This window comes from Brassica napus, chromosome C2 (genome assembly GCF_020379485.1).
Source record: "Brassica napus cultivar Da-Ae chromosome C2, Da-Ae, whole genome shotgun sequence".
Lineage (NCBI taxonomy): Eukaryota > Viridiplantae > Streptophyta > Magnoliopsida > Brassicales > Brassicaceae > Brassica > Brassica napus.
In genome coordinates, this window is record NC_063445.1 from 23,784,509 (window position 1) to 23,856,597 (window position 72,089).

Here is a 72,089-nt window from a genome sequence, read left to right on the forward strand (position 1 = left end):
AAATAATCTTATTTTTCCTATAATCAACTAACTTTATTTTTTAATAGTTTCCTGTTAAAAAATATAAACCAAAATTAAATTTAAATATTTCACCTGATATCATTATGACATGTCTCAATTAAAAAACTAGATTGTGAATGTGTCAATAAAACTGTCATTATGTGAAAATAACTTATTATTTTCCTAAAATCTTAAATAAAAGATATTTTTTATTAAAAAAAATTATTTTCTAATCTTAACAAATTAATATTTTTTTATTTAATAGTAATTTTTACTTAAAATAATTAATGATAAACATGATACTAACAATTATTTAATTAACAAGTAAAATTATAAAAATATTAGTGATATTGAAAAAAAACGAATTTTGAAAATGGCAACTTATAAAAATAGGTAATATAAACTGGAATTATTTATTTGATAGAAATTTTATTTTTCTAAATCCTAGACAAAATATAATTGTAAAAGATTATGTAATACGATTAGAACGAAATGGCATACCTGCGGTGATCGGAATACGAAATTTTACCATGCTCTTACTAAACAGAGAAGGATTCAGAATAGGATCATTGGCCTGTATAATGAAGAAGGAACTTGGGTTAATTCAGAGTCCAAGGTTGAAGAAGTTGCAGTAAAATATTTTATGGACTTGTTCCATACGTCATCCCCAGAGGTTTTTGATAGCTTTCTAGAGGAAGTCCCTACTTCGATAACGGACGGTCAAAATCGGAAACTTATTGCTGTGGCGACGGAAGAGGAGGTTAAAGCAGCACTATTCATGATGCATCCAGAAAAAGCCCCTGGACCAGACGGAATGACTGCACTTTTCTATCAACAATCCTGGTCAATCATCAAAGAGGACGTGGTGAATATGGTTAATAATTTCCTTACTTCAGGAGTGTTTGATGAAAAATTAAATATGACGAATATTTGTCTTATTCCCAAAACGGTGAGACCCAATAGGATGACTGAATTGCGACCAATTAGTTTATGTAACGTTGGGTATAAGATTATTTCAAAGGTATTATGTCAGCGGCTAAAAGGTCTGCTACCAAAGCTGATATCGGAAACTCAATCTGCGTTTGTATCTGGAAGATTAATTTCAGATAATATTCTCATTGCTCAGGAAATGTTTCATGGTCTTCGTACAAACAATGCATGCAAAGATAAATTCTTAGCAATCAAGACAGATATGAGTAAGGCTTATGATCGTGTCGAGTGGCCTTTTGTCAAGCGTTTGCTATTGAAGATGGGTTTCTCGAGTGATTGGGTGACCCTAATGATGCAATGCATCTCTTCAGTTAATTATCAGGTTCTATTAAATGGGCAGCCGAAAGGGCATATTGTCCCAGAGAGAGGGTTAAGGCAAGGAGATCCGTTGTCTTCATATTTATTTATCTTGTGTACTGAAGCCCTCATAGCAAATATTAAGAAGGAGGAGCGTGAGAAACGACTAACGGGACTGAAAATTGCACGTGGCAGTCCGAATATTTTTCATCTCTTATTTGCGGACGATAGTTTATTTTTCTGTAAGGCTACGAAGGTGGAATGTGGTATAATTTTAAAACTACTTAAAAACTATGAGGCAGCCTCTGGTCAACAAATTAACTTTCAGAAATCATCGGTTCAATTTGGGCATAAGGTCCCAGATAATATTAAAGCAGATATTCATAATATTTTGGGGATTACCAATGTAGGAGGGATGAGCAATTATTTAGGCATTCCGGAAAGTCTTGGGGGATCTAAAATACAAATTTTTGGTTACCTAAATTACCGAGTTAATAATAAAGTAAATGGCTGGACAGTTCGGTTTCTTACTAAAGGGGGAAAGGAAGTCCTAATCAAATCAGTGGCTTCACCGATGCCAATGCATGTAATGTCATGTTTCAGACTTCCTAAAGGAGTTACGAAGAAAATAACAAGTACTCTTTCTCATTTCTGGTGGGGAGGAAGTGGAAATAAAAAAGGAATACACTGGCTTTCTTGGGATAAAGTGTGTGCTCCTAAGGAGGAGGGAGGGCTGAACTTTAGAGATCTTCAAGACTTTAATACAGCTCTGTTGGCTAAACAATTCTGGCGGTTACTAGATAAACCAGAATGTTTGTTCTCAAAAGTCTTTAAAGGCCGTTATTTTCGGAATACGGATCCTTTGGACGATCATAGATCATATTCATCCTCTTATGGATGGAGAAGCATCTGCTCAGCTAGATCTCTGGTTAAAAAAGGGCTAATCAAAAGAGTGGGAACATGACAATCCATCTCCATATGGGCAGATCCGTGGATTCCCGCTCCTCGCCCGAGGTCAGCAATACCAAAATCAAATACTCAATTTTTACACCCTTCATTAAAGGTGGAACATTTCATTAACCCAACTGACTGCTCATGGAATGTAGACTTGCTGAATGCTCATATACATCCTGATGATGTGAAACTGATTCGGGGTTTAGCAATTAGTAGATGTCGAAATCCAGATACAGTGGGGTGGAACTTTACGGAATCTGGTAAATATTCGGTTAAATCAGGTTTTCGAACTGAATCTTTATACCCAGATAGAGTCCAGAGGAGTATTTTCTATGGACCTAATGTAAAACCGTTATTGGCCTTTTCTTGGAAACTGAAATGTCCACCAAAATTGAGACATTTTGTGTGGCAATTTCTTTCTGGTACACTACTAGTGTCCAAAAACCTTACAACTCGAGGGATTGTTTGTGATACACGATGTAGCATGTGTGGGGCAGATGATGAGACTACTAACCATGTTCTTTTCGAATGCCCACCCGCATTACAAACTTGGGCACTTTCTAGGATTCCTTCTTCTCCAGAGTTCTTTCCATCGTCGTCTGTTTTCACCAATATGGATTATTTATTTTTGAGATTACCAAAGGAGGAAGATTTACACTACTTTCCATGGTTACTGTGGTATATTTGGAAGGCTAGAAATGACAAGATCTATTCAAATAAGGATGCCAATCCACAGGAGATCTTAAGGATGGCAGAGGTGGAAAGTAGGATGTGGACGGAGGCACAACTAATCGTAAAGGACCCTAATTCCTATACTGGGAATGTACATCAATATGTGTCTCTAGCCCTGGAAGACTCTAGAGTTTGTTATATTGATGGCGCTTGGAAAGAAGATGATAAGTTCACATGACAAGGGTGGTTTTGTAGAAAGAGTGGATCAACAGAGGTCATGATGGGGGCGATGAATCTTCGTAGATGTTTGTCACCTCTCCACGCTGAATGTGAAGCACTAATTTGGGCAATGGAATGCATGAAGACCCTCCAATATTCTGACGTAGTTTTTGCGACGGATTTTTCTCAGCTGGTGAAGATGGTGTCGACACCTGAAGAATGGCCTGCCTTTTCTACACACATGGAAGAATTCAACCGAAGTAAGACGTTCTTCCCCCACTTCCGGATCAGACATATTCTTAGAGCACAAAATACCTTGGCGGACAAGCTTGCACGTGGTGCGAGGAGTTCTCCTTCAGCTTTGCTTTATGTTGATTCAACTCCACCGGTTTGGCTTGCTAGATCGGTTGGAGATTCTAGTTAGTACTTGAGTGATGTTGTTAAAAAAAAAAAAAATTCATTTTCTAAAATCCTAAAAAACTGTAAAAGAATATTTGATATATGTTTTCCTTTTTTATTAAAAAATTCTAAGTAAAAGAAATTTGTATCATATTTTAAGTCCTAAACAAAAGAGAATTGTAAAAATTTATTTGGTAATATTTTTAAGAGAGTATTTGATGATGAACATGATACTAAAAATTATTTAATTAACAAAAGAAGTGTAAAATTAGTATTGATACAAATCGTAAAAATTTTAATTTTAAAATTATTTATTAATAACTAAAACTAATTATTTGATAGCAATTTATTTTTTTCTGAAATTCTAAAGAGAAATTAATTGTAATAGGTTATACGACCATAATTTTCCTTTTCTAAAATCTTAAACATAATTGTAAAAGAGTATTTAATATTATTTTTTATTTTTTATTGTAAATAAAAAGAGATTTATAAAATATAATGTTTTCCTTTTAAAAAAAATCCTAACAAAATAACATTTTAAAGACTTATTTAATAAAACATTAAATTAGCATATAAGAATATGTATAATGTTTTTATTGACTCGATTGGTGTATTTGACTTTCATTTCTTTTTATTTTTCATTCAATTTCTTATTTCAGATTGAGTTTAGTTTAAATTTTTAGGTATAGTATTTTCTCTAATCCTAAGTACAAAGATTATAATAATTCATCTATGCACCATGATTATAAAAAACAAATATTAACTTGAACTCATGTGTGATAACGGGTTTTAATTATAAAATAAATCTCAAACAACATATGCAAAAAACAATCATAAAACTATAATAAAATAATTTATTATTTTATAGTTTTTATTAAATTAAAATATCAAAAAAAACCCGTTGCAACGCAACGGGCTTATATCTTGTAATATGTAAAGTTGAGTTTGGTTTAACATTCTTGTGCTTTTGATTTATTTTGAGATTTTATGGGTTATGCTAATTCTTAGAATTTGGTTTAATAACATCACTTTATATTAACTATTATATATTTGTTTATTTAATTATATCATTGTTTATAAATTAATATAATAAAATTTTGTTCAAGATAACAACATATTTACAAGATATTAGTGTTGTTATCCAAAATAATGTTTTTAAATCAATAAAAATTAAGAAATTGAAAGATTCATAAAATAGTATAAATTTAATGTTTTATTTAATTTTTTGATCTTTAAACTATTAATAAATATATTTATTAAATAACTATACCCGCATGTGCGGACAAAACTCATAGTAATTATTAAATACATAGTACTAATATTTAGTTAAATTTGTTGAATAATCAAGTAGTTAGGCCATATAGGTATTATGATGCATAGTTAAGAGCATCATTAATCCAAAAACCCACTTTGGGTATATTTTTAAGTATTAAATGTTACTTAAGAGATCTAGTTAAGAGACACCATCATTTTTATGCTCCAATGCTACTTTCTTAATCAAGGGTTCTTAAAAAAAAAAAAAATTATACACATGATGGAAAAAAAGATGAAGCATACACATGACACTGAAGCACAATACTACTTGGTCTTATACAATGGCTAGTTTTTGTTATTGATTCTTCATATAGTTACGCAAGTTGGAGAGTCCATGTACACGAACTGCTCTAGCACTAGCTTTATTCTTACAACCTCCTTGATGAAAGAAAAATTACAATGGGTTCCTTTGTTTTTTAACTTTTATTACAAACACAAAAGTAATGTACCTCTTCTGAAAGAGAGACCAATAGCAATAGTTCAATCCTCAAACCCACAAAAACACTAGAAAGAATCGAACGAACGAATCCACTCATAAATAACACTTGACACCATTTTGCAATCGATGGTTTGGTTGTGATATATCTCAGTTCTTCACAGTGGTGACATGTTTCAGAAGCATGTCCACAACATCTCTGGAAGTCCTGGAAGCTTCGTTCTTCAACTGCTCGATCTTGGCATCAGTCTCCTGCTCTAGTCTCTTCACGTTTGCACCTGAATCTCCACTGGTCTGTTTTTTTTCCCGCAGTAAAGTTTTCTCATCAATAACATGATGAATAAAAGAAACACATATAACGTAAGAACAAGTTTCTTTTTATAAATATGACCTCTTCGAGTTTCCTCTGGAAACCATGCTCAGTGCTGGTTTTGTGCTCAGCAACCTCTGTCTCAGCCTCTTCCTTGGCTTGCTTCAGCCTTGCCATTTTTGCTTTAAAAAAACCCAAAACATATATACAATTCTCAAATAGCAAGTTGCGTTCCCGTAAAACAGCATTGAGAATTTGAGATTGAAAACATATGTAAATCGAGATTTCAAATGCTTCTTAAACTTAGTTAGACTCAATGTGCTTCTTGACGATGTTGAGTGCAGTCGTGTCCTCACCGTAGTCCTGAAACAGCAAGCCACAAAACCCCACAAAATTAATTGTACGGATTAGAGATTTCTCACTGAGATGGATTGACAAGTAAAGACAGTATATATACCTTGACTACAAGACAGGAGCATCCAACAACCTTTCTAGCATTACCCTCGGAGTCAATCTTACAGAGCTGAAACAACATCAAAGGTTCAATTTTTCAACCAAACATTCATTCAAAAGAAAAAAAAGACGCTTTTAGTAAGCTACGTATATACGGAGAGTCACAGCAGAAGGGACTTACACCAGCCCATTCGCCGAGGGTCTTGGCACTTGGAACGGTAAGCAAGTTGATGCTGTGATCACCACATAGAGCCTTAACAAGCTTGACGTAATCAGGCTGGTTACACAGAGCTGAGCAACACGTTTCTCAATAAGCTTAGCGCTTTCGTGGAGACCACGAACAACACCACCATGAGCACGAGCTTTCCTAAGAGTCAACTCCAATGCTGTCAACAAATCCATGTCCTCTGGGATGATGGCCGCTGGCTCAGCAACGGGAGGGACAACAACTGGAGCAGCAGCCTCATCCCTGAATAAATAAAAGAATGGAAATATGCAAGATATCATTGACTTAATATATTAAAATGAAATAGATACCACATAAAAAGTTAAGTTATTGTATCTAATCTTAAGTAAACATAATGTCAATTATTTTATAAAGTCTGAAATATGAATGTGAAGACAGATGATTTTATTGGGTTGTAGCATTTGTTTGTAGTCCATATAAGTCATTATAGGATGCATTTAGATGTTTATAAAGTATATAATTGTTACTTTTCATATAATAGGGTTTGGAGTGCATAATTGAAAGTTTAGAGGCAAATTGAGGACTAATCTTCAAATGTTTAGACTTTCGGTCCAAAATAAAAAGAAACAAGAACTTTAGTGACTAAATTAAGAATGCATTTATGAGAATTTGGCCATTGTTGACCGAGTCTTCGATCCGGAGTTCGGATCAATAATGCACAGTGAGCGGAGGACGCAGCGGCGAGAGATGAGAACACGGCGAAGAAAGAGACGACTTGGGTAGTAGAGCCGCATGGGTGAATCGTGCTTCCGTGGAGTCGCGGTGACTTGACAACCCCCATGAGACAAGATCTTGATATACCATGGATTTTACCCACTTTTAGTCATGGTATATAGGTGTTTTAGGAACTATTTATTATATATTAGAGTTTCAGCACATTTACAGGTTCAAGAGTGTTTCGGAGAAAAATGATGATCTGAATGCATTTTAGAGATAAAATGAGAGAATCCCGTAGCTGACCATCGAACCAGTCCGAAGGTCGACATTCAGAGTCAAACATCGATCGATGCACATCCTGTGCCATCGATCGACAGCGAAACGGGCAAGACTCGGCTAGGTTTTCAGCCGACTTAAATCCCAAATCATTTCACAATTACAGAAATATCTCTGGCCGACTTTTAACCTAATATTTATGTGCTCTGCCATTGTTTTAGAAAACACACGCTTTCTTACTTTTTAGTTTTTCACAGCAAACTATTCTTAGGGTTTTCAGAGATTTGTATTGGAACTCCAGTATTTCTAACCTTAATCTATTTATTCATTCTTTTATGCTTATTGTTATGAATTGATTTGCTATGTCTGAGTAATTCACTTTGTTAGGTTTAGGGTTCATATAGGATTATGAAGGATTAGCCCCAAATATAGAATTGCTGAGTTGTTTGTGATATTTATCAATTGAATTGTTCTTATTGTTTGTGTTCTAGAGTAGCTAACTAGAACTCTGATATTAGGATAATTAGGCGCAAGCGGATGCCTGGTCTTTAACCGAAATAATTCATATTGTGCTAGGATTACTAGAAATAAACGGAAGTTGATCTAGGAAACCTAGTGAACATAATTCAAACCCGCTCGATAAAGCTTACTGAAAGGAACATCGATCGACAATCCTATTGGTGAATCAATCGACGTTCTGAAAGGTGTATCGATCGACTATATATAAATAGTATCGATCGACACTTTCTCAAGATCAACAAACGATAGTTGAGATCATTGATCTAGACAATAGATAGTTTAAACAAACGGAAGTTGATAGATTATTACTTAGTTTGAGTTATAGATATCCAATAAACTAGCTTAACTTCTATACTATTACAATCCTGATTAACTGAATAGAAACCCTAAGTCTAACGCTTTCTCATATTATTTTCAAAACCTCAAATCAATCAACTGAACAACTGTCTTGTTCACCTTGCAATTTACTATTTGCATTATTTACCTATCTTAATCATAAACTGCTTAGATCTATTGTGTGTCATAGTTCCTTGTGGATTCGATCCCTAAGTAATACAATTCGACCTCTTATTTGAGAGAGTAAATCACTCATTAGAGTAATTTGAATGATATCAAATTTGGCGCCGTTGCGGGGAGCTTTGATCGCCATTAAATCTTGTCTAGTCAGTTTTAGTCTAAGTTTTCCTGTTACTCAAAAAACTGATAAAAAATTTTTCTTAATTTCTTTTTGTAAATATATCCCAAAACACTTATATGTCATGGTTAAAAGTAAGCAAAATCCATGGTATATCACTTGGACGACACAAAAGGAAGACATGGTTAGTCTATCTCCACCGGGCAGAGCATAAAGCAGTGGCATTCCTCAACAAAGAACTTATGCGGTTGACAGTGGCGAACCTAGGAGTGAATTTGACTGGGGTCAAAAACAAATTATAGTGTCACTTCTGGTATTTAAACTCGGGTTACGTGCGGTCAGACACCACATGCAACCAACTCTTTAATGCTTTCCTATATAAAACAGATTTTTATCATGTTTTTCTTTTGGTGTTAGGTGATCCCACTATTCTTCAAATGGGTCCGCCGCTGGCGGTTGAAACATGTTTTCCGCGAACTAGGCATTTGTTGACATTTGAACAACACAGCTATGATACCATGTTGAACTTGTACTTGGCTTAGACCTCTCATTCATGGCCATCTCCCTCACTTCTCTTGTTCTCACTTGTACACTGTTTTTGTTCTTACTCACTCTATGTTTTATAGTCTCTTAACACTCTGTTTTGTACTTGTGCTTCGTCTTAATACAAGCTTGCTCTGAGTCTCTCATGTCTGTGTTCTTGTAGAGAGAAAAGAGAGACCACACTGGATGCTACTTTGTAACTCTTTTTTATTTTAATTGGATACATTCTTACAATACCACATACATATTTATTGTACTTTTTTCTAACTACTACATACACATATTTAGACCTTTAGCTGAACTATTCCCACTTGTCTATACCTAGACTAAGTTTACAAGAAAAGTCCAAACACTCCAACAACTTCTTTGACTTCTTCTTTGATTTTGTTGGCTCTTCTTTTCTTTTCACATTTTTCATGTTCTTCTTTTCTTTTTGTTTCTTTTCTTGTTTAATCAAAGGATACAATTTCAACAGCATTGAACACAATGAACCAATCTTCTCTACTGTGACAAAAAATCAGCAATCCACATCGCTACAAACCAGGTAATTCACAGACGCATGAAGCACATTGAAACTAATTGTCACTTCATACGACTACACGAACACGAGATGAGATTTTATCAGGTACAATTGCCATTTCTCATGTTCAAAGCTCTTCTTAGGTAGCTGCACCTTTACTAAGCTACTTGGTTCTCAAGCGTTTAATTAATGATTTCTAACCCAAATTGGCATTTTGAATCTCTATGCTCCAGTTCGAATGAGGGTATTGCAATATTGTGCAAATCAGATCACATAACTGTAGGTGCTCAGCATATTAGTATCCTTAAGTGGCTCTTGTCAATAACTAATTCAGTTTCCAGTATTTAAGCTGACAGATACGCTTTGTAATATAAGTATGTACTATGGGTTCTACTCTTTGACAGATACAGAAATCTTGGTTCATCTCTGTTCAAAGTAACTTAACCATAATAGCACATGCATGGAAGAAAATAAGCTCTTTATAAATCACGAAACATAACAACAAAACCTTGCTAAGTTAAAATTTCTGATACCATGGCAAACACTTCGACAAGGGTTTTGTCAGGGAAATTAAATCGGACGATGAAAACGTAGGTCAATATAAATATGGAGAACCAGCCAAAGAAGAAGAAAAGATATGGAACTAGACATATTAATCCCGTTATGGTCCCTATGCCAATGATTAACCACAAATGCTTCATGCCAAACGACGGAGATGCAAGTTGGGAAATTGCTACAAGGCCAGTAACGAACGACATGGTATATATGAATACTTCCACAGTCTTTCCCAGCCAGAGCGTTACAATGCAGATTAACACGACACCTGCCTGCTCCAACCCTGCTATCTCGGCCGGATCAATCTCTTGAAGTGAGAGTGCAGGAGGAGAAGGATCATACCCGCACCACATTTGCATGGCTCCGTTCAATACAAATTGTAGTATAATAAACATCCCAACGGATATTACTGTATTTGCAGTTGAGCCTTCCATATTGTTGGCTTTTCCAGTCAGGCAAAATATGAGCAGAGATACCGCCATAGCCGCAATGGAACAAAGCAATGTTATTCCCCAAAATCTTCTACTCCCATACTTGTTTGATATCACCACTCCTCCGGCCTCCATCTCTTCGAGTGCATTCTTTTTCATATTTACTTCTTATTTTCCTTAACCCTCTATCTCGCCACTTACGCTTAGCGCTCGAAGCATTATACAAAGAAGATTCCTTCGAGTGGAAATCTATAAATAAACAAACTTATTTTTAATTTTAAATATTATATGCATGGCTGGATATTCTTAAAAATAAAATCATGGACGAGAAAATAAAGTCATCCTGAACTAACATGATATTTTCAACGATAATATCTAACAAAACTAATCCAGCTTGTAAATATTTTAATTTGACATTATATTATATTATCTGCTAATTCAGCGTAACACCATAATAAATAAATACAAAGAAGAAGAAGAAAAACAACGGGCGACAATTAGGCTAAAAGTACGGGTCAAACAAGAATCTATACCAAGTGTAATTCAAAAAGCTCTCGAGTTCGCACTAGCCGTGGACAAACTTTTTTTCTTTCAGTTTTGCCTCTCCGGCGTCCGGCTCTTGCCGGCGCTGTGAGAGGTGTTTCTCCCTTGCCATTGTTAACAGTTCTTCAGCCGTGGAAGAGAAATCAGTTTGGTATGAGTTGAGGCGGTACTCTTCTCCAACGACGTTACTTCGTCAATGCATTAAAGTGAAGGTGGTAGTCGTAATAGCTCTTAGGACTCACACGGGTGTTCCTCTATTTCCTTTGTCCTTTGATCTGAGCCGTTGGTTGGCGATGGAGTTATTGTGCGCTGAAGTCGTGGGGGTGGGTCGGGTGGCAGAGTGGAGTGTGGGATCTAGGTTTGCTTGTTGACGGTTGTCTCTTTTGTGACCTGTTCTGCTAAGGAATGGTGTTTCTGTGAGTGGTGGTTTTTATCGGTGGTTTATCAATGATTACCAGCTGTATTGAAACTGATCGTGTTAGTGGTGCTTCGTTTGGCCTGTCCAGTGTGGAGTCGCATCGGAGCGCTTGGATAGCCCATTCACGTCGGAGGCAGTATGTTATCTGTTCAAATTTCAAAATATACGATATTAGGCTGTATTTAAAACATATCAATATAATAAAATATATCATGTTTTTAACAACTCGACACAACATTTAACATCTACTACATTTTGACCCGCTCGCCCGCACAAGTGTTTTTTTATTTTTATATTGTTCAGAATTTGTTTACACTTTTAATGTATATACTTTAAACTTGCAAATCAAAATATTTGTTTAATCTGTAATTTTTAAACAACACGGTTTTATACATAAATCTATTGTAATTTTATATATTGTTTTAAATGGTTTCTGGTTCTCCCCGTTTATGTAAGTATTTTTCTTGTTAGATATATAAATTATATAAAATACATCTTGATTAAAATGTTTAAAAAATCATAACAATGTTACTTATAGTGATAATGATTCATTATTTACATCATATGTATTGTAAATGTTTAGTTATTAGTAATAAATAATTAGGTATTAGCCAATTTGTAAAAATAAAATAAAACTGTAGTTATGAAAAAAAATGCTGGTTATTTTTTGTGCAATTATCTCAAATAACATTTTTAAAGTTTTTGTCACAAATATACCTCAAGAAAAAAATGACCAAAATAGCCCTTTTTATTTTAAAATTTTTATTTTTTATTTTTTTTTTATTTTTTTAAATTTGAAACCCTATCCCAAAACTCCACCCCTTAACTCTAAACCTTAAGTTTAGATTAGTTAACCCTAGGTTAAATTCTTAACTCTACATTTTTAACCTTTAATAGAACTTATTTTGGTCATTTTTTTCGTTGAGGACTATTGTTGTGATAAAAACTTAAAAATGGCTATCTAGAAAATTTCCATTATTTTTTTGGTGTGAAATTCTGTTAACAACATTACGAAGGTTTTTTTTTGTTTATAAGATTATCGTGTGTTTCCAAAAATTTGTATGTTTAAATAAAGAATTTTACTAGGAATTTTTAGTAATATACATTTTATTATTTTTAATTTAAAATGAGTGTTAATAACTGACACTGATATAAATATGATTTTATCTGTAATACATTTATATTGTTATATCTAATTTATTTTAAATTGAATAAATGTGGTAAATATTAATTGGTTTGGGAAGATACTGTTTTAGATAATCAAACAAAATGATAAACATTGTTTTAAAAACTGGACCAGTCGGTTGGACCGGTTCAACCGTAACTCCTTCATTAAAATTGTATTTGTGTGACCCAAAAAAAAAATGCTAAAAGCCGTTAGAACCGGTAACTTTAAAAACTCGGTTTACAAATTTAGGTATGTTTCAACGATTGTTTCTTTAGTGCTCTGCTCGTACATCAAAAATAGTTTCTTCTCTTTCAATGAGCCTTGATTTAGTTGGATTTTTTTTTTTTTTGAGAAACTCTAATTGGATTTGTTAATAGATTGGATTATAAAAGTCTTTTGTTATTTAGTAGAATTATTAAAGTAATATATTTTCTTGTGTATTTACTTATAAAGCATACTATTAAGATGATTGTAAAAGTTAATATATCTATTTTAAAAAGTACACATGTTTTGTAAAAAGATATGCTATGTTTTTTTTTCTTTATATGAAATTTGTTAATGTATAAAGTTTTTTAAATGGAATATATACATATTAAATTTGATTTTTATTAATTAATATAGTATTTATTATATTTTATTAAAGTAAAAATGAATATGTGTATAACATCTAGAGTTTGATTTTTTTAAAAAAAATTATATTAAACGTTATAGAAAAAGTTATTGTTGGAATATTCCTATAAAATTGATATTAATGAATAAATGTTTATTTAATTTAATATAAACTAACAAAATTATTTGACAGATAATTAAATTGAAATTAGCCAATAACGAACTACCAATTAATGCATATATAATCTTGCACCAAATTAAGATCTATGAGTATCTTACATAAACTAAACAGTTCTAAAATTGTTTAATACCATATCAAATAAACGTGGATCAAAATTGCATAAACACTAATGATTGATTAACTTAATATATAAGAAGTAAATTTGTTAGTAATTTATGTCACATCTAATCTAAATTTTTCGATGGTCACCTTACATTAATGCTTGATCAATTTATTGTCAAAGAAAAAAGAGTGAAAAAACAATCCAAGTACCTAAAATTTCCATTACGTGCAAATTTGGAGAGTTGAATTAATGTCACACGATTAGGTTTATATTTTAGATCGTAAAAGCACTCTTAATAAATATTAATTTCTGTTGAAGTATCAATGTAATAAATTGTAATTCTATTTTAATAAAATATGTAATGCTCAAAGGGAATATATATTGTATAACCAAATTATAAAGGATATTATATTTAAGAATTGAATAGGTCCAAACTTAACATTTTAAGTAGAAACAAAATAAGACTATGTTTTAATAGATTAGATATCGATATATAATAATTTTATCATACATTAAATTGTATTAAAGAATAAAAATATCTTTATGCGGACTCATGGCTTTAGAAATGTGGCTAATACAGTTGACAGTTCAAAAAAAAAATTATTCAATATAAAATATAAATATTATGTTTAAAATTGTTATATTGAAAATTATTTAATACAGATAAATTTTGAAAATATATAATACCATTTTCATAAGGAAATATTTATTTACAAAAATAAATAATCACCCGCACGAATATGCATATCAAGTTCTAATATAAATATATATATATATATATCTTCTAATATATATATATCTTATATCTTATTAAAAGAAAAGTACATATATAAATTTATCCTTTAAACTAACAATTATTTACACCTAGATGCCACTGAAATAATAAATACTCCTAATTTAATGTTTTTTTGTCTTTTCCAAAATTAATACTTAATTTTCAAAAATGTGGATGCCTAACTAATTCCGTTTAATTCTGTAATTAATATATAGTACTCATTAAATTTTCATAAGCTAGACGTGCATCATTAATATGATGTATCTTCACCATTACAACTTTATTCAAATTCACGTCCACTGATAAAACAAATTGATTTTAAATTTAAATTATTTATTTATTTGCTGACCTTCTCTAAACTATTCTTTCTAATACAACATTTGATTTATAAGTTTCATCCAATAACTCTTTTACTTCAGATATATATCCAACCTGTATTCACAAAACTCTTTATCAAATTTATTATTCTTTATATATGTTTTAATGCATTAAGTACTACATATACATACAAATATTTTTAGTCAAAAAAAACTATACAAAAAGTTGGTTATCCTAATCATAACTAATAAATTTATTTAGGAAACACATACCTCCACACATTCATTTAAATCATAACTAAAGATTCTTATTGTTACTAATATTTTTTTTATATTTATTTAAAATCATAAATAACAATAATCAAATTTTGATTACAAACAATACGTGGAGTATCCACTATTTATTAAAATTTTAAATAATCATTTGTTACGTAAATAGTAACCTTTCCATGTATTGGATACCAAACTATATAGGTTGCAATTTATTTGACATATTAAAAATCTAAAGATATATCTATCTTATTAAAACAAAAGTATATTTTATTTGACATAAAATTTTATTTTAGAAAGATAGATTTATTAATATACATAAATGATATCTCATGTTTTTATATGCTTTTACTATCTCATTTGAGTTCATACAAGTCATTTTAGGATGCATTTAGATGTATATATTGCACTTGTGTGTTCATTTGCATTTTACAGGGCTAAAGTGCTTTTTTGAGAAGTTTGGAACAAAATCGTGAGGTTATGGTTGCAATTTACAAAGTATGGGGTCAGAAACAGAGTTATCAAGAGTTCAGGGACCAATGCTGCAAATTCAGTATATTCGCTTGGGTTAAATTGTACAATCCAAACGTTCAGGGGTTAATTCGAGTGGACCTTTCTGCAAATTCAATTGATTGACATCCTTGATATTCATATATAACCGGAATAAAATATATATCTTCGAGCAGAAGTACCAGAGCGGGTTCATGGAGCGGCTGAGCTAACCCGCTCTCACACTTGATTGGTTAAATTTTATGGGCTTTTCCATATTTTTTAAATGGGCCCATTCGTTTTTAAAAGTAATATAAATATATTTTAGATCTAAAAATTAATGATATCTTGTTTTCTCTCAATATATTGATACTTTGGAGAAAGTTTGAATCTTTAGTAATATAATCTTTATTTCTTGAGTAATTCGAGTCTATCTTATCTTCTTAACATGATTTCTCTTAAATTTATTATGGGTTTAAGGTTAATCATGAAGATTAGTGAGTAGATTCTTTTTGGATTCATGGATTAAGATGATTAAGTGAAGATCTAGAGTGTTTAGAGTTAGATTAATCTATTTCCTTTCTTATTGAGTTTTCCTAATGCTAGTCTAGAGTTGACCTCTTTAGATTAGAACTCTACACATTTCATACCCGGAAGGTATTCGATGAAATGTCTGAGAGACTCAACTTTGCTCTTAGCTTGTCCTACCAAATACATTTGATGTTAGGGGAGTTTAGATAGTTAAATGACTTGTTCTTAATGATTGATTGAATGACACAAACCAAAGACATTTGATGTTTGATCAATGAGAGTAAATGAGTATTTGTCTTGACAAAGAACTTGCTTAGGATTGTTGTCTAGACTTAGGGAAATATGTTGATTGATACTTTGTCATTCTAGATTAGATCTTAGTCATTTGAAATCAAATTCCTAGACCAATGATTCCTCCTTTATCTTATTGCTTGAAAGTTTGCTAATTTATTGTCATAGAGTCTTGTTAGTTAAATCAAATCACTTCATTCACTGAATGCACTTAGATTAAGTATTAACCTATATTATCTTTGCATTAAACCACTTAGAATTGGATTGAATCTTAAATACTAAATTGATTTGACTTAGGATCTAAATAAAATCCTTATCAATAAACATATTAATTGGTATTTTAATTTATAACATAATAATTGAAAAATATGTTAATATAACATATTATTTTGATTAAAAATATGTTAATATAACATATTATTTTGATTGGTTTAATATCCAACCACAATAAGAGCAAATAACAATACAAATAATTAAAATCGTCGACATATCATAAATAGTTATATATTAAAAATCGAACTAACACCCATACGAAAACATGTTTGAACACTATTATATTCTTGTGTTGTAATTTTTTAGATTTTTAATGTTAAAACTTATCGGCTAAGTTTGTTTTGGGTAAAAACCCTCAAACTAAGTATTTAACGAAAAAACCCTCAAACTAATGTTATTTAATGAATTAAACACTAGAATGTCATAATTCCTATTGCTACCGGTAAATCTTTAGTTCAGGGGTTTCTACATTAGTAAACATAGTTGAGATGTTTTATCATTAAAATCAAAAAAAAAATTAAATTTTTTTAACATTATCTAAAAATTGGTAACTTAAATTTTCAAAATTAGCATTTTTAATTTTTTTTTGTAAATACATGAGTTTTAAGTGTTTTTAACATCAACATTACATATGTATAAATTAAATGTAAAAACCGAGAAAATATAATAAAAATTATATAATTTTTACATTTTTATTAGATAAGATATGATTTTTATTATATTTTCTTGTTTTTACAATTTTAATATTTTAGTAATTTTATTACAGGTAAATCTTTAGATAATTTTTATTATATTTTCTGGGTTTTATATTTTTAATTTATACATATATAATATTGATGTTAAAAACACATTAAACTCATATATTTACAAAAAAAAAATTAAAAATGCTGAAGTTAAAAGCACATCAAACTCATATATTTACAAATTTATACATTACAAGTAAATTTTTAGATAATTTTTATTATATTTTTTGGGTTTTTACATTTTAATTTATACATATATAATTTTGATGTTAAAAACACATCAAACACATATATTTACAAAGTAAAATTAAAATGCTGATGTTAAAAACACTTCAAACTCATATATTTACAAATTTATACATTAGAGGTAAATCTTTAGATAATTTTTATTATATTTTCTGGGTTTTACGTTTTTAATTTATACATATATAATTTTGATGTTAAGAACACATTAAACTCATATATTTACAAAAAAAAATTAAAATGATAATTTTGAAAATTTAAGTTACTATCTTTTAGATAATATTATAAAATTTTGATTTATTTTTATTTTTTTAGATGTTTAATGGTAAAACCCCTCAACTATGTTTACTTAATATAGAAACTCCTAAACTAAAGATTTAATGGTAGTACTAGTAATTATGACCTGTTAGGGTTTAATTCATTAAATGACGTTAGTTTGGGGGAGGTGTTTCGTTAAATACTTAGTTTGGGGGTTTTAACGTTAAAAATCCTAATTTTTTTATCTATTCTATTAAAATAAACACATGTGCGGACGCATGGGTCAAGCTCTAGTTCCCATTATAAAGAAGATGATTTTATTTCTATCTCTTGAAAAAATTAATATATCTTTGTATTTTATCTGTTTCAAATTTATATCCATTTAAAAAAAAAATTACTATATTAATATATGAATAATATCAAAGTAATCTGAAAGAAATATTAACCTAACGCTCTACAATCAAAGGATTCATCTAAAAATAAATATGCAGTATTTTCGGGAGTGATATTCAAATTATGCATTATATTATCTTTCATACCATTTGAATTGAAGATGTGCTTTGATTTTGTTGAGTATCAATTTTTTAGTTAACTCGATTTTAAAAAGATTCTAAAATTAAGTTATACTTTTATATGTTGTAGTATTCTTACTTGCTTTTGTATTAAATGTAATAATACATTGGGGAATTTACCAAATATAACTCAAAACTTAATTTTAACCCTAAAAGTATTCCAAACTTGAATCAAATGCAAAAGTAATCCACAATGCTAGTGAAATTACAACCCGCCTCTTATGAGCAAACAAAAAGCCATAGTTCATTTTACGAATATAACCCCGTAAACTCTTCTGAGATTTTGTAATTCTTTTAAACAATCCAAGTCAATTCAGCACACGTCTCTGCCATAGCCCGGTACTTCGCTTCTGTTGAAGACCTTGAAACCGTAGTTTGTTTCTTTGCACTCCAAGAAACAAGATTGTCACCAAGATAGGTACAAAATCCAGTGGTTGATCTTCTTGTTTCTTTGCATCCAACCCAATCGCTATCACTGAAGGCACTAACATCCAGCAACACAGACTTACTGATATGAATGCCAAACGATGATGTTCCTCTTATGTATCGGAGGAGACGTTTGAGGAGAGTGAAATCTGACTGAGTACGCTCATGCATTCTTTGACACACAAAGTTAACTGCGAACTGAATATCTAGTCGGGTTAAAGTTAAATATTGCAGCTTGCCTGCCAAGCTTCTGAAGTATGATGGTTCCGGAAAGAGCTCTGGCTTTGCATCAGTGAATAATTGCAGAGGCAAAGGAGTTGGCATCGGGTTGCAGTCCGACATACCGGCTTGATAAAGAATGTCTTCTGCATACTTTCCTTGAGAGAGAAACAGTCCATCTTCAGTAGAATCAACTTGGATTCCCAGAAAATAGTGAAGAGGTCCGAGATCTTTCATGGAGAATTGGGAACTAAGAGCCTCTTTGAACTGTTGTAACAACACTGAGCAGTTTCCAGTGAGCAGTATATCATCTACATACAGTAGAAGAATGAGAGTCTTTCCTTCATGACGATAAACGAACAGAGATGGATCAGCCTTTGAACAAGAGAAGCCAAACTCTAGTAGGTAGTTACTGAACTTGTCAAAACAAGCTCTAGGAGCTTGTTTAAGCCTGTATATTGCTTTGTCAAACTTGCAGACATGTGATGGTCTTTCTGCATCAACAAAACCCGGAGGTTGGCTCATATAGATATCTTCTTTGATGTCTCCATGAAGAAAAGCACATTTGACGTCAAGCTGAGTAATAGGCCAACCCTTTGAAGTTGCAACATTGAGAACCAGTCTGATTGTAGGAGTTCGAACCACTGGACTAAAGGTTTCCCAATAATCTACACCTTCTTCTTGGTCATTTCCTTTCACCACAAGTCTTGCTTTGCAGCATCTTATGGACCAATCTGCATTGAGCTTTATCCTGTAAATCCAGCGTGAGCCTAAGACTTTCATAGATGAATCATACGGGACAAGATGAAACGTTTGATTCTCTACTTGTGTAGTCATCTCTTCCACCATTGCATTAGTCCAGCAAGAATCTTTCAAAGCAGCAGCCACAGATTTTGGTTCAGTTAGAACCTGAGGGTTTGTCAACAAGGCATAGCGTGGATTAGGCTTGGTAATTCCAGCTTTGGCCCTTGTACATAGGATGAATATTAGCAACAGGAAGCAGTATATCTTGCTGGATTTGAACTGGACTGTTAGGTTCAGAGTGATCATGCTGAAGGTTGTTGTGTTCTGGAATGTTTTGTTCCGGAATTTGCAGAGGTTGAGGGATCATCTGAGGTTCTTGAGGGAAGTTAGGTCTTGGTATAAGCGAGGGCGCTTGACGTTGATCAGGCTCTGGTGCAGATACAGGAGCAACTTTTTGCCAAGACTGCAACAGAGTAGTTGAATACTGAGGGAGCAGATGTTGAAACTTTCAGCGAACAGAAAAAGAGTTTCATCAAAGATCGCATGACGTGTTATGTACGTATATATTATTTGTGAAACAGTTTTAAGTTGTAACTTATGGGATTAGTGCTGACGTGTCGTCACCTCAGCCCTTCTCAGAGTCATTTTTAAAGTGGACCAACTTAACTAGAGAAATTAAACGGATGACATTAAGAAACATTAGTATATGTGTATTAGTGTGTATTAGTATATATTAGTGCCTATATCTAAGTCTGAGAAGTCATCTCTATTATTAAAAGAGAAGTACCCATTAAAAAATACCCCTAAGTTTTCTAACTTATTTACACTTCTATGCCAATAAGAATTAAATTAAACTACATATTTTAATGCTTGTCTTTTCCAGTTAAATTAATGAGTTTTCCGTAATCAAATTTAAACTTAATGTCATTAAATAAACCTACTTATTTTAATGTTTGTCTTTTCCAGTTAAATAAATGAATTTTTCTTAATCAAATTTAAACTTAATGTCATTAAATGAACCTAAAATTACATCATATTTAACGTAGCTTATTACGTACGAGTACGGCCCAATAATGAACTTGAATTTTATTTTTACGAAAACGTGAATCACTTGACTTATGTAATATTTAAAATATATTAACTACAATATAACAAATGCATATAACATACCTATACTTTAGTTTGAAATGATCATGTTCAAGTTTTATATAGTCAACTTACATCATGCATCGATCGATGTACAATATTCAAACCACCTATAGTTTTCATTTTCTTTATAGGATGTATCAACCAACCAATCATCCCATTGATTTTCTAAGCTTTATAAAAAAATAAATCTATAAATACAAACTCAAAATCATATATCTTCTATTAATCAAAACATAATATCTTCAATGTCGTATCTTTAATGTACCTATTAAATATAAAAACTGTAACCATAATTACACTAATTATAAGAATATATTTGATTCCAACCAATTGATCCATTACTTCGGTAATTGATTTGCTTGCAGAAAAGGAAACAATAAATTTAAAATTTATAAGAATATAAAGATATAGAGATTCCAACCAATTGCCTATATTTGCGTATGATTTCCGCATAATAAGCTTCAAATTGAACATTGAAAAAGATAGAGAGATTTTTTTTAATCTTTTACCGACACAAACTTAAACAAAATGAAAAGTTAAATGTAATTTTTTTTGTTACACTTCCCGGAAACAACGGTTACAACATGGGCTTTCATAATATGGCATTTTAACATATTAATGTTATGGACATTTAATAATTATCTTGACGAAAAACAAAGACTATAAATAATATATTATTAATAAAATTATGAAATTATTTACAATTTGATGACTAATTCATCGCCCTTTTTTATATGTTAAATTTTTCATAGAAGTTTAAAAATCATTTTATTTTCTTTAATAACTAATTTATAATCTTTTATGCCATACTAAGTCATAATATAATATTTCTTCATATTTTACATTAATAACCATTGTTTTTATATATCGTCTACAATTCTCTAATTACGTCTATTTGTTCAATTTTTTATATGATATCGAATATTCATCGTAAATAGATGGTTTAAGATGCCAAGAAAATTATTTACTTAGTCAATATAATACATCAAATATTACAAATACATTATTTAGTTAAATAAATAACCAAAAATCGAAAATTCAAACATGCGCTGGCACGCGGATTAGGGTCTTGTGTAATTATTAAAGCCCATTGACGTTTTGATACAGGCTATATACCATAAAGTTCGCATTTGCAATATCTCAACTTTAAATGGTTATTTACGATTTTTGATCAGTGATGGCAATAAACATCTCGCATTAATTTTGCGTGATAAGTTATATTCCTTTCGCTAGAAGTATTCCCAAAATTAACTGCTTGCAGAAAAAGAATTGTCAAATTGGACAATATGCGAAATCATAATTCAGTATAAAAGATATATGCTAAGGAAGTTCCTAAATTTTGAAAACGTGAAATTAAATTTATTTTCCATATACAGAAAATTTAAATATTATCAGTTCAATGTATATTCTTCATTGAGCAGGATCCAAACTTGAACAACACTACAAGTTTGTGAAGAGGTAAGCGTGATTTGTAGTTGTGGTTTACTTCTAATTATTCAGAAAATATCCGTGCCCTCTGTCTCTTATGAGTTATGACTAATTCTGTTGCCGGCTTTTATAGATAATTTTGGTGATCTTCCTCTTCCAATCACTAATTTGGTTGGAAAGACGTACTTATTCAAGGTTACTATTGAAAAAGATAACTATCTTTACAAACATCATACTTACAAAGTTGAGAAGATTATGACCAATGAAGAAGTGATTTCTGAGTTCGACCCTAATTATGTGTCAACGGTGGAAATTTAAAATTCTGAGATTTTTTGGTTTTCTTTTATTATGCCCAGCTATTAGATTGAATTATTTTTTTAGTACATTATGATTCCAATCATGAATTTGGGCAAAAACTAATGTATTTTAAACCATGGAATCTTATATTTAGGATTCACTGGATAATTGTTTTGATCCAGAGCACTCCATCATTTCTGATGCACCGGAGGTATACTTTATTTCTTTTGGTTTTATATTACATATATGAATTTGACAATAGTTTATAAGTATCAACACTTTCTTTCATTAATAGGGATCGCCTAGAAGATCATTTCAGAGCACTGAATCACTGGACTTGACACCGTTAAAACGCAGAGGAGTATCTCTTATCAATTTAGAAGAGGCTGTTGATTAGAACTCGGTTACGACTTACGAGAATGACGTGTAGTACGAGAATCAAGAAGGAAAAGGTGGATGAAAGTGGCTAAAAACGTCAATGAAGTGCATTTCATATATAGAGGCTATCGAAGTTTATTGGTTTTTCTAATTCACTGAGTTTTAAATCGTACTATGGTTTTTTTTTCTTTAGCATTCTAGATTTGTGGAATGTATACCTATGTTGGATTATAATTAATAGATAGCCTCTTTTTACTATATTTTTTTTATAGTAAATGAATAGAATCTCGCTGGCAACCTGGGCTCGAAGATGCTTATTGACTTATTAGTAGCACCGATGGTCAGACACACTATAGAGCAGATGATTACGCTGCCGACCTGGAAATCATCACGCCCTCTCCGACTTCTCACCTTGCTTGCTTGGAAATCTACAACCTATTGGATCTGGAATGAGAGAAACGCCCGATTGCACTCCAACACCTTCCGATCAATAGACACTCTCTTCTGCTTCATTGATCTCCAATTTTGGAACAAAACTCAAAGCTTCAGAGAATCAAATCCCCAACTCTCTACCGCCATGTTGCGGTCATGGATCTGTCTTGCTTGAAGGTTTCCATCACTTCTTCGTTATGATCGCTGGTCAATTTCTCCATGTCTCGATAATTCCAAGAGTCGTTCTTTTGCTTCTCTTCAACTGGGCTGTGGGCTTGGGGGCTTAGAAAGTTCTTTACTATCTGTTTTAACTATTGCGTATCTACACTAAAGCTGAAGGGCTTTAAACATTTTATTTCATTTTGTTCTTAATTTGAAAGCCAATTAAGGAAAAAAAAGTTGCAAATAGAATTGGGCCACTAATTTTTTTTTATTAGTTAGGGCTGATAATCTCTTCTTCATTTTAAGAGTCCATCATTTCTTCTGCCCACTACATATGTCACCAGCTACATTGCACGGAAGCTTCATCGGACGTCCGCTTCCCGTTTCGGAACCGGAATCGGTATCAGAACCTTGTGGAAGCTTGCAGAATCTCGCTTCTAAAACGTTTCTAAAATATTCTCTTTAAAAACCTGTTGGAAGCTTACGATTCCGTTTTGGAATCACGCTTCCGTTTTTTTTAAAAAATGCAATGTATATCAATAAAATATAAAACCATAGTTTTAATCTATATAAAATATAAAAAATTAATAGTAATGAATATTGAGTTATAAATATACAAATATTAAAAATAATACTATAATTATCTTTATGCATTGAGATTTTTTATTAAAGATATAGCACATATTGAAATATATTGTGTTAATTATTTATGAAGTATTAAAAATAATTAATATAATATTTTTGTAAACTTAATTTATGTGTATTTTTACAGTTTTAATATAAAATCATTTCAAAATTTTTATAAATGAATAAATGCTTTATTTCAAATTTAAATCATATAATTTTTAGTCCTAATTTTTTAAAAAAATTATATATATATATTTATATATGGATATACGCTTCCAACACGTACCCGTTTCCTAATATTTTAAAAAATTTCGTTTCTGCGCTTCCCTACGCTTCCGATTCCACGTACCCGCTTCCGTTTCCATGTAACATAGGTCACCAGTCCTGGTCCATATTGTTTAATAGCTGATCCATATCGTTTAATAGCACTGAGTTTACACGAGAATATAATTATTTTCATCTTAACAATGTACAATGTGTTTATGATTGAACGTTATAAAACATATTATTATGATTGAACATCACTAGGGCTGGGCAAATAAACCGAACCCGATAACCCGAACCGAATCCGATCCAATAAAAATGAATCCGAACCGATCCGAACCCGACGTAAATACCAAATGGATCTTGAAATATAGGCGGGATGAAACTTAATCTGAATTTTAACAATAAATTCATATTTTTTTTCAAATTACAGTAGAACTCCATAAATTAATATTCAATAAGTTAGTAAGTACGATAAATTAATATATTTTACCAGTTTCGGGTTGGACCATTATAAAATAATTCAAATTAAGTTTCATCCCGACTACCACCACTTGCTTTCTCGACCGTTGTGGGTTGAATATTAATCATGATAGTTCTGTTTGTGTCCATACAAGAATCAGTCTCCAAGATATGCTGATCACCACTGTCTTACACAGATTCAGTGAACTCATGTTTGATTTTTTCATGGCATACAATTAGGTTGACTGGCTCAACTACAAAAAAAAATGTCAGGACAACTAAACAAACTAATGCCATGACAGAAGGATAGTAAATAGATAGAATGAAGTATGACGTATCACTTAGACAATGGCAGGTTTAATGTCACAACGTTGTACTTTGGCTACACATGACTAACCAAAAAACGGGTTGGATAGTAGTTATTTTTACATATATCGCAAAGCTTCGTAGTGTCAACCATAGAAAAAATTTCCAGCTTAAGATCAAGAATGCTTTAATAGTAGTGTAAGAACCTACCTGAGAAGTATGATCCTCATCCTCCGGATCTTTAACACCTGCAACAAATAGCAGTTAACATAAATCCCCATACTAATTTTGGAACGCCAATAAAAGAGAACCTGAGTGGAAGCAATTAGTGTACTCACGATCTGCTAACCCAGATAAGACAGACAATCTATCTGTCATTTCCCTTTCTTAAGCTCCCTGAGAGCTCTAGCATAGGCTTCATCATCTGAATAAGTAACTTCTTCGGTGTCAGCGTTTCTACCATCATATTCTTGATCGTCTTCATGGGCATCAAATATGGCTCATCTTCTGTAGGATCATCCTCTGCTCCTGAAATCCAAAATCTACACCTACAAAACAACAGTATTCAGTAATCCACAAAATATTCAAAGGCGAGAAGAAATAAACTATTCTTCGAATTCAGAAGACCTTAACAGCATTGGATAATCTACAGACGAAGAAATCCGGAAAAGAGCTACATGTTCTTGGAGCGTGCGAGCGAGAGCAAGATCCGCATCAATCTGATTAATAAGCTAATCGCCATTGTTGCAGTTTGTCGTTGACAGAGGTGATCCTTTCTGGTTGCGTAGCGGTGAGGATGTTCATCGCACTCAACTTACAAATATATAGGAGGAGATTCAAGCGGTTACCTTCGACGATGGTGATGCAGATTATATGCAAAAGAAAGTGGGATGAGTGGTTTGAACTACGTAAATGCTTGATTTAATAGTTTAAAACAATGAAGTCTTGTAGCCGTTACACACGAATGACCAGAGTCCATGTAAACCCAAGAGTCCATGTCATCGACGAACTCAACAATTGGTTCATATGGCTTTTATCACTAAGAAAAAGCAAGTTATAAAATTAGGAGAATCCACGTGTCACTAATTGCCCCATGCTAGATGTTGAGGTCGATGACCGTGGAGAGACTAAAGTCAACTTTATTAGTATAGATTTCTTAATTTTCAAAAGTGTTAAAGTAACTTCAACAATATCAAATCACTAGCTTAAGACCCGCGCAATTGCACGGGATGAATGTTATATATAAAACTAATTTTTATCTATTATTATTTATTTGTATTCATTTACGTATTATGTCTATAATTAGAATAAAGACATAAATCAAAACAATACATCTTGTTTATTTATGGTATTTTTTTGGTAAATAAATCAAAACAATCAATTTATTTATTTTATATGGTATATAACTAAATTTCAATGACATGGAAATAGATATATAGTATACTTTAATATAAATATTTATTATTGAGAATTCATACTCATATGATAAACAAAAAATTTCTAATGTGTGATTTTTTTAATGCAAATTTCAAAATTAAAATATTAATGTTTAAATACGTTTTCAATACAAATTTAGAAATTATCATATTTAAGTATTTTTCAATGTTATATAGTTTAATTTTAAACTAAAATAATATATAATATGAATGTCTAGTAAATGAGACTTCATATTCATACGATTTATGATCATTTGTATCTTCTTAATACCAAAAAAGCTAAACCATTAATCACAAAATTTTAGTGTGAGACATTTAACGCTTTTAGTCATTTAAAGTCGTTTTAAAAATTCGAAAATATAACATATAAGAAAAAAAATTAATTTTTTTTATTATATGATTAATGTGGTTGTTTAATATATTATTATATGATTAATGTGGTTGTTTAATATATTTTAATAATATAAAATTAAACAAAAAAGAGCTAAGATAAAAAATTATTATCAGATATTTATTATTCATAATCATTGATTGTCATATATACGTTAATCATATTAGGTAATTCCGTAGCTTTTATTTAAGGAAAGTGCGAGAATATTCTTCTGTACACTATTTGTCAATTTAATAGTTGGTTTAATATTTCACTAACAATGGGAAATATTCGGTAAAATCAGGGTATCAAGTGGAACAGGTTTATCCTGATAAGGAAAAACCACCAAACTTTATTGGGCCCACATTGGATTTACTTAAAGCTTTTTATTGGGAAGTGCGGTGTCCACGGAAGATTAAGCATTTTTTATGGCAACTTTTTTCAGTTTGTATAGCGGTAATGAAAAACCTCAAAGCGAGAGGAATACAAGGGGACATATGTTGTGCTCGATGTGGAGACCCGGAGGAATCAATAAACCATGTGTTTTTTGAATGTCCTCCAGCATGTCAAGTGTGAGCATTATCTAAAATATCATCGAATCCTAATTTTTTCCCTCAAGGTCTTTTTTTGGTAACATGAATCATCTTTTTTGGAGAGTTAATCCGAAGATGGATGACCATCAATTTGCTTGGATATTATGGTATATATGGAAAGGTCGGAATAATAAAGTATTTAGTAACCTAGATACTGACCCAACGGAAACACTTAAATTAGCAGAACTGGAATCAGCACTTTGGGCTGAGGCACAGATTCTCACTGATCAAAAGAAAGAACTTCAGGTGCACACCAGAATTCCATTAGTAACTTCAGGCCGTTAATGTTTTATAGATGGTTAATGGAAAGATAAGGAACTATTTTCGGGACAAGGCTGGTATAGTATCCTACTGGGTTTTGATTGTTTATTAGGGGCAAGAAATGTAAGGGCATGTCTTTCACCTCTTCATTCGGAGGTGGAGGCTTTGATTTGGGCAATGAAATGTGTGAAGAATTTAAGACAGTTTCAGGTTATGTTTGCCATGGATTGTTCTCAATTGGTGAAGATGGTTTCGGAACCAGAAGAATGGCCAGCATTTGACAGTTATCTGAAAGATATCAAGTTCTTACAAAAAAGTTTTCTCAATTCAGACATCGTTCATGTACCTCGGACGCAGAATCAACGGGCGGATGGCTTAGCACACAGTGATAGGAAACAACCGTCTTTCGTCGTTCACATGGATGCGGAGTTACCGATTTGGTTTACATAGTCAATATGAGTCTGTGAATGTCTTGTTATCAAAAAAAAGTTGGTTTAATAAAAAATATAATATAAATTAAGATGGACCAACCTATTTCTCTAAGAATTCTGAATTTCATTATCATAGTGACACGTGACTACAAAACAATGTTGCAATGTTTCTCAATTAATATATAAGAGATATGGTTTAATGTGTCTTCTTAGATCATAAGATGTACTTTTTAACTTTCATGAAATTTGAAATTTTAATTTTCATTTAAAATTGAGTTTTTCACTTAAATTTTAATTTTCCGCTTAAATTTCCCCTTTATATTTAAATTTCCCGTTTGAAATTTAAGTCTTCCGAAAATTCTTGTGAGAAGAAGTCATCCGGAAGACTTACCAAAAGATTTCTAGTGAAACTGTTATAGGTTTAAACTAATGTAAGGTTTGATCTTTTGTGAATTTGACTAAGTTGTCTTGGGAAGTTTCTCCATTAGTTGTAGTAAATTTAACTAATTTTTTGTGTTATTGTGTTTTATTATTAAAGTTGTATCAATAACTTCAATAATGTCAAATACTTTTGGGAAGATAATTTTGTAGACATGAACATTACCAATTTTTTTCATTAATATCTTTTCAAATTTACAAAAGAATTCACAACAAAAAGAGTACAAATACAAATTATAAAACAGACCATAAACAAAACTATTATAGCTCATTCTTCCACAAAGACAAGTTTAGAGTCCACTTGACATGGGAGAAGATTTTGCCAGAAGACAGTCTTCCACGGCTATCTCAGATTTGAAAAACCTACAAATCAAAAAACATTCAAATGGCTTCAAAACATAGAAAAACATCAAAAATAAGGTAAAAGCTTAAAACAACCAAAAGAATTTTTAAAAGGTAAGAGTCTTAAGCAACAATAAGTTACCAAATAAGAAAATATGATTTATATATCTATCTTTAAAGAAGTGGAAGATGAGAACCATGTAATGAAAAACCTGCAAAAACAAAATAAATCAGTGATAAGACATGAAATAACTATAAATTGATATTAATTTTGGTGTTTTTATGTTCAAAGAAATTAGAGAAAGTTTGGAGAGTTTTGGAACGAGAAACATTACATTTTTGTTGTATCCATTTGAGATGAAGAAAGAAAATGTGTAAATTTTCTTTATAAATAGAAACAAAAATTTCAATAAGATTAAATTTTTTCGATTCAGAAGACTTTCAAGTAAGTATTCTAATATAAGACTTCCTAGAAACTTACTTGAAAATCTTTTAGAAGCTAGAATATTTTTAGCGGGAAACTAAAATATTTTAACGGGAGACTAAAATATTTTTAGCGGGAGTTAGAAGACTTTCAGGGAAGTCGTCTAACTGATAAAATACTAATGACCAGAAGACTTCATGGGAGTCGTCTAAACCTCAAATAAAAATCCTAAACTCAAATAACTAATTAAATAGAAACAAACACTACATTAAATTTAAAAAGAGTTTAATATACACAAAACTAAACACAGATATATCAAAATTTATTTTTTCAAAAAAATATTACAACATATGTTATCAAACCCTAAACCAAAGAATATCATGACTCACAACTTTCACTCATCTATGTTGAAAACAATTCAATTTTATTATATTTTAATTTATATCACTTACTACATGATTTTAATTTTTTCTTATCAAAATATTTTTTACAAAATTTATAAATTATTTTTAAGATCTACTATATGAGAAGACTTCCTGGAAGTCTTTTGGTCTTCCAGAAGACTTACAGAACCTCAGAAGAATTACAAAATCTCGAAAGAGTTTACGAGGTTATATTCGTAAAATGAACTATGGCTTTTTGTTTGCTCATAAGGGGTTGGTTGTAATTTCACTAGCATTGTGGATTACTTTTGCATTTGATTCAAATTTGGAATACTTTTGGGGTTAAAATCAAGTTTTGAGTCATATTTGGCTAATCCCCCTTTGTATTATTACATTTAATACAAAAGCAAGTAAAAATACTACAACATATAAAAGTATAACTTAATTTTAGAAACTTTTTAAAATCGAGTTAACTGAAAAATTGATACTCAACAAAATCAAAGCACATCTTAAATTCAAATGGTATGAAAGATAATATAATGCATAATTTGAATATCACTCCCGAAAATACTGCTTATTTATTTTTAGAGGTATCCTCTTATTGTAGAGCGTTTAGTTTAATATTTCTTTCAGATTACTTTTATATTATTCATATATTAATATAGTAATCTTATTTTTTTGAAATGGATATAAATTTGAAACAGATAAAATACAAAGATATATTAATTTTTTCAAGAGATGGAAATAAAATCATCTTCTTTATAATGGGAACTAGAGCTTGACCTCTGCGTCCGCACATGTGTTTATTTTAATAGAATAGATAAAAAAATTAAAACACAAGAATATAATAGTTGTTCAAACATGTTTTCGTATGGGTGTTAGTTTGATTTTTAATATATAACTATTTATGATATGTCGACGATTTTTAATTATTTGTATTGTTATTTGCTTTTATTGTGGTTGGATATTAAACCAATCAAAATGTTAATATAACCTATTATTGTGGTTGGATATTAAACCAATCAAAATAATAGGTTATATTAACATATTTGTCAATTAATATTTTTAATTACATTAACCTTTTTTATTACATTAAATATTAATTAAAATACCAATTAATATGTTTATTGATAAGGATTTTATTTAGATCCTAAGTCAAATCAATATAGTATTTAAGAGTCAATCCAATTCGAAGTGGTTTTAATGCAAAGATAATACAGGTTCATATTTAATCTAAGTGCATTCAGTGAATGAAGTGATTTGATTTAACTAACAAGACTCTATGACAATAAATTAGCAAACTTTCAAGCAATAGGATAAAGGAAGAATCATGGGTCTAGGAATTTGATTTCAAATGACTAATATCTAATCTAGAATGACAAGGTATCAATCAACATATTTCACTAAGTCTAGACAACAATCCTAAGCAAGTTCTTTGTCAAGACAAATACTCATTTACTCTCGATCAAACATCAAATCAAATGTCTTTGGTTTGTGTCATTCAAGCAATCATTAAGAACAAGTCATTTAACTATCTAAACTCCCCTAACATCAAATGTCTTTGGTAGGACAAGCTAAGAGCAAAGTTGAGTCTCTCAGACATTTCATCGAACACCTTCCGGGTGTGAAATGTCTAGAGTTCTAATCTAAAGAGGTCAATTCTAGACTAGCATTAGGAACACTCAATAAGCAAGAAAATGGATAAATCTAACTCTAAACACTCTAGATCTTCACTTAATCATCCTAATCAATGAATACAAAAAGAATTTACTCACTAAACTTTATGATTAACCTTAAACCCATAATAAATTTAAGAAAAATCATCTTAAGAAGATAAGATAGAGTCGAATTAAATTACTCAACAAATAAAGATTATATTACTAAAGATTCAAAATTTCTCCAAAGTAACTATATATTTTCAGAGAAAACAAGATATCATTAATTTTTAGATCTAAAATATATTTATATCACTTTTAAAAACGAATGGGCCCATTTAACAAATCTAGAAAGCCCACAAAACAGATAAAATTGAACCAATAAAGTGTGAGAGCGGGTTAGCTCAGCCGCTCCATGAACCCGCTCTGGTACTTTGGCTCGCGATGAGAATGCGAGCGGCTCGGTGTCGTCGCTCCAATGGTCGTGTGGTCTACAGCGGGTGAGATCAGTCGCTGTCCATGGTCGCTCCAAATGCCCGCTCCAATGTGCGCTCAAGACACCACCACTGCTGCACCTCGCTTCATGATCTCGCTCCAATACTTGTGGCATTGTGATGTTTGGACGAGCGACTGCTCCAACTCGCTCTGGTCTTCTCGCTCCACCACTTGTTTGTTTCCGTCTAAGTCTTCGAGAGTGAGAGTTCTGGAGCGGCCTTGTCATCTCCACTTCACGCATCCGCTCTCGTTTCAGCGGTGTCTCACCTCCGCTTCATCAAGTCGCTATAATCGAGCTTGACTTCTTCTTCCTCGCCTTGACCAAGCCTGAGCCGTCGTCTCTCCTCCGCCATGGATACAACTCGCGGAGGTCTTTGCTTCAAGCTTCGTCGACACCAATCACAGCCACCGCGTCTCCTCCACTCTCCATCTTCGTCAATCTCCGTCGTGGCTGACTGCACCCAGAGTCGCCGCCGTGATCTCAGCTCGAGCCACAGCCGAGCTCTTGTTCGTTGCCACCGGATCTTCAACAGCTCAGCCGTAGAAGTCTTGTCGTCGTCGCTTCAAGCCTCGCCATCTATGCTCCTCACCGCAATAATCTCGTGTCAGGCTTGGCTCGTGGTGGTGGTTGAGTTCGTGTTCCGTCCAGCAGCAACGGACTCGTCCTCTGCAACTCCGGTCGTCATCTCCGTCGTGGCTGAGCTTTGCGAAGAGAAAGTCGATCTCTCCAATGGTGGATTTCCATTTATTTGCACATCTGGCCCTTGACCTTTCAGCTATGTACTCTTTGACCCCAATGCAATTGAAAATGCAGATAGGTCCACTTGAATTAACCCCTGAACTTTTGGATTGTACAATTTAACCCAAGCCAATATACTGAATTTTCAACATTGGTCCCTGAACTCATGATAACTATTTTTTTGACCCCATACTTTGTAAATTGCAACCATAACCACACGATTTTGTCCTAAATTTCTCAAAAATGCACTTTAGCCCTGTAAAATGCAAATGAACACACAAATGCAATATATACATCTAAATACTAGGCCTGGGACTTTTATCCGAGATCCAGATTCGATCCGAGATTCGATCCGGATCCGATCCGAAAATCCGGATATCCGGAGGGGCCGAATCCGGATCCGGATAGTAAAATGTTGGATCCGTCAAAGCCGGATCCGGATCCGGATATCTTAATTTTTAAGTCCGGATATCCGGATCCGTAAGTTTTATTAATAAATATTTCAAAAATAGTAATATCTATATATAAAAATTAATTTTATTTAATATATTTTCATTTTTATAATAATATATAAAAAATTTATGTAAATTTTGTAATATTGTACATAGAAATAATTAAAGATGTTATATATATATATTTTAAATTATTGTTAATATTTTATATATATATATATATTAATATTATTTTTTATTTATTTTAAGGATCCAAATCCGGATCCGGATATCCGCCGGATATTACAATTTTTAGGAGGATATCCGACACCCGGATATCCGAGAACCCCGGATCCGGATAAGGATAGTAAAATTATGGATCCGCCGGATAAGGATCCGGATCCGGATACCTTAAAATTGCTCTGATATCCGATCCGTCCCAAGCCTACTAAATACATCCTAAAATGACTTGTATGAACTCAAATGAGATAGTAAAAACTTATAAAAACATGAGATATCATTTATGTATATTAATAAATCTATCTTTCTAAAATAAAATTTTATGTCAAATAAAATATACTTTTGTTTTAATAAGATAGATATATCTTTAGATTTTTAATATGTCAAATAAATTGCAACCTATATAGTTTGGTATCCAATACATGGAAAGTTTACTATTTAAGTAACAAATGATTATTTAAAATTTTAATAAATAGTGGATACTCCACATATTGTTTGTAATCAAAATTTGACTATTGTTATTTATGATTTTAAATAAATAAATAAAAAATTAGTAACAATAAGAATCGTTAGTTATGATTTAAATGGATGTGTGGAGATGTGTGTTTCCTAAATAAATTTATTAGTTATGATTAGGAATTTAGGATAACCAACTTTTTGTATAGTTTTTTTTACTAAATATATTTGTATGTAGTACTTAATGCATTAAAACATATATAAAGAATAATAAATTTGATAAAGGGTTTTGGGAATACAGGTTGGATATATATCTGAAGTAAAAGAGTTACTGGATGAAACTTTTAAATCAAATGTTGTATTAGAAATAATAGTTTGGAGATTGTCAGCAAATAAATAAATAATTAAAATTTAAAATCAATTTATTTTATCAGTGGACGTGAATTTGAATAAAGTTGTAATGGTGAAGATACATCATATTAATGATGCACGTCTAGCTTATGAAAATTTAATGAGTGCTATATATTAATTACAGAATTAAACGGAATTTGTTAGGCATCCACATTTTTGAAAATTAAGTATTAATTTTGGAAAATGCAAAAAGAAAAACATTAAATTAGGAGCATTTATTATTTCAATGGCATCTAGGTGTAAATAAGTATTAGTTTAAAGGTTAAATTTATATTTGTATTTCTATTTTAATAAGATGTATATATTAGACCTTGATCCGCACATCCGTGCGGGTGCTTATTTATTTTTTTAAATAAATATTTCTTTATGAAAATGGTAATATATATTTTCAAAATTTATTTGTATTAAATAATTTTTAATATAACATTTCTAAACATAATAAATTTATATTTTATATTGAATAATTTTTTTTTGAACTGTCAACTGTATTAGCCACATTTCCAGAGCCATGCGTCCACATAAAGATATTTTTATTCTTTAATAGAATTTAATGTATGATAAAATTATTATATATCTAATCTATTAAAACAGAGTCTTATTTTGTATCTACTTAAAATGTTATCATTTAAGTTTGGACCTATTCAATTCTTTAATATAATATCCTTTATAATTTGGTTATACAATATATATTCCCTTTAAACAATACATATTTTATTAAAATAGAATTACAATTTATTACATTGATACTTCAACATAAATTAATATTTATTTATTATTATTTTTTTTTGACAACAACAAAGAGACTCATGTAGCCTCTGAAAACCAAAAAGGTTGCTCCGCATCCATATGGACAACGGAAGACAGCTGTCTCCTGGCACCCCGTGCTAGGCTATCCGCCTTTTTATTTTGCGTCCGCGAGATATGAATGATCGGTGAGCTGTGAAAACTATCCTTCAAAATCTTGAGATCTTCCAAGTAAGCTTCAAAAGCTGGCCATTCATCTGGTTCCGAAACAATCTTCACCAATTGGGAACAATCCGTTGCAAATATGACCTGAAATTGACGTAAGTTTCGCATACATTCTATAGCCCAAAATAGTGCTTTTATCTCCGCGTGAAGGGGAGACAGAGGAGCCCTAACATTCCTTGCACCCATCAAACCGTCAAAACCTTCTAAAGTGCTATACCAACCTTGTCCGGCCATTGGGTCACATTCTTTCCAGGATGCATCCACAAAACACCATCGTCCTGGAATTGATGGTAAATTCTCCACTTCTATGTTTGGTACCACCTTTGTATGCAGAGTTTGTGCCTCCGCCCATAGAGTGGATTCGACCTCTGCCAAATTAAGAGTATCCATGGGGTCTATATCAATATCACTAAATACTTTATTATTCCTGCCTTTCCAGATATACCATAGAATCCATGCAAATTGGTGATCATCCATTTTCGGGATAACTCTCGAAAATAGGTGATCCATATTTGTGAAAAGCGAGCTTGTTGGAAAGATAGCCGGATTTGATGGTATTTTGGATAGCACCCACACCTGAATCGCTGGAGGACACTCAAAAAACACATGGTTTATTGATTCCTCGGGATCTCCACATCTTGTACAACACACATCCCCTTTTATTCCTCTCGCATTCAGATTTTTTTAACCGCTATACACCCTGAAACCAACTGCCACAAGAAATGTTTTAACTTTGGTGGACATCGTATAGTCCAACAGAGCGTTTTCAAAACATCCATTGTGGGGTCAAACACAGTCAATGGTCTTTCCCTATCTAGATAAGCCTGTTCCACCTAGTAGCCCGATTTAACCGTGTATCTCCCATTATTTGTGAAATGCTATCCATCTTTATATGTACCATGAATCCTATTCAAAGGTATACTTTCAATTATTTTCACATTCTGGGGATCAACTAAAACCCGAAGAGCCTGTGAGTTCCAAGTTCGCGAAGTAGGATCTATTAAAGAGTCCACTGTAAGGTCTGGATAGTTATCGTGCAGATTTTTAGTTGCTGGTCTCGGGCGGGTGGTTGGGAGCCAAGGATCATTCCATACAGAGATGGATGAACCTGTCCCACCCATTTGATGAGTCCTATGCTTACCAGAGATCTAGCTGAAATAATACTCCGCCAACCATATGATGGGGAATATAAGCGAATCGGCTCCAGGGGTGATGCATTCCTGTAATACCGACCTTTAAAAATGAGTGAAAATAAAGTGTTTGGCTTGTCTATCAAGCGCCATAACTGCTTGCCAACCATTGCCGTGTTAAAATCTGTTATGTCCTTAAAACCCAATCCTCCCTCCTCCTTGCTGACACAAATTTTGTCCCATGATTTCCAATGCATAACTTTTGTACTCCCCCCTGGACTCCACCAAAACTGAGCTACTGCAGCGGTTAATTTCTTCGCGGTTGCCTTTGGTAATCGGTAACAGGACATAACATGATTTGGTAGTGTCATAACTACTGATATGATGATTACCTCCTTCCCTCCTTTTGAAAAGAATTTGAAAGTCAACCCATTTATCCTATTTGCCAGTCGTTCATGTACAAAGCTGAAAACCTGTATCTTTGATCCGCCAATATTCTCTGGCAGACCCAGAAAACATCCCATTCCTCCTAGGTTTTGTATACCCAAAATGTCTCTCATCTCTTGTCTCTTAGATTCCTCAATCTTGTGTCCAAATTGGATCGAAGATTTTTGGAAATTAATAAGTTGGCCAGAAACCTCCCCATACTCCTTTAGAATCCGTAGTATTGTTTGACACTCCTTTCTTTGTGCCTTGCAGAAGAAAAGACTATCATCTGTAAAAAGCAGATGAGAGATCGGGGGGCATGCTCTTGCCACTTTCATACCCGTTATTTGTTTTTCTCTCTCTGTCTTTTTGATATTTGCTATTAATGCCTCAGTACACCTCTGTTTGGAATTATGAGCCCCCTCGGTTGACCATTAAGTAGAACTCGATATTGCACCGACGATATGCACTCCCCCATTAGTTTAATCCAATGGGAGTCAAAACCCATTTTCTGCAGTAAAGCATAGATAAAAAACTCCATTCCACTCTATCATACGCCTTACTAATGTCCGTTTTGATTGTCATATATTTTCCTTTGCATGCCTTATTGGTATGCAGCCCATGAAACATCTCTTGTGCTATTAGAATATTATCAGAAATTAACCTTTCTGCCACAAATGCCGATTGAGTTTCCGAAATAAGAGAGGGAAGACAAGATTTCAAGCGGTGGCACAAAACCTTTGAGATAATCTTGTATCCTACATTGCATAAACTTATTGGTCTTAGCTCCGTCATCCTCTCCGTTTTTGGAATCATACATATATTCGTTATATTTAACCTTGGGTCCAGTTCCCCTGTAACCAAAAAGTTGTTTACCACCTTCACTAAATCGTCTTTAATTATATGCCATGAATGTTGGAAGAAGAGAGCCGTCATTCCGTCTGGTCCTGGTGCCTTCTCTGGATGCATCATAAACAAAGTTTGTCTTACCTCTTCCTCTGTTGCTAACCTCAAAAGCCTTTGATTCATTTGTGCCGTAATACCTGGTGGTACATCTGCCAGAAAATTATCGAACTCCGTTGGGTTTGTAGTACTAAATAGTTTGTCAAAATAGTCTACTACCACTTTTTCAACCCCATTGTCCTCTGTGATCCAATTACCCGCCTCATCATGGAGACCCACTATCCTATTGCGGGCTCGTCGTTGTTTCGTTAATGCATGATAAAATTGTGTATTCAGATCATCGGATGTGTACCACATATTCCTGATTTTCTGATACCAGTATTCCTCTTCATCCTTATATGCATCATGTAGTTTCCTAGAAACTTCCAATATTTCCTCTTGAGATCTATTACCATCAGTCTGCACCTCTTCCAATGCTTGTTGAAGATCTTTCATCTTATCCTTCCCATACGGTGGACTGGCTTTCCGCCATTTTGAAATCTCGTGACGGCAATTAGTAATTTTACTGACAAAATCCCTTGTTTCCTCATTGCCATTCTTAGACCAGGCTAAAGTGATTGATTCAATGAGTCCCTCCTGGCCAAGCCATCTTTTGTCAAACCAAAATTGTCCTTTTTTCCCTGTTACTTTATCCTCAAGGTAGGCCACCACAGGCCGGTGATCAGACCCAATCAGTCCTATATATTCTGTATAAGAACATGGGAATAAGGTGTGCCATTCTTCGTTCGCCATAGCCCGATCTAACCGGCATCGAACCGTCACTGCCCCTTTCCCTTTACCTCGACGGCCTTGCTAGGACATTTTATTACCCTTCGCTGGACACTCTATTAAACGACTGTTTCTGATCATGTTATTAAAAGGAACAAAAGAGTCGGCACTCCTGACAGCTCCCCCATCTTTTTTGTGATTACCGGTAATATCATTTAGATCGCCAATAATGAACCAAAGTTTGGTACGTGCAAGCCCATATCTAGTTAACCTTTCCCACATATGCTCCCGCATCTTCTGTACCGGATCTCCATATACAAAGGTTAAGAAAATTTGTTTACCCAGTGTCACCGCTTCCACATCTATCATTCTATTGCTTGTATATAAAATGTTAATTTGAAACTCATTATTATAAAAAAGCACCAGACCACCACTTCGTCCAATTGGGTCCACTGTAACCATATTATCATAGCCAAAATGAGATTGAAAATACTGAACAAAATTTGTATTTTGTTTTGTTTCAAATAAAAATAAAAAGTTTGGTTTATGCTTATACCATATTTTCCTGAGATACCTGATGGTCCACTTAATTCCCCCTCCTCTGCAATTCCAACTCAGAAGTCTCATTTGAAAAGAAAATCTGGTTGCTCCGTGAAGCTAGTTTAATGAAATTCTTAGTCTCATTGTTTCCCTTTCCAACAATACGCCAAAATCCATTCATCCTTATGATTTTCCTTGTATTTATCATCCCCGACCATTCCCTCAAATATTCCAGTTGCCCATAGCGTTTATATACTGAAAAAATTGTGAGGTAATCCCTGACCTTCCAACTTTTACGAATAAAAGAGCTCTCATTTAAAAAATTAAGTAGCCTTCTCTGAATCCATATAACCAAAATATGGTCCCAGCAAACCGTAATAGCACCTGCACCAAAAAACAACAATACATGCCTGATACCATCGAGTGATCCTCCAAAGTGATCCAATAGTCCTGGCCGATCTCCTATTAAAGCAGCTAACCTCAACTAACCAGGCTAACATAAAAAAAGACCCAAATACACTCTAGAGACGTCCAAGATCCATCAATAGTCATAGTACCCATCCCATATCGAACCCAAACTACAGAGTCCATACCAATGCTAAGCTTGAGGAGTATACCGTAGGCCTTAAGGAACCAAGAAGAATCACAACACCACAAAGCCAAAGAATATCATTCCATTGCAAACACGTAAAGAAGACCATAAACGGGACAAATCCCTCAAGACCCATAAATCCCAAAGACAAACAAATACTCATAGAGCTTATTTTGAAAATAAAAACCCCCACCCACTGCTTGCTAGATACTAGTAAGACTTGATCCATAAAAATTAACTCTGCAGGTTTCCAGAGTTCGGGTTTGACGGTCCCTCTCCATCCAGGAAGATACTCAGTTTAAATGCAATCGATTTCATCTTAAAGATGATTGAAATCGAATTTTGTTCCCCAACAAACCTGATCTCCTCCGAGATATCCACTCGGAATTCCATTACCATACATCGATGGTGTGATGAAAATCGTCTTCCCGTATCTGTGCGAACCTTGATTTGATCAAGATTCCCTCCGATCCATTCACCGTTGGTAATCCCCGGATCCCATCTTCGAGAAAACATGAAACCCTAAATCGCCGTCAGATAGTTTTTTTTTTCTTTTATTATTAAATTTATTAAGAGTGTTTTTACGATCTAAAATATAAACCTAAAGAGACGTCATGAAACCCTCCTAGAGTGGCTCCGGTTAATTGAAAGAAAAGTATATACCAAAAACAGAGTCGGTGGTTTCTTAGAAACAAACCCAACGTCTGGCTCCTTTAGTGTCTTTCAGTCTTTGATAGACAACCAAACATACTTCTCTTCATTATTTTTCTCCTCATTCTTTCATTTCTTAGCTAATCTTCAAGTTGGATCATAATCTCACATATATGTATTATATTTAGGTAATTAGGTTTAAAGTTTAGTAGTAGAGTTTAAAACTAGGGTTGAGAGATAAAGTTATGGGCGGAAAAATATTTCTTGTTTAATGAATCTTGTTTTGGAGTTCCTTTGTATGTTATTTTGTTATAAATTTTGTGATATTTATTATATTTGCAGTAATTTTATTTAATTAACTGCTACGATGCTTACACGAGTATATGAGAAGGAAAGTGTGTTTATTGGGTATGTACATGACAAGCTTTTAATCAGTTGTGCATGAAGAATTTCGGTGGACGATGATGCATGGCATTGAGTATGGATAACGGTCTGAATGGTTTAAATGCAATATTTGTGAGAGTAGATGCACAAGTTTGGGGATACGAGTAATCAATCGTACAAGCTTTTACTCAGTTATGCATGAAGAATTTTGGTTGCGGTGATAAGGTGATGCATGGCACTGAGTCTGGCAGATGGATAACGGTCTGAATGGTCTAAATGCAAAGGTTGCAAGTGTTGATGCATAAGTTTGTGGATGCGAGTAATTGTAGTTTCAAATGTTATTAAACAGTTAACATAACTTTTAGAAATGAGTACATCTGTAGAATACTTTGACTGTTTGATTAGTTGATACAATCTCAATTTAATACAGTACTGAGAATTGTCTCAAGTCCCAAGGTTGATTTTGCGTCCAGATCTGAAAGCTCGAGGATTGCTATTTTCCTCCTTCTGTTGGAGGTTGTTGTGGTATGAACAAGACTTATCTCTTACGGAATCCGCTTGTTTCAGATCCGTTTATGACAACCTGTGTTTGTGGTGTTCCACGATTTACCTGGTAGTCGGACCTGAAATCTCAACGTCTGGTACTCTATTCCTACTATTTGAATATGGCTTTTTGTGAAGTTCCTCATGAGTTCTGTCGCTTTTACACCACGTAAACCTTTCAATGATAATACTCCCGGCTTGTGCTCCTTCACTTGAGACAACACTTCAAGTAGTACAGATTCTGATGTCAACCGGTTTAGTTTTGGTTTCGTCATATCTTTGTGGCTCCAACACGGTAATGTTGGGATTGGAAGACTTTGGAGGACCTCTGCTTTTACCTTACAGCCAAATCTCGTCAAGCTTCGCCCTTTGTTCGCCAGTGTAGTGGTGAAGACATATCAAAACCCACCTTGTTGGTTTCAGGAGAGAACACTTCCGCACTCCTCCATTAAGGAGAGAACTTGTCTATCGTTTGCCTTCTCCATGAGAGGCACATTCTGTCCGGATACGATTCCGTTGAAATTTAACACTGCTCTGCTCTAGATGCAACAGAGCTCATTTTTATGAGAACCAAGAGTTTAAAGTGTTTGTCAAAGTCACATGTTAAGGTGACAATCTGCAAGTTAGAAGATCTTGAAGTGTGTTTGGAATCTTCTGTGATTTCATCCGCAAGTGGCTCCTTCAAAATTCATTTTAACACCTTATTTGTGTACCTATCCTTCTATTGCTTAATTTAGATGTTGTGTTGTTGTAGCCATGAGGCTTGCACTTTGGGTATGTCCGATGTTGTTCTATATCTTTGTAATCGATTAAGCTTAATAATGAAGTTGTGTTACCAAATAAAAAAACAGATTCATACTCTTTCATGTACACAATACACATACTTGCAAGTTTTAGTGGATCTAGTAACGAAATCAGAAGTAGGGTGGGCTAAAAAACCGAACCGAATCGAACTGATCCAACCGAAGTTAAACCGAACCAAACCAAACCAAACCGTGATCTTTACGTAACCCAATTGGTTCATGTTTTACTCACCTGAATGGTTTGGTTTGATTTGGTTTTAAACCAAACCAAACCGATAACCCCGTATGTTTTAATTTTTTTTATACACTTTTTATATATTAATAAATAATAGATATATGTGTATATTAATAAATTGTGAAATTATTTAGTTAAAGTTCCGGGTTTTTTTCTTAACAATTATATTTTTAAAAATTCCCAAATATGATGCAAATAATACTATTAAATATATTCTCTAATTCTAATCCTAATACGTAATACCTAAAAATTGTGCTAAAAACAAAACCTAAAAACTATAAGCAAAGTCTTGCTGCGGTCTCGTCTCATTCATCTAAATTCTCTAGTTTCCGTTGTCTAAAGGTTATAATATTAAATTGTTTCAGTAATACTATTAATTTTTGGATACATTGTTTTAGTAATGGATTTTTTAGCTGACAAAGTTTATATTTCATCCCAACTTTTTATAAATTGATTATTTTTTAATCAAACTAATACCAACATATTTTATAACCAACCTGAACTACACCAAAAGTAAAACATAATATGAACCAAATTAAATCTAAACCAAACTGAACTAAATCGAACCAAACTAAGCCCAAACAAAACCCAAACCAAAGCTAGTTCGGTTTTGATTGGGTTGAGTTTTATAGAATCCAAATTAACCAAACTAAACCGAATCCAAACCGAACCCAAAAGTAAATCAATATGCCCACCCCTAATCAGAAGTATTGGTTTATATATCGGTTTATCAATTTAATAGTAGCTGTTAGAGCCGGTTATGCTAGCTTCAAACTAGAGGCGTTGACTTCTAACTTTAAAAAGGTCTAATTTCATTAAAACCAATCCTTATTTTCCCTATGTTTTTGTACTTCAGTCACTATCTTATCTCTCTTTTATATATGTTTTATTAGTGGAATATTAGGCGAAATAGTTTAAATCATATATACTTTTCAAACACAATTTTAAATCATATATCTACACGAGCCATCAGAGAATTAAAGACAGGATAAACTAAACTATTGCAGTCTCACTTTTATACTATTTCTTTATCCTTTTTTTGTTATATATATATATATATAAATACTTTATATGCAAACGTCCTCTCTAGTCTGGACTAGACCAAGAGGTCCAAGGCTAGTATACACTATATACTATAATAGAATGTATAGGGTACGTAAAGCATGCACCATTCATAAAAAATGTGTGACGAATAGATACGTCAATATTTATTTTGGTTACACCGAATGAACAAACAAGGCTACATTCAAAATGGATCAATATGTTTTCTTCTAAACCGGTTCTCGATCGAGAAAAAGAAAAACACATCCCTGCATCTTTTAATTCTACGAGAGCTCGAACTCAGTGATGACGAGGATCGGGACCTCCAGGGCTAAGTCTCATGGACTCATTAAAACCTCTCCCCATTAGTTTTTCCATATTAGCTTTCAACACTTTTTCTGCTTCTCTCATCATACGCCCTCGTCTACTTCCATCTTCGTTTGCAAACCGTTGCTGCAACGGCCGAGATGCTGATGACCACGACAATGAAGAAACGCAGATCAAGAACAAACACATCAAAAACTTAAAGCTAGCCATGTGTTATGTGCTAATAAAATGATTTAGTATGTAAGGTGTTTATATGTTTTATGTATAAATGAGGTACGTTTTTCATCATATGCCCGAGACATTTATATAGAGAATGGCGTTGGGATCATGAATCTCAATGGAATAATAAACTTTTTGCTGTATATTATAAAATAGAAAAGACGGTCGTAAAAGCCAATTTATAATCCAACTTCTGCAAAGTGCTCGTTCGAGCGCACATGCACTTACAATACATATATTCTTTTTTGTCAACATATAATGATAAAATATATTAAAGTAAGCTTATATATATATCCACACCTACTTTATAGTTTTATGTATATATAAACACCTACTTTATAGTTTTATGTATATATAAACCAGGTTACTGTTAGTTTGTTACGTCTGCGTATGATGAGTAAAATAAATAGAGGATGTGAAATGTGGGATAATGTGGTTCGTTGCTTGAGTCTCTAGAAGAGCAAAGGCGGGAGCAGTCTTTTAGGCTGGGCCGAAATACGGATCGATAAAGACTTATGCATAATGGGCCGGTGTAATAATGGATGAAGCCCACTAAGCGGAACGCTCGCGAGCTGAACAGCTGAGTGACGCGAGCTAATATTAGGTCAATCTCAGGTTATTGAGAGGGATTGATCTCTTGTAACAGAAACGATCAGATCCGATAAACTCATAGTGAATTCCAAGAGGAGAATCCTGAAGAGAGAAGTACCCAGGGTGATTCGGGGAACTCTATAATCTTGTTTGTTCATCTTGTTTTCTTGATCGCAAACAAACGAGTGAATCAAACACGAGAGTGAGAGAGAGAGAGATCGATATCGTGAAATCAGAGAGAGAGAGCAAGGAATCGCATACGTATCGGTAACAAGTGGTATCAGAGCTCCGGTTAACGTAGCGACGGTGGATACTAAGGCATTTCAAGGCTCGGGAAGTGTACGAGGCATTCACCGAAGGAAGATCATTTAGATCTTGGAAAGATCGTTCGAGAACAACAATCGCGACGGTACCGAGAAAGATCAGATCGATTCAAGAGTTAAAGCGATAGATCTTGACAAGTCTCAAGTCGTTAACGTCTCAAACAGAGTAAGATACGAGCGATATGGACCCAACACCTGGGAGATTCGTGATGGAAAAGTTCGACGGCAAAGGCGACTTTAGTTTATGGAAGTATAAGTTGCTGGGGAAGTTGGAGATACAAGGTCTTGCTTCTGTGTTGATTGAAGAACCTTCAACTACAATTGATACTAAGAGCGAAGACGGTACAGAGGTAAAGGAGGCCAATGTTGATCTGAAGGCAACAGAGAAAGACGTGAGAGTAAAGAATCTGCTGAGCACATGCCTAAGTGACACTATCTTGAGGAAGAAAATGCACGAGCCTACAACACTGGGAATGTGGAAGGCTCTGGAACAAGACTACCAGACTAAATCCTTACCTAACATGATTTACTTGAAGCAGAGCTTCGCTAGCTTCAAGATGGAGGAACATAAGTCTATAGAAGAGAACTTAGACACGTTTTTGAAGCTGATAGCTGATCTGGCTAGTTTGAAGATTGTGGTAAGCGACGAGGATCAAGCCATACAACTATTGACAAGCCTCCCATCATCGTATGAACCTCTGGTTCATACCTTGAAGTACGGGACATGCAAAGAAACAATGACAGTAAATGAAGTGGTGTCATCAGCCTATGCCAAAGAAGCTGAGCTGAGACAGAAGGGCTCGTTGAGCAAGTCTAGACAGGGTACAGAGGGCCTGTATGTTGAATCAAGGGGATGGCCAGATAAGAAGAGTTATCAAAATCGTAACAACCGGGGAAGGAGCAGAGACTACGATAGGTCTAGATCAAAGTCTTGGCCAAAGACGAGTATAAGAGCTTGTTGGATTTGTGGTGATGAGAATCACTGGAAGCGTGACTGCCCACAAAGAAAACAGCAAGATAGCAGCAAGGCTTCCACATCTGCAAACGTGGCAATGAGGCTACCAGACACAGTTGCCTTAACAGCTAGTCTTTAGTCAACTAGAAACGACTGGGTGATGGACTCTGGCTGCACTTTCCATATTACTCCGAGGAGGGAGGTGCTATCAGACTTCGTGGAGCTGGAAGGAAATAAGGTGATGATGGGTAACAACACTTACTGCATGGTCAAAGGCATGGGAACAATCACTATTGACAATCCAGATGGATCGATAGTGACTCTGAGTCAGGTCAGGTACATGCCAGAAATACGAAGGAACCTGATCTCCTATGGGCAGTTGGAGCAGGCAGGCTGCAGGTACAGTGGAGAGGCATTTGAGGTGGTATTCTACAAAGGAAATCAGAGGGTACTGACAAGAAAATACGATCAGGGACTGTACCTTCTACAAGGTTCAGTCAGAGAAGTGAAAGTAGAGGCGTCATGTAACGTAACAGATAGAACAAGTCAGTGGCACTCCCGATTGGCACATATGAGTCAGTCCTCAATGGATGCATTAGTCAGAAAAGGCTATCTGAAGAGAGAAGACATCAACACGCTTGGGTTCTGCGAAGCCTGTGCAATGGGGAAATCTCACAAGCAGAGTTTCCCAAAGGCAATGCACACCACAAAGGGGATTCTAGACTACGTCCATTCGGATCTCTGGGGCTCACCAAACGTGACTCCCAGCCTATCAGGAAGCAAGTATTTCCTGACCTTTATAGATGACTTCTCTCGAAAGGTCTGGATATTCTTCCTGAGGACAAAAGATGAGGCGTTCCAGAAGTTTGTAGAGTGGAAGGTGTTAGTGGAAAATCAAACAGGGAAGAGACTCAAGTGCTTGCGTACCGACAACGGGTTAGAGTTCTGCAATCACTCGTTTGATAAGGTGTGCAAAGAATCAGGCATCAAGAGGCATAAGACATGCTTTTACACCCCACAACAGAACGGGGTGTCAGAGCGTATGAACCGAACTATAATGGATAAAGTAAGAAGCATGTTGGTTGAGATAGGATTGGATGCAAAGTTCTGGGCAGAAGCAGCTTCAACAGCGGTATACGTCATCAACAGATCACCGGCATCAGCAATTGGGTTTGAAGTTCCAGAGGCGATTTGGACAGGGTCAGATCCTAGATATGATCATTTGAAAAGGTTTGGGTGTGTGGCCTATGTACACACAGTGGCAGACAAGATCAGTCCGAGAGCTACCAAGGGAATCTTCTTGGGATATGCGGAGGGGACAAAAGGTTTCAGAGTATGGCTGCTGAATGAAGAAAAAGTGATAACTAGTAAGGATGTGATATTCCATGAAGATCACCTTTACAAGCACAAGGACTTCGAAGAATTGAAAGTTTAATAACTCGAGGTGCATAAGTCATTAAAGGCAAAAAAGAAGGTCACCTTTAAAGAGGATCAAGTTGAGGCTTCACCAGAGAGTTCCGTTCAAGGTGGAGCAAAGTTGGAAACAGGGGAAGTTAAGTGTGAATCATCTAGCAGCTCAGATGAAGAGGCAGAGGATGATCGCAGCCAACAGGGTGATCTAAAAGATTACATTCTTGCCAGAGATCGGGTTAGGAAACAAATAAAGCCACCTTCTAAATATGAGGATGCAGACTTGGTGGCTTATGCACTGGCAAGTGCAGAAGACATTGAACAAGAAGAACCAAGATCCTTTGCAGAAGCGAGACAGAGCAAGGATTGGGATATTTGGAATGGTTCAATGGGAGAAGAGATGATATCTCTGGAGGAAAATCATACGTGGGACTTGACAGAGCAACCGAAGAATCAAAAAGTTATAGGGTGCAAGTGGTTGTATAAATTGAAACTAGGCATCCCTGGAGTGGAGGAACCAAGATATAAGTCACGCCTTGTAGCAAAGGGGTTTGCTCAAATAGAAGGCATAGACTATAATGAAGTTTTCGCGCCAGTAGTGAAGCAAATTTCAATAAGGATCCTTCTCTCAGTTGTGGTTAACTTTGATATGGAGTTAGATCAAATGGATGTGAAGACTGCATTTTTGCATGGGGTACTTCAGGAGAGAATCTACATGGATCAACCCGAGGGGTTTGTTAAGAAGGGCCATGAGCATAAAGTCTGCTTATTGATAAAATCCCTATATGGATTGAAGCAATCTCCACGGGAGTGGAACCACCGATTTGATGAATTCATGATCAGGGAGAAGTATGTGAGGAGTCAGTACGACCCGTGCGTCTACACGAAAGGAAATATCTTGGAGATAAGAGTATTTCTACTTTTGTACGTAGACGATATGCTCATAGCATCTAAGAGCAGAGCTGAAATCAACAGGTTGAAGGATTTGTTAAAAGCTGAGTTTGATATGAAGGATTTGGGATCTGCCAGACGTATATTGGGAATGGATATCTTCAGGGACCGTGAGGCAGGAAGTCTAGTTCTATCACAGGAACGATATCTTGTACAGGTCCTGAAGACCTTCAACATGGAGGAGTCTAGGGAAGTTTAAACTCCTATTGGATCACAGTTTAGACTCAAGGCCTTAACAAAGAAGGAAACAGAGGAGCAACGCTCAGAAATGGAGGATGTTCCGTATGCGAGTGCTGTTTGTAGCATCATGTATGCGATGGTAGGGTCGAGACCAGATTTGGCGTATGCAGTTGGATTGGTCAGCAGGTATATGGGTAGGCCTGGAAAGGAACACTGGTCAGCAGTAAAATGGATTATGAGGTATATCAGAGGAGCAGCAGGGTACGGTCTTACGTTTACAAAGTGTTCAGATTTCTTGGTTCGAGGATTTTGTGACTCAGATTATGCAGTAGATCAGGACAATAGCAGGTCAATTTCAGGGTTTGTCTTCTCTGTAGGCGGTAACACAGTCAGCTGGAGGTCCTGTCTTCAGAGGGTAGTGGCATTGTCGACTACAGAAGCGGAATACATTTCACTTTCTGAGGCAAGCAGAGAAGCAGTTTGGTTTAAAGGCATCTGTGAAGATTTGGGGTTTGATCAGGAAGCTGCGGAAATACATTGCGACTCACAGAGTGCAATTTACCTGTCGAAGAATCACATGTTCCATGAACGAACTAAACATATGAAGCTGAAGTATAATTTCATACGCGAAGTAGTGGCTGATGGTCAAGTCAGAGTGTTGAAGGTTCACACGTCTAAGAATGCTGCAGATGTGTTGACGAAAACGCTTCCAGGAGAAAAGTTCAGAGAACATATCAAGACCCTAAAGGTCTTGAAAGCTTGAGCACATCGAGCTGAAGTATCATCTCGGGTGATTGAACATGAGACGATGCAGGAGTGATCAAGGTGATAGAGTTGATCATGTTACCCGGGTGCAGCAGGGGCTTGTAATCAAGAAAGTTGTGGGATTAAACAAGTTCAAGAAAGAGAACTTGTGAGTGCCAGGATTCAGAATTCACTACATGTATATCAGAAGTTGATACACTCAGGAGTTGATACACAGTGTTGAGAGTAAGCACGAACCAAGGTGGAGTTTGTGGGATAATGTGGTTCGTTGCTTGAGTCTCAAGAAGAGCAAAGGCGGGAGCAGTCCTTTGGGCTGAGCCGAAATACGGATCGATAAAGACTTATGCATAATGGGCCGGTGTAATAATGGATGAAGCCCATTAAGCGGAACGCTCGCGAGCTGAACAGCTGAGTGACGCGAGCTAATATTAGGTCAATCTCAGGTTGTTGAGAGGGATTGATCTCTTGTAACAGAAACGATCAGATCCGATAAGCTCATAGTGAATTCCAGGAGGAGAATCCTGAAGAGAGAAGTATCCAGGGTGATTCGGGGAACTCTATAATCTTGTGTGTTCATCTTGTTTTCTTGATCGCAAACAAACAAGTGAATCAAACACGAGAGTGAGAGAGAGAGATCGATATCGTGAAATCAGAGAGAGAGAGAGAGAGAGAGAGCAAGGAATCACATACGTATCGGCAACATGAAAACGTTTTGGTTTTCTACTAAAGCAAATGGTTTTATAATTAAACTGTAAAATTATGTATAATGTATATGATGAGTAACAGTTAAAGTTTAAGACCAACAAGGGGTTGGTTTAGTGACAAAAACTCTAGACCATCTAGTATTAGAGATCGGTAGTTCATTTTTTGTTAGGAAAAGGTCGACCCCCCCGCCCCCCCAATTTAACATAATTTGAACTTCGTTGTAGAGTAATCTACGTGTTCTCTTCAGAATTTTCCACTCCTTCGAAAAAAGAAGTAAGAGATTAACAAAAAGGTGAAAAATGCTTCGATGACATTTTTAAACATTCTAAACGAGCTGAATGATGACCTGAGTTGTCAAAATTATCTAAACCAGTTGATGATATTAAAAAAAACAGAAAATGTGGGGGACAAATGTGAATGGATTTTTAAATTGTCGTAGCAAAGAGTCAAGAAAAGCCATGTGTCTAACTTTTGCCGCCTTTTTTGGGTTGGCCTTTTGATTACCTGACCATATGAGTTATCTAACGTCAGTCCGAAGTAAAGTGATCTGAGTAATGTGTTTTGATTAAAATTTGATTCTATCGGCTGAAAATAACAGATGCTATAAAGAAACAAAGAAAATAGTGTTATTTTTCAAAAGCAAAATTAACTATGATTAATCTCTCTATAATATATGTGCATGCATGAAACGATTATATATAGCTTCTTAAGAGTATAAAAGAACTTAACAGAATATTTTTGAGTGAGGTCCAAATCACTAAAGCTTCTTTCTCAGTTTTTCTTTAGAGTCAAAGGTGAGTGTAAGACGAACGAAGTTAGCCACTATATCCCCTATCAAAGGAGAAGAATTTTTAAGGATTTTCTTAAATGTCTATTGGTAGCATTGACGTGGCATCATGAGAAGCTTTTATTTGAGCATTCACATACGTGTCGTGCATAGAACACACGGAAGCAAACAATATGAATTTAATGCAGTCATTACATTCCTTAATAATCTGGTCACTTTCTTTATACCATTATACCATTTAATGCATCCATTACATTCACATACGTATCCTTAATACTCTATACGTTCTTTATACCATTTTTCCTAGAAAACTTATGGCTTCTTTCTGCAGTGTGTCTGACCTCAAACCTTTCAAAACAATGTGGAAGATCAGGGTGAGGATCATTCGACTTTGGAAGCAGTACTCCGCTGCAGGAGGCTTGACAATTGAGATGGTTGTGGTCGACTCAAACGTTAGTTTCTTCATATTTATTCTCACCTTGATATAAACCTATGTTTTTTATAAAAGCATAATTATAATTATCCTTTTACTGCCAATGTTTTTTTCAGGGCGTGAAGATTCATGCGTCTGTGAAAAAGGATTTGGTTAATCAATTTGATCCACAGCTGTCAGAAGGTAGTTCAAAGATATTCATCAACTTCTCAGTGGGACAGTCATGTGGTTCATACCGAACTACTAACCATCAATACAAGATCTCTTTCCTTGAAACGACACGTGTTAGAGATTGCGATTTTCCTTCTGAAGTTTCCGGGTTTGATCCTGCAACTACCGTGATATTCTTGATGAGTCACTCAATTCGGACTACTTGGTTGATGAGTAGTTTTTAAATAGAATTGTATTTATTCCCTATTATCTTTGTTATAAAACATTAACTATCTTTATAATCTGTTTAATACTTTCTACAGATGTCATTGGGCAAATTGTTGAACTATCCCCGGTTGACGTTGTCTCAGTCAATGGGAAAGACACAAACAAGATGGCCTTGGAACTACGAAATTCAGCGTAGAAGGTTTTGCATGTGCCTAACGACACTATTGATGATGAGGATGACGAAAATTCCATAATATTCAGTTACTATTGTCCTAAATGCAAAGTTTCCAATCCCAAACTTCTACCAAGGTATTAACAGAATCTCATATGGCTTGCTGTATTTAATCGTTACTTAATATCGTCTCTTATTCATCTAATAAAATTATGTTTTTATAGGTACAAGCTGCATTTGATTGTCGTGGACAGTTCTGGGAAATCAAAGTTTCTCTTATTAGATAATCTTGCTGTTGAGTTAATTCATCAGCCTTGCATTTCATTGGCTGGACCCAATGCTGATGAGGTATTTTCCTCTACATTAATATATGTGAGCATAGCATTCTAAGTTTGTTATTTTATATGAGTAATATATATAAAATATATCCATTGGTTATTCCTAATATATTGAATTTTTTTGAAATCTCAGTAACCATAGTATTCTAAGTTTGTTATTTTATATGAGTAATATATATAAAATATATACATTGGTTATTCCTAATACATTGATTTTTTTTAATTGCAGGATTCCAAGCATCGATTTCTGAAGTCTTGAAGTTATTCAATCTTACTTTTCCTTTGAATTTATTTTTACAATACCTATTTATATTTAGACCATTCTTTGTATTTGAAAGAATGAGATACGCATATTTATTATAATGGAATTGAGGTTTTTGATTTAAAATAGTTTTCTGATTTTTACTGACTTTTTTGTAGTTTTTATATAATTACTACATAAAATGGTCAATCTATATCTTCCTCATTAACACCCGAAACTATCAATCTAAAACAAACTAATATCCAAATTAATCAGATTTAATATTTTTTAATCTCGCAAAATCTAAATTTAATCATCTATCCCGTACAAGGCGCGGATTAGTACCTGTTAGATTATTAGCGGAAACGATTTTGGCTTTTTGTGGATACAAGCTGGCACTTTAGTTTATAGATTAAGTCGACGCACCATTTCGAAGCCGAAAGAAAAAGTGAATTGAACACTAACTTCAACTCAACTACTAATTAAGAGAGCAGTATTGACAGGATTACCTAATTTTTTAGATTACAAATGGTTTACAAAACAAAATGTTAGATTTAATATATGAGATTCTGAGATTGTATATTTGAGAATAGATTTATATAGATACTAGTTTAGATATTCAAGATTCTCTTGTCTATATGTTGTTTTGATGATCTGGTAATCAAAATATGGAGTTTATCAGGTTACAAAATAGCTATCTATTTGTATTTCACGTGTGTATTATCGATGTAATCCTGGGGAATGACTCATGGGTGGAACTTAAAATCATTTTTATGTTTGTGGAACATTTTAACCAAAAAAAAAATCATCTTTAGCAACAATGCATTATGCGGAAGATAACACATTGATAGCACCATCATGATGATCACATTTAAACCTTAAATTATAATATAATAAAATTTTGAAATACTTTACCGCTTGGATCAATACCGTAATAAACACCGCAATATATGTACATAATTTTCTTAAACAAAAATTCTCATCCCGACTCATTTTAACAAATTGCTCCAAAGTATTTTATTTTCTCCTATATACGTCTATTCTATTTACCAAAATACTTATAAACCGCTTACATATGACATATATTATAAACTCATAACAAACACATATATACAATACAATATAAGTTTCTTAATTAAACGTCTAGCTATTCAAAATTTTCATTTGTTAATTTTTTTATCAATCAGTACATTTAACACAAATATACATATGAATATAAGAATATGGGTGGGTGAAGACAAACGCCCAGCTATATTAAAATAAATTTTGTAAAAATGAATTTTAATGGGGTTAATTAATCAAAGTATAGTCGGCCCTGTCAGATGATTAAGGCTGTTAAGGTTTAACTACCTACCTCTCACCGTGGTCCCGCTCATCTGGTCGGCACTTTCTTACATAACGCACTCTATCGAGTTATTCTATCCAACTTTTTAATTCCATTAAACTCCAAATTTAAATAAATTATCATATTTACATTCTTTTCTGTCTAGCGTGTATGTTATTATGGCCCTGTTCGTTTGCTCATACAGGTGATCCATCTGGTTGAAGATGCAAATCGATGTTCGTTTTGTGCATTATAATGCTACATCCAGATGGATCACCCAGCTGAATTTTTAAAAACTCATCTCAAATTGTCACCCAAATGAAGGTGAGTCTTGATGGTGCATCTGGATGTAGATGCATCTATTTCAGTCCAAAATGAATAATGACAAAAATGACTTTTTAAAATCAAAATATTATTTTCAAACCGTAAATTATATTTTCTTGCATATACATTTTTCCGCTATAACCAAAAAATACATTTTCTCCCAAAAATTGAAAAACACACATTCGAGTAAAATCGCACTTTTCGACCAAAACCAAAAAACGCATTTTCCCGTCAAAACCGAAAAACGCATTTCCCGCCAAACCAAAAAAAAACGCAATTTCCCGCCAAAACCCAAAAAAGCATATTCCCGCCAAAACTCTAAAAAGCATTTTCCAGCCAAAACCGCAAAAAATGCAATTTTTCCGCCAAAAACCAGAAAAATGCAATTTTCCCGCTAAAACCGGGAACACAATTTTCCCGCCAAAACCGGAAAACAGAATTTTCCCACCAAAACCGAAAAACAAAATTTATCCGCCAAAACCGGAAAACACAATTTTCCCGCCAAAACCGGAAAACACAATTTTTTCGCCAAAATCGGAAAACAGATTTTTCCCGCCAAAACCGGAAAACACATTTTTCCGCCAAAACCAGAAAAATACATTTTCCCGCCAAAACCACGAAAAAAAACTTTCCCGTCAAAATCACGAAAAAAAAACTTTCCCGTCAAAATCGTGAAAAAAAATTTTTCCCGCCAAAATCGCGAAAAAGCTTTTCCCGCCAAAATCACGAAAAAAAAACTTTCCCGTCAAAATCGTGAAAAAAAACTTTTCTCGTCGAAAACACTTTTCCCGCCAAAACCGCAAAAATACACTTTTCCGGTCCAAACCGCAAAAATTTATTTTTCCGCCAAACCCATAAAAACGTATTTTCCGCCGAAACCACGAAAATACACTTTTTCGCCAAAAACACATTTTTCCTCAAAAACCGCAAAAGTATTTTCCGCCGAAACGTAAAAAATTATATTTTAGTCATTTTATTAACAAGTCCACCTGAATGCAGATGGAAGTTAAAAAATGAAAAGCAAACGAACATAGTTGCATTCAGATGATTCATCTGGATGAATGGACGAAATGAAAAAACGAACAACACCCAGATGGAGCATCTAGATAAGACATCTAGATGGACCATCTGTTCCAGATGTACAAACAAAGAGGGCCTATATCAATTTTTATTTTGAGTTAACTAACAACCCAAAAATGGGTCACGATGGCTGACTGGAAGATAAATTAAATAAATTTGTAATGGCGGTTAGATGTGTATAGAGTCACTCACAAGTCAAAATTTGATCACTCATCACCACTTTTTGTATTGTTGCAAAATGCAGTGGATGTGTAAATTTTGTAAAGTCAAAACATTTTTAAAAGAAAAGTGCTGTTACTTTAACTTGTCAGCAACCTGCACTATAAGTTCGAAATCAGATAGTGATACATGGACGACATTAACATAAATTATAAAACTACATATATATTCGAATATAGTTTTTTCCCATTTAGTAAAAGTTATAAAATAGGGTTTCCATTTAATAATTGATTTGAGTGTATTGTGTCACCATCTTAAGTCTAACTCGTGGAAAAAGAAATGAGTAATTGTTTTTGTTATCAAGTGAGTTTTAAGAAGAAAAACAAAATACAAAATTAGTTGGGATGGACTCAAGTTAGCAATTAGTGACAAATGGTTCTGAAGATCAGAACCAAATATTCAAGTTTATCTATAGCCAGTAAATGTTTAAGTAACATTAAAAAAATCGACACTGATCTATTAGTATTATATTCAAGATTAGCCTAAGAATCATTTCATAATACCCAATCTCCTTTTATACCAAAGGAGGAGCATTTATCTTAAATGCATTCACATTGACTTTGATAGGTGGCTGTTTGACAAGGATTTCAGAACAAGGCTGCTAATGTGACGACTTTATAGAGCTTCTAAAAAAAAATTGTGTGTTTAAAGACAAGATTTCCTAATTTAAGTTTACTAATACTAATGGGATACAAAATTTTCAGTGTGGACCTCAGCGGGGAACAGCAAACTGAGAAAGATCAGAGGGTGAGCAGTGAGCCAAGTTAGTGAAAGCTAAATGTGCAGCCGGTGTGGTGGTCACCTTCATGGTTACGACGAAAGAAAATTGTGATCCGGAACGATCCGCCATGGAAAACGTAGACAAAAAGAATAAACGGCGAGTAACAAAGAGTCAAAATGGCTGACTGCTTACGTTTATAAATAGTTTTCACAACATGTCTTGCTGTTACAAAGGAAGAATACATCAGCATTGAGACTCTTCCAAGCTTCAGAATTACCACACGGTAAATTTTTTTAGATAAAGATAGATTTTGTTCTATATGAGGTACAATCGATGAAGAATTTACTTTTAAGTGATGTACTTCACATGTACAAATAGAAGCTCACTTTTCTTGCTCACAGTAAGCCCAGGAGCTTCCTCCATGTCGACATCTTCAACCACCATGCGTTCAGCTAACTCCCATTGAAAATGATACAACAGACTCGCAGACAAAAACTCCACAGAAATCTCCCCCATTTAATCCAGGACAGATTTTCCTACCACTCCCAAACGTTAACAGCTCAAAGTGTTGTCCTTTTGCATCAATGTTATTATCTATAAACCTCGAGGGGAACGACTTCAGTGGATTTATACATGAGTCAAAATAGTTTCCTACGGACAGTGTGATACTTGTGTTTTTTATATAATCTCAAATAATTTGTCAAAACATTTTCGCGTCGAAAAAAAAACATTTTCGCGTCGGACGTTTACTAATGTTCATAACGGCTTCATGACTTCATGAGTAGTTTAGGATGATGAGTTTGGTCTGTTTCATGCACATACGTTTTTGTTAATTGATGCGTTTTGTCTGTTTTACTAAAAAGCGCATGCACGCACGAAAGGAAATTAGGGATTGCAGGGCGTTTTACAGAGGCTTTCGTTTTCATCTGGTGTTTTTTTACTATATTGCAATTGTCTTTTACAATCGTTTTGAGTTATGGAAGATCTGTCCATCTCGAACTTCTTTGTTATTCTTAAACTGGACGCGAGCTGGCCTGGACGCGGGCTGACTGCGAACGGATTGAGGCCGAGGTCGCGAGCGGCTGATTGGGGACGCGAGTTGTTTCCTGTTGGATCGCGAACGGCTTGATCGTCTGGTGCGAATGGTAGCTGAGGCTGAGTTTGTTTAGGATCAGGAACGCCTTGGGCTGGAGCTGATTGGGGACGTGAGCTGGAACAAGAGACGCGATCAGATGATTAGGGTTCGTCGGGTCGCGGTTAGGTTTAGGGTTTTGCGATTTTGGTTTTGGCTTAGGGTGTTTAGAGTTTCGTGCTGATAACGTGTTATAAAAGTAATGGAAAAGTCTATCTTTATTCATAACATAGAGTTTTTTTATATACGAGATTACACCGTCATAGATAAATGAAAAAATTACAAATCATAATTTCTTGGTTATGAGCCATCCACAATCTGGTTCATAACACAAAGTAATAAAACAGAGGGTTTCTATTAATTTAAGAATAACAAAGACGTTCGAGATGGACAGATCTTCCATAACTCAAAACGATTGTAAAAGACAATTGCAATATAGTAAAAAAACACCAGATGAAAACGAAAGCCTCTGTAAAACAATCAACTAAGCTAAATGGTAATTCGAAATCTAAGAACATATGAATTGAATTTGGATTATTTGATAAAGAATGAAACCCTAAAACTCTAATCTTTATGAATCAAAACCATAGGGTAATAGATCAAAAATCCTAATGAGTAAATCGAAGCTCTAAAGTTTGATACCCTAAACCCTAAATCATGTTCCTACATGATTAAAACCCCAAATTGGATTTTACAAATTAAAATCCGATAAACCCTAACCCTATATCTATAAACCCTAAATAATATAAGTATCAGAATTAATTATACTATAATTATCAAATCACATATTAAAACCCTAATCGAATATTTTGAAATCAAAACTGTTTTCGGTTTTGATCATTGAGGTTTTAAATCTGATTGAATCTGATGCTATATTGCTACAATTGTTTGACCGTTAAATTGATAGATTTATTTTCTCATCCTGCTTGGTTAATTGTTCATCTGATTTAAAATTGTTTAAACCAACCAGCCTGTTAAAACATTGATTGAATCCGATAGGTTGCTAGCTTGCGTTGCTTATATAATCCGATAGGTTGATAGATTGATTGAGGTTTACTTGTTTAAAATCTGAATGGTCTGATTACATGATTCTTGAGGTTTAATATCATCTGCTAGGATTGATAGTTTTGTAATCTGATCTGTTTTAAATAGAAACCCTAAATAATCCGTATGATAGGTTATATTGATCTGATTTGGATGTCTTTGAGAATTGAGAATCCGTATGCTAGGTTGATAGATTCATGATAAAATCTAATGTCTTGAGGTTTAAGATTGTATGCTAAGTTCGATTAAATTGATTGATCTGATTATATGTTTTTGAGGTTTGATAAATTCAGATACTAGATAAATTATTTACACATGGTTTATGTTAAATACCAATCAGCCTTGAAACTGATTCATTGAAATTCATGCTTGAAATCTATATTCTAGTATTGCTAAAATCAGCTTTGAAACTGATTCATTGAAATTCATGCTTGAAATCTATATTCTAGTATTGCTAAAATCAGCCTTGAAACTGTTTGAGTGATTAATAAATTTTTTTACTAGTCTTGATAAAATCCATTGATTGTTAAACCCTAATTGCATGATTAATTGAATCCGTTTTTGCTAGTCTTGATAAACCATAATATTATGAGCACATAGAAATAGTATTGCTGAGACTTGCTAGAAATTGACTGATTGATTAAATGTCTTTAAGATTGATAGTCTCATTGTTCTCACAAGATTGAAATCCGAATTGATTGTTTTTAAGAGTAAGGCCGCATGAAAATTATACCTAAATATTGAGTGATATATGAGTTGAGATGTGAAAAATCAACTTGGATTTTGCTGCCCTAAATCTCTCGGGAGATAATTATTTACGGTGGGCATTGGATACAAAGATTATCCTAAAGTCAAAAAGACTTGGTGAATGTATCATAGAAGACAATAATGCCAATGAGAAAGATTGATACAAGGCAATATTAATTATTAGCCATCATTAAGAGTCTCAAAGATCAGTATCTGACTATAGAGAATCATCTAGACCTTTGGACAGAGTTAAAAATCGAGATATGATCACCAAAGAACGGTGTTATTACCAAATGCCCTATTTGATTGGAGGAATCCCATAATCCAAGACTATAAGTCTGTGGATGAGTCTATTGCTAGCTGGACAAAATAATGGATTACTGATAAGAAACAGTGAATTGAGACCTCCTGGATTAACTCCATTACCTGATACCAATAAGGCCGCAGAAAAAAAAGGTAACTACGTCCAGAATGATAGACCACACGGCCATGGCCGTGGAGGGAGGAAAGGACGTGGCCATGAGCAATATAACACATTTGGCCGTGGGAATCACTATGGCAGAGGCCGTGGGTATCAATCCAATTTGAGCCATGGTCAAGGCAGTGGCCGGGTTATATCCTTTAAACCACAAAGCTCGACCAAATCAGTGTGTCATAGATGTGGAATGGGGAACCATTGGGCTAAGATATGAAGGACTCCCAAACATTTTTGTGACCTCTTTCAAAGAGAGTCTGAAAGGGAAGAATCCTGAAACCCACTTGGTCTATAAAGATGGTGAATATAATTTCGAACATGATCAATATGATCTTATGGAATATGAGACTTATGATTGCCTAAAAGAATCAAGTTGATAATATGATTTCGACATCAAACTTGTGTGATTGCTTTGCTTGTATGCTTTCTCTGATTTTTATCACCTTAAATTTATTTCTATTACATTTTCTGCTTAGATTAAATGAATGAATGATTTTTCTATATGAGTACGCTGAAAAACGCCAATATAAGTACTAAAGCAGGTATCGCCAGTCTGAAAGAAGACTATGGCTATGCTAATATATTATTGCCTAAGGGTATGCATCTAGAAATCAGTGATCCCTTATATTCACCCAGCTCTAAGAGCAAGAGCAGCCTATTGAGTTTTAAAGATATAAGAATGAATGGTTTCCATATTGAAACAATGGGCGAAGGAGACAAAGAGTTACTTCAGATATATGTATAAAATCGCTCAAGGCCATAATAAGTCCTAAAGACTATACATGCATTCTCTACTGACCTAGACTATACATAGATCAGTATGATAGAGACTAAAAGCCTGCGAAAATATACACTTTATGGCACGACCGGATTGACCATCATGGTCCAAACATGATGCGAAAATTGATATTCAAAAGGCACATATTAAAAGATAAGAAGAGTTATCCCAAAGAATCTCACGTGTGTAGCATGTACACAAGGGAAACTCATTAGGCCATCACCAGTAAAACGGCTACGAGCCCCTTTTTCATAAATAAAGACTATATGTCTAGATAATACTGGTGAATACATGTCCCAAGCGTTTAAATGATTATGGTATGTCCATGGGGGTAAGTGTGGACAATTCTGTGATACATGTCCATACCAAGAACGGCTTGGCCGAAATCTTTTAAAACGCAAATAGCTGATTGATAGACCATAACTTATGAGGTCAAAACTCCCATTCACAGCTTAGGCCACACGAAATTTACATGCACCTAAGTTAATACGCATCAGACCATTTAGTGAGCATAGATATCCCCTATCACAATTATTAACGGGTCAAGAGCCAGACATACCCATCATAAGACATTTGGATGTGCTGTTTATGTAATAATTGCTCCACCACAGAGAACTAAGATGGGACCTCAAAAGGAGGATGGGGATATATGTTGGATATGATTCTCCCACAATAAAAAAGTACTTTGAGCCAACTATGAGTGATTATATTTGAGGCCAGGTACACAGATTATTTTAAGACTAGGAGGAGAAACAAATAATAAAGCTGGTAAAAGAATGGTAAAATAAATAAAATGGAATCAATCATCAATGTCTTGGCAAGATCCTCGGACTAAAGAATGTGAAATAGACGTCCAAAGATTATACATTTACAAAGCTAGCTAATCAAATGTCAGACACATTTGCTGACCCGAAAAAGAATGACTAAGTCATATATAAACCAGCTTGTAAAGCACCAACGAACTTGATGTCCAAGAAGAGACACAGTCAAGTTGCTACAGAGTCTAGACAACGTATGAAACGTGGTAGACCAAATAGGTTCCAAAAGATAAGAATCCTCGGAAACAAAAGAAAGGTGCAGAGAATGATAATCAAAATCCAAATCCGAGGTTACTAAGGAAACCATCCCATACATGGAGATAAGGCCGGCCGGCTCTAAGGTACAGGTACCAAACAATGTAGCTTGGGATGCCAACCTGCAAAGTATTAAAGGTCCTGATAATAATGAATCTCAATCGATTATATCATGTCTGGAACATAATGGAATCAATAAGGAATGTCGACATAAGATGATTTATTTGCATACAAGGTAGCACTTGAATTTATGAATATAAGCGAGGATCATGAACCCGCATCAATATAAGAGTGCACACTCGTAAAACAGATTGGATTGAATGGAAACATGGGGTTAAATAGTTTAAGGAAGAAATACATATTTGGCCATATGATTAAGACGCCATATGATGTTAAAACCAGTGGATATAAATGGGTCTTGTGAGGAATAGAAATCGTGAGATATAGAGCTGATGTTGCACAAGGATTCTCAAAAGACCAGTAATAGATTATGAGGAGACATACTCCCATGTGGTGGATGCAACTACTTTTAGATTTCTCATAAGTCTGGCTATATAAGAGAGAAAATTAGACTTGCAGCAAGTTGATGTAGTGACTGCATATTTATATGGTCCACTGGATAATGAAAGTACTAGAGGGTATTGAGCTGAAAGTACAGCAAGTTCTCGAGAACAATATTGATAATCATCAAAGTATATGATCTGAATATCCTAGGAACCTCTGGATACAAGTTCTCAAACAGTTGAATATCTCAATAAAGAGTTTGAGATGAAAGATTTTGGAAAACAAAGTTTTGTTTGAGATTACAGCTTGAGTACATTAACAATGAAATCCTTGTGCATCAAATAGTATATACAGAAAAGGGTACTCAAGAGATTTAATATGGACCAGTCTCACCCATTATCTAGTACATGGGCGTGAGATCACTTGTTTTGGAGACTGATCCATTCAGTCCAAAGGTGGACGATAAAGAAATCCATTTAGTCCTGAGATGGACGATGTAGAAGTCTTGTTTTAGACACTGATCTGATTGGTCCATAAGAAGGACGATGAAGAAGCTTTTGATTTTGGTTTATTTTATACTAACCAGTCCAAAGAGGAGTTATTTGGTTTTGTTGATTTGTTTTCAGACAGATTATGTTTTACACATGGTGGTACACGCTTATCACAGCAACATCATCCAAGATTTCGTGTGTGTGTATTTGAGGTCGATGACTCAATATGTTCGATCAGATTGTGGCATCGCCGATGGTAAAGAAGAACCAACTATCATGTTCGAGGACGAAGCATATTCTGCCCAAGATCTTCATCACCCACGGATTGAAGAAAATTGGAGAGGTCCAAGGGACCTTCAGGAATGTCCAAATCAGGGGGAGTAATGTGTGTTGTACTCTTTTTCCTTCACCATAGTTTTGTCCCAATTGGGTTTTCCAGGTAAGGTTTTAATGAGGCAACATTAAAGCACATTACAAGCTCTAAATGGTTATGGCATCCAAGTGGGAGTGTTATGAACCAGATTGTGGATGACTCATAATCAAGAAATTATGATTTGTAATCTTTCCATTTATCTATGACGGTGTAATCTCGTATATACGAAACCTTTATATTATGAATAAAGATAGACTTTTCCATTACTTTTATAACACTTTGTTCAGTTTTGTTTTATTTGTTTATGATTATTTAACTTAACAACTATGATATACTAAATTTGAAAATATCTAAGAAAATAGTAATAAATTGAAATTCAATTTTTTTGGTACTAACGGTTTGACCATTTAAATATCGTTTCACTATTTTTATGAGTCCGGGATACACCTCATATATGAATTCCATAAGCTTGATTTTATTGGTTTACGTTAGATACATATTATAGTATATTTTAAAATGAATTTACATATTTAATTTTTAAGTCAAGTTATTTTCGATTAATTGTTTTATAACTTCTAATTTTCGAATTATACTTTATCGGTCCCCTTATTATTAACTCTTTCATTAGTCTTGGAGTTTAAGCCAAAAAAATCATAAAAGGTGCATAAATCGGAAATAAATTATACTCAAACTTATAAGCTGGAGCTCGGATTTGACTTGGAGATTACGCAAACCATTAAATAAGGTACCAGAAAATCGGAAATATAATATATTCGTAATTAAGATTTTGAGTTTGCACCAAGTATTGTCTGTTTGAGAATATTTTTATTGTTTTTGGAGTTATAAAGTTATGTGAGCACAATATAAAGTTATGGGAACACAATATTTTTATTGTTTATGTATACAATTTGATTTTTTTATATGATAAAATAACTTTGTCTAAATGATTAATTAATTTTATTTAAGCATTTTAAGTTTCAATTGTTATATTGACCAAAATTTTGTTTTACTATTAATTAATTGTATCTTTATATATTTATCAACCATTTTTTTTATATTTTTACATACACATACATATATGTACATTGAAGTAAATACCTATATAATTAAATATTCGATTCTAAATCTATAGTAATTTCGGAAAAATCTATTTTTAATGGGTCATCTTACTATTAACCAAATTGTACTGAAATGCTTTTTTATAAATTTCTTTTTTTCGTCAAAAATTACCTCAATTTGATTTAATTTTGCAAACGTTTAGAAATTTTAATATGAAATGATTGGTTGACATCAGAATTGTCTAAAATTCATATAAGATGAAACCAAATAAATACTTTTAGTCTTTGGGTTATCAACATAAAATCAAAAACCTCAACCATTATAACCGAACAAAAAAAATAATGGATTTAAAATGTAGTTATAGAATTGGACCACATTAAAACCCGAAACAACCAATTCAAAACAAACTAATATCCAAATTAAACAGTCTTCAAAATAACAAACTTACTCATCTTACCACGCGCAAGGCGCAGATCTTATCCTAGTTACCATATTCTTTTTACAAATATTATATTTGCATTCACAGAAATGTATCTATAACAATGTTATGAACATATAAAATCAAAACTAGTCAGGCAATAGAGGTAACCTGTCGATACCGTAGGGTAAACCATTAGACTCGTCAGTAACACAATCGAACTCCTCAAGCTCTCCTCCGTTCTCTTCTTCGACCACCTCTTCCTCATCTTCGTCGTCTTTGTCTTCGTCCATACCATAAGGCAGGATCCGTAGATACACCTCATCTCCTCTCCAATGTCTTTCTGATCTTAAATTATACTTCCTGACTAGATTTCCTTGAAATGACACGATCTTCCTTGGCCTTGGGAGAAGATCAACTGGTTCCTTTTCTGGTATCACTATCCGCTCTATAGCTAATCTTGCTTCCTGCATATACACAAATCAGTTCTAACAATGGTGCATTGTGGTTACTATAATCAGAGGGCCGAATCTAAGATTTAGATAGTCATTAACATTTATAGGTTAATTTGAATAATTGTTTTTGACAATTTAGAAGTTAGGCGACCTATGTATAATAGCTCTCTAAAATTCAAGACCAAAGCAAATGTTTTATTCGGCTGTGCCTAGAACGATTCTGAATATAATTCTGACTTGCTCTTTACGTACCTCTAAGGCGTCCATTTTTTCAGATAGTTTTGGACGATCTTCTGAACCAAACTCTCCTAGTCCATCTTCGTAGTCTGTGAGTAACTCCCGTATCGCTTTGGCCACTTGAATACCTGAACTAGTCTACAAGAAGGAGAGATTCTTTTGGTTAAAGATGCTGAATATTTGAAAACTTCAAGAACAGTCTTGTTTTTTCTGTTACCTTTGTTACATAAACAGGTATACCGTGAGATGTAGCTAATGATTTAATCCGAGGATTCTTCCTGATCTTGGATTGTAATGCAAGCAAGGCTTCTGCTTCACTAATGTTGTCGGTTATCTCTACTGCAATTTCCATCTCTAGTGTTTTGATTGCCTGAAGGACAGTTGATTCTGCAATCTGTATATGTATATACGTATATGATAACCAAGAAACCATATAACCATTGGTAACACATAAAAAAAGGAATAAGTAATCTTACCCCATAGACATATAGATACATTGGTGTCTCGTGCTCCGAAGATTCTGCTTCTGTAATCTCCTTAGCTGGAAGGACTTCAGAGATAGTTTCATCCTCAGTGAGCTTTAAAACATCTAATGTTTCCGCTTCATGTTTCTTATCTAAAGTCACCACATCCACCGAAGGTTCCTTCTTTTCCACAATTACTTCCACTCCATGAGAGTTTATTTTTCGGATTTCAACGTTTGGTAAGCGACCTTTAAGACAGAAACTCAAACTTGTTGTATCAAAATCGTTTATGTAGTTATGTATATGTTCTTTGCTTCTATTGTCATTTCTAACTCAATAGGACAATAGTCTACCTGCGAGGACTGCATCAACAGTTGCTTCAAGACTACGATGAACACGAACTTCAGTCTTTGAAACTATTTCTGCGCCACAGGTAAATGTCGGAGGACCTTTTCTTTCAAGGACAGTCTTCGTGCCACCTCTTCTAGTCGCTTCCTCGTCTCCAAGAGTCACACTCTGCCAAAGATATCCATTAAAATGTCTGAGATTATGGACTATTGGAGAATACATAGTCACAATGCTGTCTAAACTACAGAAACGAGAATCTCCAAACTATATCTTTGAATTCAATCTTGGTTTGAATGGTAAGCAAGCACATCATGTCTAACCTGCACACCTCCAACGAGGAGGTCTAATGAAGGGTTCTTAATCAAATTCTCTATGGTAGCTCCATGCGCCGTGGCAACTAACTGTATCCCACGCTCGGCTATTGTACTTGCAGCTATAGCTTCAAGTATAGTTCCAATCTCATCAATCACAATCACTTGAGGCATGTGGTTCTCTACTGCTTCTATCAGTACCTGAACGTAAATCAAATTAAAACACAATCTCTCTCATGTACTATAAAAGAACAAAGTTAAAGCTTATATACTAAACCTTGTGTTGGATGTCAGAGTTAGGGACTTGCATCCGCCTAGCGTTACCAATCCCTGGATGAGGTATATCACCATCACCACCAATCTCATTAGAAGTATCGACAATCATCACTCTCTTCTCATAGTCATCCCCTAGCATTCTTGCTACCTCCCTGCAACAGCAATCAGTGGTTCTAAAGGGAGCAATGAGAAGAGTTTCATGGGTACTACAGACGAACCTAATCATTGTGGTTTTACCAACACCTGGTGGACCAATAAGCAACAAAGAGTTCCCATCTTGGACAAGGTCACGCAGCAAATTGGCGCTTCCTCTAACAGATCGACCAACACGGCATGTCAAGCCAATGATTTCGCCTTTCCGGTTCCTTATGGCGCTGATCCGGTGCAATGTCCGGCTGATTCCAGCTCGATTATCATTAGTAAACTCACCAACCTGAGAAAAACTCATGGTGTTTAGATCCCACATTGAACCAACACAAACACTAATATATAAAAAACTTTTAACCAATCCACTCGTTACCAATTGGTTTTGAGTTAGAAAGATTACGATTTAAAGCTAATATATAACGGACTTAGACCAATCCAATCATTGCCAATGGATTTTAAGTTAGAAGCTGTGGAAACTTTAACCGCAAATCTCAGCATCATACAGAAAAATCACTCACCAACCTGAGAGACTGCGAATTGCAGATCTTTAACCCTAACAGCGTCGTCGGAGATGATAAAATCTCCGGAAGGGAATCGCGCCAGAGGCTTACGACCTAAATCCAGAACTACCTCAATGAGTTCGCTGATTTCGGGATGCTCCTCCAGCGTCCGTCGTATCTCCTCCGGTACCAGCGCCAGCAGACGGCGTAATTCGTCATCGAAGTGGTCTTCCTCTCCTGATTCCAGAACTGCGACCGGAGACGAAGAGGCGGAAATTGCAACAACTCCAGGTGAAGAATTGGAAACGAGCTTAGCGCGGAAGAGTTGGTGAAACAGTAGGGAAGATCGGAATCTGAGCTCGAGAGTTCTTCGTTCGTGGTGGCTCAAGAGCGTTAATGGAGGAACATGATTACTCAGCGATAAGCTCAGCATCTTCCTCCTTTCCCTGAATATCGTCTTTTTGTTTGTTTGTTTGAGGGACCGTTAAATATGAAGGTTGACCAACCACTTGTATAAGAACCATAAGCAGACACATCAGCACAAGGTTAACATTTTTAACGAATCATAATAAAACACGTCAACATTCAACTCAAATTTATTACATCCAGCAAACAAAAAGAAAGCAATGAGAGTTTTTAACTTTTGATTAATAGAAGTGAGACGCAGAGATTGTCTTCATACAAAACAAGAGAATGCAAGAGTTTCTGTAGAAGTTTCCACTGAACTTTTGGTAGCTTTTTACTGTGTGTGTATCCAGTGCAAGATCATGCCAAGCTTCTCCATCTGGCTGCTGAGTTTCTTGATCTGAAACAATTAAAACGCAAGAGAGTATTAGTCGTAAGGGAAGCAGATTCTTGGTAGAGAGAAAGTCCTGAAGCTCAAAGTTTCTCTCAATGTAGATCCTCTATGTCCTCATGCCTTTTCAATATGGGTGGTATTTTAATATCATGGATCATATATGCGTCAACACGGTGAATTAAAGCTAAGCAGTTTCTAGACTGTGTAGAAACAAAGCAAGGGGAAAACATACTGGTTTCTTCAGTATCATCAGTCCTAACAGCAAGCACTGGAGGCAACGGGAGATCTGCAAACAAATAAATAAATAACACCGACAAAGCTTCTTCCGGTGTTCCTCTGTGCAGTTTAGTAGGAATCATGGTTCCACTGGACTCTTAGTGGTTGTACAATCAGATGTTGACAAGACGAACCAAAGTTACTATGGGGAAACAAAGCTACACTACCTTACAGTAGATGGCACACATGAAGGCCTTGTTCCATTACGTACGTCCTAAGTATTTATAAATCTGCTCTTGCGATTTATCTGGAACTGACTCTCTGGTGATTTGACAGGTAAAGATGGACCAGTTCATGATGTTCAGTGGGTCCTCCTCGGGGTTCAGAGTTTGCAGTTGTATATGGCTGTATCCTTTTTCCATCAGCTGTAACAACTTATCTGTATGAGTTTATTGATTGTTAATGTTTGTTGTGGACGTCATTATCAGTTTGGCATGTTAATTCGTCGCATTTGTTTCTTCAAACTTTGTTTTTTTTCCCTGAGTGTGACTTCAGTTATGCCCGGCTTGTGTGACAATCTTTGACAAGAAGTGCAAGACGTCAAAATTGACAATGGGTATGTTAAAACTTTTTGCCAAAATATTGAGTTTGGTATCTTAGTCTGCTTCAGTTGTTCATTCAAACAGATTGAGTGGTGAAATGAATACTGTGCATAAATTGTATCTTTTCATGACCGCCTATGTAATGTATGAACTGAGTCACTGTTGCATTTAAAGTTGTGAGAGATGGTTTCTCCTTGGCTTACTATGCAGAATTGTGATATCTCACTGATATGGACTAGTTTGTGTTATATCGTCTTTGTTCTGTCTGAAGGATTAAAATCTTCAACTATGACAGAAAGCCTTATTTCAAGAAGATGTTTGAGAGACTGTACCAGGTATACTTCTTAACAGCTTTAAAGCATAATTACAAGTCGCCTTACTAAGGTTCCATGGTTATTCACCTACAGGCTGAATGGAAACCGGAGTTTCCAGACAGGTTCAGTGAGATTAGTGAACTTGTCAAGGCAGTTGATTCATTGAAACTCGAAGATGGCAAATCTCAAGGTTTGAGTCTATTAGTTTTAACCCTAAAACCTGTGTCTGATTTTGTAAGAAAGGTTTACAAAAACACTATTGTTCTTCAACGGTTATCTTAGGACAAGGATCAGCTCAGAAGAAAGCTGTTGCTTCCATCCCCACTATACAAAAACCGGCTGAATATCGGCCTCCGCAGTCCGCATGCTAAGCACGCAGCTGCCATTCAAGCCAAGGTACTCAAAATAGAACTTCTCTATGATTATCACAACGATACTAATTACTAGTTATCAAACGTCATGATTGTGGTACAAGCTCATCAGAATTGGTTCTTTAACATAATTTGCTTGTTCATACTGTTTTAGATTGAACATAGTCTTCACATATCAATGTCTCTGATAATTACATGATTTGCAAATGCAGTTGCTCGGAGGAAACCCAGCAGGGTAAGTGCTCTATCTTGCAATACATACATAATCTTGGAAACAGTCTTCCTTATGTTGATGGATGCTCTGTTGTTCGTTCATTACAGAGAGATGAGCAAGAACGCTCTTAAAAACAAGAAGAAGAAAGGAGCCGAGGCTGCTGCTTCTGGGGCTAACAACGCCTGATTAAAGAGGTCACACCCAAGTTATCAAGTTCACTGGAGACTACAGTTTTGAGATTCCAACAAAGATTCTATAGAAATTGCACAATACATACATAATCTCCTTAAACTTTATGCATGTACTTAACCATGAGATTCCAACAAAGATTCTTTGTCTTAATCCGTCCAAAAAATTACCAAGAGAAGATAAGGAGGCGGAGGAAAATGACATACATGGTTAAGTAACATGCATGCAGTTTCAAGCTACGTGTCCATCTCAAGACACTCAAGTATCACATCTGTCCTTTACTTCTTTTAAATTCTCTGTCTCTCTCTTTCTACTTCTACCTTTGTTCATCACACATCCTTGTTGATTCAGAGTGTTTGTGATTATAATGGCAACATCGGCTCGTAGAGCATACGGTTTCGGTAGAGCCGACGAGGCTACACACCCTGACTCCATTAGAGCCACCTTAGCTGAGTTCCTCTCCACTTTTGTCTTCGTCTTTGCCGCTGAAGGCTCTATCCTCTCTCTCGGTTCGTACCCTCACCCTTCTGATAGATTCTATCTGTATACAGTTATGTGATATGACTTGTCAGTTGTGTTGTTTTATCCTCAGATAAGTTGTATTGGGACCGTGCGGCTCATGCGGGAACAGACACTCCAGGAGGACTAGTATTAGTCGCGTTAGCTCATGCGTTTGCTCTGTTCGCTGCTGTTTCTGCAGCCGCCAATGTCTCCGGTGGACACGTAAACCCAGCAGTCACTTTTGGTGCTCTTATCGGAGGCAGACTCTCTGCCATCCGTGCCATCTACTACTGGATAGCTCAGCTTCTTGGAGCCATCCTCGCTTGTCTATTATTAAGGCTCACCACAAACGGCATGGTAAGACTAATCCATGTGAAGTCCATTTAAGCATTTATAAAAGAGTTTGCTGTATGTTCATGCAGAGACCAGTTGGTTTCCGTTTAGCATCAGGTGTTGGTGCAGGTAACGGACTCGTGTTAGAGATCATTTTAACGTTTGGTCTAGTCTATGTTGTCTACTCGACTATGATCGATCCAAAACGTGGAAGCCTTGGGGTGATAGGACCGCTTGCGATTGGACTCATAGTTGGGGCAAACATCTTGGTGGGTGGACCGTTCTCTGGTGCGTCAATGAATCCAGCTAGAGCCTTTGGTCCAGCATTGGTTGGATGGAGATGGGATGATCACTGGATCTATTGGGTCGGTCCATTCATCGGTGGTGCTTTAGCTGCTCTTATATATGAGTACATGGTCATACCCACTGAGCCACCAACACAACACACACACCACCAGCCCTTGGCTCCTGAAGATTACTAGATGGGACTTTCCTCTTGGTCTGTATGAAATCACTTTGCATAGAATCTCTGTTTTGATGCTGCTCTTTGTTTTGTAATATATAAGAATAAAGAAAGATTTCACAATGAGTTCTGATACTTTCACCAAACATATATGGATACAAGTAACTAACTATATCCTAATCTAATCAATTGATTTTCTTGTTCAGTCTTTTCTTGTGTCTGAACCTGGAAAAGACAAAGGAGCTTCTTGTTGTGTTAAGGTCCTCTCATCTTTTCAACAATCTGTTTACTTCTTTCCTCCACATGACGTTTCTTCTCTTCAAACTTCTCCCCAAATTTCTTCCTAAAATCAAAAATCCTCTCTTTTCTTCCAATTTGCCTTCCCTTCAAATCATCCTCTTCACTTGAAAAGATAGACCTCGATGATGATTGGACACTAACCGGAGTAGTCTCCTCGTCATTGCCTCCTCGTGCTATTGTATCCTCCGATTCTACTATAGGAGCTGCGGAGTTAGCTGCTGATGGTGAAGAAGCCACAGGCTCTTCATCAGTTCTTGGTTTCTGGTGAACGTTGGCAACTTTCTTCGTTTGTTCAGGACTCGGCGGCTTGTCAGCTTTAGGTTTTACTTCTGCAGCTTCGAAGCTGTCGTGATCACTATCTGAGTCTTGATTTAGCCACATAAATGGCGCAACACTGCGTTGGACCCAATCATCCTTCTCAGCTATCATCCACGGAATGGTTACGTTTTCGCAGTTGGGAAGCACCATGACCTCTCTTATCCCGTTCTGCAGAATGAGAGATAGTTTGTAATGTTTCATTTTCCTTTAGAAACAAAAGGAGGAGCAAGTGTTTTTTTTTTTACCTTAAACTTGTTGATCAAGAACGTAGCAACATGGCTGTTTGTGATTTTGTGGTCACCAACAGATGAGACAAGGTCGAAATGAATATCAGGCATGGTTGTGAAGCTAAGCCATAGTTGATCTGATGGAGGCGGCTTCATGTGTACGCGCAGTGTCCCTCTAAGGGAGGAGACTCCTATTGACAAATTAATCGGAACCTGCAGTTTACAAACAGAGGCGGTCTATAAGATACTACATGAACTGAGAAAAAGGGAGGCTCACACAAAGAATAACCTGAGAGACTTGCTCAGCGATGTTCTTCAGAATAGACTTCCACTTAGATCCATTGTTTGTTCCTTTTGATCCCTTAGATTCATCTGCAAGGATATAACTCAGTAAGAATGCTCCTACGCATCATGCCAAATGAATACACTAACCAGGTTTATCGCTTCCTCCAGTTTTCACTTCAACAGTTCCTCCAGGAACACTTAATTGCTTTTCAAACTCTTCAAGACCTTCAAGGAGATCTATGGGAACATCCCCAGAAGGACTTGGCTGCAGTTTTCCCTCAGCTATCCCTTTCTGTAGATCTTCCGCTCTGGCATCAACCCGAGTCTCAACTACTAAACCCGCACCACCAGTGTATTCAATGTCTAGTTCAAACGCCCACACACCATTCATCTCCACAGGAAGAACCCTTGCACCATCTATATAAGGCGGGAGATTCCCAATCCTTACATCACAGCAGATTAAATCACCTATGTAGCTGGGAAGTCTC

General features: G+C 34.7%; 7 protein-coding genes and 1 long non-coding RNA gene across 11 annotated transcripts in view; 3 read left to right on the plus strand and 5 right to left on the minus strand.

Moving 5' to 3' along the window:
• Positions 1–3,193: 3,193 nt before the first annotated feature.
• Positions 3,194–3,556, plus strand: LOC106378085. Its single transcript, XM_013818272.1, has one exon. The coding sequence runs from the start codon at positions 3,194–3,196 to the stop codon at positions 3,554–3,556; it is 363 nt and encodes a 120-aa protein (XP_013673726.1).
• Positions 3,557–5,129: 1,573 nt separating this feature from the next.
• On the minus strand, positions 5,130–6,461 carry LOC106379432 (40S ribosomal protein S12-2). Its single transcript, XM_048748593.1, is given in 5 exon segments — positions 5,130–5,575; positions 5,673–5,954; positions 6,049–6,114; positions 6,226–6,332; positions 6,335–6,461. Coding segments are annotated over 4 exon segments (345 nt in total). The 5' UTR covers positions 6,447–6,461; the 3' UTR covers positions 5,130–5,575; positions 5,673–5,894.
• An 18,651-nt stretch (positions 6,462–25,112) lies between these two features.
• LOC125582092 lies at positions 25,113–26,612 on the minus strand. Its single transcript, XR_007319951.1, has 2 exons — positions 25,443–26,612; positions 25,113–25,352 (listed from the first exon to the last, which is right to left on the minus strand). It is a non-coding gene; the product is annotated as an uncharacterized LOC125582092 (long non-coding RNA).
• Positions 26,613–43,328: 16,716 nt separating this feature from the next.
• Positions 43,329–43,918, minus strand: LOC106379604 (CLAVATA3/ESR (CLE)-related protein 1-like). Its single transcript, XM_013819521.3, has one exon. The coding sequence runs from the start codon at positions 43,729–43,731 to the stop codon at positions 43,495–43,497; it is 237 nt and encodes a 78-aa protein (XP_013674975.1). The 5' UTR covers positions 43,732–43,918; the 3' UTR covers positions 43,329–43,494.
• Positions 43,919–48,238: 4,320 nt separating this feature from the next.
• LOC125582265 (secreted RxLR effector protein 161-like) lies at positions 48,239–48,913 on the plus strand. The gene has a single exon (XM_048748862.1). The coding sequence runs from the start codon at positions 48,239–48,241 to the stop codon at positions 48,911–48,913; it is 675 nt and encodes a 224-aa protein (XP_048604819.1).
• Positions 48,914–63,709: 14,796 nt separating this feature from the next.
• BNACNNG50310D (protein SEEDLING PLASTID DEVELOPMENT 1) lies at positions 63,710–66,946 on the minus strand. Of its 4 annotated transcripts, none has more exons than XM_013821153.3 (9): positions 66,492–66,946; positions 66,041–66,255; positions 65,824–65,995; positions 65,556–65,747; positions 65,241–65,403; positions 64,900–65,135; positions 64,641–64,817; positions 64,439–64,561; positions 63,710–64,198 (listed from the first exon to the last, which is right to left on the minus strand). In XM_013821153.3, the coding sequence occupies exons 1-9, from the start codon at positions 66,900–66,902 to the stop codon at positions 63,881–63,883; spliced, it is 2,007 nt and encodes a 668-aa protein (XP_013676607.1). In that variant the 5' UTR covers positions 66,903–66,946; the 3' UTR covers positions 63,710–63,880. The 4 variants fall into 4 exon arrangements, with proteins under 4 accessions (XP_013676607.1, XP_013676608.1, XP_048604551.1 ...); XM_013821154.3 differs by having other exon boundaries at positions 65,824–65,974; positions 66,492–66,945; XM_048748594.1 differs by having other exon boundaries at positions 65,824–65,974; positions 66,488–66,739.
• Positions 66,947–69,483: 2,537 nt separating this feature from the next.
• Positions 69,484–70,597, plus strand: LOC106381262 (aquaporin TIP3-1). The gene is made up of 3 exons (XM_013821152.2): positions 69,484–69,683; positions 69,767–70,032; positions 70,098–70,597. The coding sequence occupies exons 1-3, from the start codon at positions 69,542–69,544 to the stop codon at positions 70,488–70,490; spliced, it is 801 nt and encodes a 266-aa protein (XP_013676606.1). The 5' UTR covers positions 69,484–69,541; the 3' UTR covers positions 70,491–70,597.
• Positions 70,537–72,089, minus strand: part of LOC106381261 — a 3,271-nt gene continuing 1,718 nt past the window's right edge. Inside the window, exons 4-7 of the mRNA XM_013821151.3 lie at positions 71,749–72,089; positions 71,606–71,688; positions 71,335–71,529; positions 70,537–71,257 (exon numbers count right to left, since the gene is read on the minus strand). The exon at positions 71,749–72,089 is cut by the window's right edge and continues 17 nt beyond it. Coding sequence (XP_013676605.2) covers positions 70,727–71,257; positions 71,335–71,529; positions 71,606–71,688; positions 71,749–72,089 — 1,150 coding nt within the window. The 3' untranslated portion in view covers positions 70,537–70,726. The remainder of the gene's footprint in view (positions 71,258–71,334; positions 71,530–71,605; positions 71,689–71,748) is intronic.

Bases quoted from the DNA above. Each gene is read 5' to 3' on its own strand.
- LOC106378085 (XM_013818272.1), top strand. From the start codon at position 3,194: ATGGGGGCGATGAATCTTCGTAGATGTTTGTCACCTCTCCACGCTGAA.
- LOC106379604 (XM_013819521.3), bottom strand. From the start codon at position 43,731: ATGGCTAGCTTTAAGTTTTTGATGTGTTTGTTCTTGATCTGCGTTTCT.
- LOC125582265 (XM_048748862.1), top strand. From the start codon at position 48,239: ATGGAGGATGTTCCGTATGCGAGTGCTGTTTGTAGCATCATGTATGCG.
- BNACNNG50310D (XM_013821153.3), bottom strand. From the start codon at position 66,902: ATGCTGAGCTTATCGCTGAGTAATCATGTTCCTCCATTAACGCTCTTG. The intron at 66,256-66,491 runs GTTGGTGAGTGA...AGTTTTTCTCAG, and splicing joins TGCAATTCGCAGTCTCTCAG to GTTGGTGAGTTTACTAATGA. The intron at 65,996-66,040 runs GTTCGTCTGTAG...TGCTCCCTTTAG, and splicing joins GGTAAAACCACAATGATTAG to AACCACTGATTGCTGTTGCA.
- LOC106381262 (XM_013821152.2), top strand. From the start codon at position 69,542: ATGGCAACATCGGCTCGTAGAGCATACGGTTTCGGTAGAGCCGACGAG. The intron at 69,684-69,766 runs GTTCGTACCCTC...TTTTATCCTCAG, and splicing joins AGGCTCTATCCTCTCTCTCG to ATAAGTTGTATTGGGACCGT. The intron at 70,033-70,097 runs GTAAGACTAATC...ATGTTCATGCAG, and splicing joins GGCTCACCACAAACGGCATG to AGACCAGTTGGTTTCCGTTT.